General features: G+C 34.1%; 2 protein-coding genes and 1 long non-coding RNA gene across 3 annotated transcripts; all 3 read right to left on the reverse strand.

The window, feature by feature from the left end:
• Positions 1-1,900: 1,900 nt before the first annotated feature.
• LOC142239635 (uncharacterized) lies at positions 1,901-2,857 on the reverse strand. Its single transcript, XR_012723087.1, has 3 exons — positions 2,557-2,857; positions 2,394-2,499; positions 1,901-2,328 (listed from the first exon to the last, which is right to left on the reverse strand). It is a non-coding gene; the product is annotated as an uncharacterized LOC142239635 (long non-coding RNA).
• Positions 2,858-4,246: 1,389 nt separating this feature from the next.
• Positions 4,247-27,600, reverse strand: FASN3 (Fatty acid synthase 3). Its single transcript, XM_075290988.1, has 9 exons — positions 27,324-27,600; positions 15,915-16,432; positions 10,630-12,447; positions 10,141-10,564; positions 8,790-10,076; positions 8,121-8,733; positions 7,789-8,063; positions 6,181-6,530; positions 4,247-6,120 (listed from the first exon to the last, which is right to left on the reverse strand). Exons 1-9 carry the CDS (start codon positions 27,501-27,503, stop codon positions 4,365-4,367), a joined length of 7,221 nt encoding a protein of 2,406 aa, XP_075147103.1. The 5' UTR covers positions 27,504-27,600; the 3' UTR covers positions 4,247-4,364.
• A 14,603-nt stretch (positions 27,601-42,203) lies between these two features.
• On the reverse strand, positions 42,204-48,047 carry LOC142221309 (uncharacterized). Its single transcript, XM_075290989.1, has 3 exons — positions 47,486-48,047; positions 47,246-47,418; positions 42,204-43,130 (listed from the first exon to the last, which is right to left on the reverse strand). Exons 1-3 carry the CDS (start codon positions 47,977-47,979, stop codon positions 42,550-42,552), a joined length of 1,248 nt encoding a protein of 415 aa, XP_075147104.1. The 5' UTR covers positions 47,980-48,047; the 3' UTR covers positions 42,204-42,549.
• Between the last annotated feature and the right edge of the window lie 20,450 nt (positions 48,048-68,497).

The following is a 68,497-nucleotide window of genomic DNA, read 5'->3' on the forward strand; positions in this document are numbered from 1 at the left end:
AAAAATTTTTGACTGCTGAAATAGGAAACAAATATTAGCTGACGTGTTTGCTTAATTTTTTTTTTTTGATTTTAAATTTCGCTGCTGAAATAGCAAATTGCGATAGTTGAAATAGCTAACATGTTTCAGATATAACTACTGCAAATATTTGTTGTCCTAGCAACAAACTTTGCCATTGTTTATTGAATTGTACTGTACGATACAAGTCAGAATATGGGTTGTTTTAAATCATTATCCTTTAAGTTGCAATAAAAAGTTCTAAAAAAGTTTATAATGTTATTTTGCTTTTATTACTCACATTAAGGGTGAATTTTGACAATAATAGAGTCCGAACGTCGTTTCACATTGTGCCCGGTTTCTCACCCTCCGATTAACACTTAACCGGATGTATATGCAAGTCGGGCATACTAACCATGGTTACTCCTTTTTCCAAATCTAGCAATTATTAAAACAATATATGAATTATTACCAAAATTACATCAATAGGACTCCGAAAGAAGTGACAAATATCTTTAATGACAAATACAATTTACTCACCAAACATAATCTCCGCAATAAAAGAAACTTTGGAAAATATATACAAGTTAGCAAAACAACACAATTAAATCAAGTATATCAAATTTCTTAATTTCCCCGGCTTGTTTGTGTTAAATTCGCTTAAAAGTGATGCTGCGACGGCATTGACATTTGATTTAATGACATCGGGGTTTTTGTTAAAGATGATGGGTCGTTCAGAATAAAGGCTGACTTCACCAACAATGTTCGATGAGAAATAATATAAATTAAATTAATAACAAAAGAGGTAAAAATAATGTTTGTAGTGCCAACGTCAATAAATAAAATTGTGCTATCTGAGGCTCGGGACAATTTTTGAGAATCGGGCGATACACATATAACATATGGTAGCTATATCTAAATCTGAACCGATTTGGATGATATTTTGAACGTTTGCTTGATACCAAAGAAGGTTACCGTGTGCTAAATTTGAGTAAGATCGGTTAATAAGTAAGGCTATTATGACCAAATTTTAGAAAATCGGGCAATGCATACACGCAAAAAAATAATTCTTTCCTCCCAAACGAAATTTTAGACAAACAAAGTTCGTTTCTTATTTGCTTTTCGTTGAAAGGAAGTGTATTTGGAAGAAAAGTATATACTTTTTGTGATAAACGCTTATTCTTTTCCAGGATGTAAAAACAATTTCATAAAGACTAACTGAAAAAAAATTTTTTCTGGCTAATTGCATTTTCCCTCACATCTTCCTCACTTCCACGAAGTTTTTTAGTTCTTTAGCACCTTTTTCTGTAATACAAACAATGTAGAAGAAATTATACGATTTTATAAATTTTAAATTTTTTTTTACCTTTCGCCTGGACGGAGAATCGAACCGCGGACCATGCAATTTGTAAGCCAACACACTACCCACTGAGCTATGTAGCCGTTATTGTCATCAATAGACAATTACCCATATAAGTTATATTTATATAGCATCCCAGTAAACACAAACATTTGAAAAATGCTAAATTTCAACAATTTTTCAAACTTTTTTTCAACGGATTAGGGTAATATTCAAGTTGAGAAATTGTTGAGAAAATCGCGTTCTCAACAAAAAACAGACATTACCCTCAACAGTGAAATTCAACACATTAGCAATAATATCTCAAGTGTTATCCTCAAATTGAAATGCATATCTACTCAATAATTTGTCAAACAATTTTCGATGCGAGTTCAAATTCAAAATTACCATCGTTGCAAATACTTTTCAACCTAAATTTGTATGAATGATATCCCCACTTCAAAGCCCACGTCAAAGCCGAAATTCTATGAATTTTGTATAATTTATTCATTTTCATCAAAATAAAATATATAATAATACACTACACTACATAATACACTACAATACCAATTGAGAAATAATAATCTTATTAAACATATCAACAAATAAGAACAAAAAAAAAACAAACAACAAAACTTTAAATATCTTAAACATTATTAGTAAACACTTTTGCATTGATAATTCGATTTCCTTCCTTTTGGTTCCTTCCTTTTATTAACATGCGGGCAATTTGAAATTAGGAACGTACTGGACCGCGTGTTAGAATTGAATTTCAGCAGAAGGAATTCACAAAATATCCATTTTAAACTGATAATAGCATATGAATTAAACTGACGATGTGATGCACATTTTCATCCAGAAGTTGTTGATTTCAACAATTTGTTGTTTTTAACAATTTTAATGGAAACTTTTTCTTGTCGATAAGCCACTCAATTTTCAGTGGTCAGCTTCTTATTGTTTGCAAGAATGTAGCATCCAAAGATTTTAGTTTTCTGCAAAGAGATTTAAATTTAGTGACTTCTTTAAAGTGTTGATTTAATTTTTCATATTGACGTACCAATTATTATAAACTATTTGAAGCAGTTCCAGTTAATTGTCCACCATTTTTTCATTGGTCAGCTTTTTAATGTTTTCAAGAACGTAGAATCCATAATTTTAGTTTTCTGCAAAGAGATATACATTTAGTGACTTCCTTAAAGTTTTATTTCATTTTCACTTACCTATTTTTATAAACTAATTGGTTATTTGTCTAAAATTTTCCATTTTTTTATTTCTTGCAATTGACCACGAACTTCGTTGCACAAATAAGTATTGAAAACCACATGGTTTTTTCGTTGCATTTTAGGGTAGTGTTTTGTCAAAGTTTTCTCATATTATCTTCAACACCTTTTCAAAGATTTCGTCAACATTTTGGCAAATGGGAAGTAATTCGCCAACAATTTGAAGATGTATTGAAGATGAGCTATTTCAAGTCAAGTTGAATTTATGTTGAAAATTATATTTACCCTCAAACTGAAAAATTGTTGCATTTGAAAAACGCTCATCCTGTGTTTATTGGGATAGCTTGCGGCGCCCACGAGCCGATTAAACAAAGTTTATTTCACAGAAAAATACATTTAGTTGGGCACCATGGAGCAGTGGTTGCTACGTCTGACTTGCATGCCAAGGGTCGTGGGTTCGATCCCTGCTTCGACCAAAGTTTTTTTTTTACATATATTCTATTCTATGTTAGGAAGATTCCGAAAAAATGTTCAACATTACATTGTAGTATATTAAATTTTGAACTGTAAAGTCAGAAAAGAACAGTGTTTGATATAAACGAAATGGACTGTGTGTTTGGTTCAAAAATAACTTTTTTTATTAAAAAAATTAACATTTTGTAACAAACGAATTTTTTTGGTGATAAAAGTGTATACTTTTCGAAGCAATTCAAAAAACTCTAACAAAAGAAAAACGTTTTCGGTACACGTTTTCCTAACGTTTTTTTTTCTTTGCGTGTATATATGGGAGCTAAATCTGAACCGATTTCCATGATTTTTCGCGCATATAGTTAGTACTACAGAAGATTAGAGTCAAATTTGGGAAAATCGGGCTATGCATACATATGGGAGCTACAGCTAAATCTGAACCGATTTCGATGAAATTTTGCAGACTTAAAGGCTGATAAAAAAATGTTAATTTTGACGAAGATCGGTTAGTAAAACAGCGCAACTTGACCCAATTTGTCGAAATTGGGCGATACATATATATGGGAACTATATCTACATTTGATCCGATTTCTTCCAAATTCAATAGCGTTCGTCCTTGTGCCCAAAACATCAAAATCGGTTAATAATTGCGACCAGAATCCTACGAACAACAAATACATGGACAGACGGACGGACACCAAGCGCTAGATTTTTGGCAGATCAAAGTTATTATACCACGACGACTATGTGGTTTAGGGTATAAAAACACCGTTTTGTTCTTTCGGATTTTCCATCGGATGATGCCAGTGTTGCCAAAAAGAAAATAGCTAAAAGATCAGCCTTTAGTTTAGTTAAAAATTTCTAAAAGTAATTTTCTTTCCTGGTGGGTTCACTTTTCTCAGTGCAATGTTTGCACACGCAAGTAGCAATATGATCACCCCAAACTTGTTTCAAGATCAAAATGTTATTTTAGGATGGTGAACATGGAAAATTTTTATCGCAAAAATTTTGTTTTCTCGGCAAACAAATACATGGTTGACGAAATCAGATACACAATTTTCGATGTTAACCATCCAAAATAAAAGTTTACTCTTGAAACTTGTTTGGGGTGATCATATTCCATTTCTCAGTAATATTGGGGACACATTTGAGTGTTCCAAAGCATATTCAAGTGGTTTCAACACAATGTGAAATCTGTAAAAGTCGAAACACATAAAATATCTCGATTTGGATATCATTTAAAAATATTTTTTTATTTATTAAAAAGTTTTCTTCTGCAAATGAAAACAAATCATTGAAGTATAAATTTATGTGTGGTATTGTAGCGTAGAAATTGTAATTTATTTCGAATCTCGTATGTATCCTTCGAAATATTTGTCCTCTTCACATGATGGGTCGTTGTCATTGATGATCTGCGGCAAAATTGGATTATCAAGCATCGTAGTATGGTTGCCTTCAATGATTTTCACAGACACTTTTCCGGTGGTGATTGTACTAAGACCATAATCCTCCACAATATCCTGCAACGATACTTCTGCAGGACGTATTAATGTTATGGGCGAATTTAATTTATCGATCGCATCCAAGTCGTAATCTAAAGCGATTCTCATGCGCCTAACCATGGCGTTCACGACTTTTATTGAGTAATCAGCACTGTAAAGCTCTTGCTTTTCCACAAATTTCATAAATACATTCATCTTCTCGTCCAACGTTGGAAGCATATGGAATTTTACGGAAATTGTGTCTTTGCTCTCTTCGGGGAATATCTGGGAGATTATGCTAGTAAAAAGATTATCGTAAAGACTTAAGTCCGTAATGTTTTCACCAAGGTGAAGCCTGGTAAGTTTTGTGAGAAAATGTGGAGCTCCATCAATTAGCAAAATATTTCCTCTGAAACCGGATTTCTCCAAAATGGCTGCCAATTTTAAAGCTACATACGAGCCAAATGAATAGGCCACAATATAAAATGGTTCACTCTGTTTTAGAACAGTCTTGAGTTGCTCGTAGGCGGCATCTGCGATTTCTTGCAAGGTTGTCATTTCGGAATACGTGTGGAGTTGTAGTATCGTAGCTCTAATTTGCATTTGAGAGGCGATTTTGTACCAAGCCTGGCCAGCGGTACCCTCTAAACCAGGTATTATTATGCAGGGAGGCAATTGTAGTTTTGTAGCGCCTGCTGCCGTATCCAACTGTAAAAGCACTTTTTCGCACTGTGCTTCATCTCCAAGATTTCGCAGCATCAGTTCCAAGCCCCGACTTTGACTGTCTGAGGTAAATATCATTTTCACGGCTTCTGTGCCCTCCTGCTTGCGCGCTTCCTCGAATTCATTTAGTTTTTGGAATGTCAATGACCTCAAATCTTGTGGGGTAAGGACCAAGTCAAAGTCTCGCTCTAAGGCTTGTTTGATTTCAACAGCCATCAAAGAATCCATTCCCATCTCAGATAGCGTAGTGCCAAGGGAAACTGATTTAATATCCCGAATACTCATGATGTTCATTACAGTCTCGATGATACTCTCACTTCCAGAGCGACCGGCTCTCTTCTCAGCCACAACCATACTGGATACAAGGGCATCAGGGACTCTAAGTAAGGTGTCCAATTCATTCAAGCATGATGAAATACGCTGTTGCAAAGTGCCACCGATTTCCATATCAATTTTATCTTCGGCCATATCGGCAACCAATCCCACTTCTCCTACTGCTCCCCATTGAATGGCTTTTCCAGGATATCCCTGTTCAACACGGTTCTCAATTATTCGCTCCATTATAGAATTTGCCATTCCATAGTTCGATTGGCCGGCATTGCCACGACCACATGAAACACTGGAGAAAACAACGAAATGTTCCAATTTAGGACAACGCTTTCGCGATAATTCATCTAAGTACTGTGTGGCCCGAGCCTTCGGCCCAAATGATTCGACGAACATATCTTTAGTCTGATTCTCAAATATGGCATCGCGCAATACTACCGCAAGGTTGAAAATACCTCCAACTGGTCCTACTTTGTTCGCTTCTTCCAATAACTTGGCACAACCGTCCATGGTAGTGATATCGCTAGTGCTCACAGAAATTTCACAACCATAAGATTTCCATAACCTAATGAAGATAACTTGTTGAGAGTAAGCAGTACAGACAATCACTTTTATAAGTACTTACGCAATTCTGTATGATTGGTAATCTTTAGATAGTCCTCTCCTAGAGCTTAGTACGATTTTTCTGGCCCCTCTCATAATCATCCAATCAGCTAACTCTAGTCCAAATCCACCTAATCCTCCAGGAATGATGTAGCACAAGTTCGGTTTGAAGTATACTTGCTGTCGAACTTTGACGGGCACAGTGTATTCATCGTTGGGATCTTCTCGTATTTGTAGAACCACTTTTCCCATATGTTTACCGCCGACCATGTACCGGAAAGCCTGTTCGATTTCTTGAGCTGGGAATACTGTAGCCGGCAAGGGTTGAATTATGCCACTATTTATATCCGTTTCCACTAATCGTTTTAAAGTCTACAAAAGGCAAAAAGGTTGAAACATGTATAAACGGCTGAATCAAATCCTCTACCATGGATCGCAATTAGAAAATTCTACTAAAACCAATGTATATACATTTTTTGTAAAAGTTTTCTAATGTGTAATCAACACATTATTTTTAAATGCAAACAACCAATGTTAATAAACTAGTAAGAAATATGTTATGTATGTTTGGAACATCAGATATGTGTGGATGTAACATATATAAAATCAAAAATCTTGTGTACACAGAAAAAAAATTCACGAAAAATTTTCCAATTAAAATTTTAATTGAGTTTTAAAAAATTTTCAATTAAAAATTTAATTGAGTCAACAAATTTTTTAATTGAAATAAAAATCAATCACACAAATTAATAGTATCAATTAAATATTTAATTGGATCAATTAATTTTTTAATTGACTGTCAATTAATTTTTTTAATTGATACTATCATTTCTGTGATTGAAGACATTTCAATTAAAAAATTAATTGGATCAATTAATTTCGTGATTGAATCAGAAAAAAATTTTTTGTGTGTAAGCAAATATATACATTATGTTGTGGAGATGTTTGACAGAGTTAGAGTATATGAATACAATAAAACCGAGTACGGAAAGAGTTGACAGTGAGAGCAAATGGTTGTTAGTCTGAAACTACTTGAGAGTCATATGTGGATATTTGCATTTATATGCTAGTTCGAGGAGGGCGATAAGTAAATCAACATTTTGAGAAAGTGTTTCGGGTAAAATATTCGGATGAACAATACAATTGATTTGACCAAAATCTTAAATACCATATGTATGCTTGAAGCATAATTTGTTTGACACTATATGCAATTTTTTGAGTGGGTATGTAATTAAGCCAACTATTATTAGGGTAGATTTTATTAAATTTTACCAAGAATATGCAAAGAAAATACCGCACAAAACATACAAATAACTACACTGCAAAAGAAACAGCCCGGTTCCAAAGATTTTGTCTTTACAGTAATTATTTTGATATAGATTCCGAGCCAATGTTAGGAAACCCAAATTTAAGTTGGAAAGTTTATCGACTTTTGGACAAGGAAACACTTTCCATCAGAGAAATACGTCTTCTAGCAAAACTTGAATTCGTATTTTAAGGACATGAAATCTTTGGCCTCACTACAATATTTTGTTCAGTGTAGACAACGCCACGGACATGTATCCACAATTATTAGTTACACCATTACAAGAACTATCTTAACCACTAACATGTAACATGGAAAACTTACTGCGATTTCTTCATCGGAAGCAGATACCAGACGATCTGCCAACACCGCATGGAATGTGATTTCTTTTAAGAAACAACTCATTCCCAATTTACTATCGTTTGCCATATCGAATTTGCCAATTTCTAGGAAATGTCCACATGTTCCCAGGCAACGCACCGATGCTAGCAATTTGTCCTCGGACAAGGAGTTCAGCACAAAGTCCACACCTTTGCCATTGGTTTGAATCTGGATCATAGTTTCGAAGGAGGTGTCTCGTGAGTTACCAATATGTGATTCTGAAATGGCAGATAGAGAAAATAATCTTGCGCTCTCGCCTCATTTGCGTAGCTCACCTTTTAATTGAGGGAATGTGTCGAGTAAAAACTTCTTTTTCTGTGGGGTACTACACGTAGTAAAAACTTCCATATTATAGGCTAAAGCTGTTCGAATGGCCGCTAAACCAATACCACCACTACCAGCGTGAATTAGAATACTCTTGCCTTTTCTAATATCAGTGGCCATGAAAAAGGCATAGTATACTGTGATATAAACAACTGGCACCGTAACCGCCTCCTTCATCGACCAGTGATCAGGAATGTTGAATGCCAGTTTGGGAGTTTTGTCGACGTACGATGCAACAGCTCCATTCGCCGTCATACTCATTATGCGTTGGCCAGTCTTAACGTTTATGCCACAAAACTCAAAACCTAAAATATGGCTATGTTGCAAGCGGTTTAAGCCATAGATTTCGGACGCCAAGCGTCCACTAGCAAGCATTACGTCACGGAAATTAAGCGCCGCATAAATAATCCTGATTCCACATTCCTCAGAACTCAAAGGCCCCTGCAGCCATCGTAGCGATGACATATCGCCTTTTTGCAAAGCATTACCATAAATGTGGTCATTTCTCGGACATGCCTCTTCATCCTGTTTAAGCTGAAGATGGCGATATGTGCCCCATTTACCCTATTGAGAAAGTTAAGGTTTAATCAAGGAAGACACATGATATTCTTAGGACTTACATTGCAGTATACATTGATAGCTTGACCCAGGGCATATTGGCTGGCGTAGAATGGGTCCGTTGGGCTAAATGGAGGAGCGTTCTTATCATTAATAAAGAAACAGCTGATGATATTGCCATCGGGTTCTTTACGCAGACAATTCACCAGACCTATCAGACCATTCAACTTTTCATTGAATGCATAGAGAATAGTGGGTCTCTTTCTTGCGATGGCTTGATGAGCTTCCTCAATCCACTTAAATTCGGTATCGTCTCCACTAACCTCAATTACCTGAGGTTCATTGTACAAATCCGATCTGGGCTTATGTTGCAATAGCAAAAATACTTCGTCATCTTTATTCAGTGGCATAACCGCAATCATTTTAAAGTTTGCTGGAATCACCAACCCGTCAATGTTGGAAGTTGTGCGTTCTCGTACCACCAAGTAACCATTCTCATTGAGAGATTTTGCAGCCATTGCTATGACAGACTCATTGAGTTCGCCGCTCAATCCACCAATGACAACGAATTGGCAGTTGGTTTGAGTGGAGAGCTTTCCGTCTTCAACGTGCACTGCTGGCGGCAAGTCTTCCAACGTCTGATTGGAAAGGAGTATATAGTCACCTGTGACCTGTGGGAGATCTTCAATTGCCTCAAAGAAGTGTGTTATAGTGGGCAATCGCCCATCGGTGTCCACCTCGGCTATTTTAATCTTCAGCATGGGCGTATTCTCTAAGGATAGTTGAACACATACGCGTATGGCGTCGGATGAGCTAAGAACAGGTGAGGGGAGATGAGGCAAAAATTGATATTTTTCTAGAACTGGAATACCAGGGGGGCGACGTCGCTGAACTGGACTGGCATTTAGGCCAATCAATTCTATTCCTCCGGACACTATTCTGTCCCCTCTCCGATCAACATAGACATCGAAATAACGGTTCTCCGGGTCTGAATTGGACACCTCATTGAAATGAAACAGTCCATTAATCCTCAACTTTCGTATTTTCGTAGGCAGCAAAAGCGATCGGGAGTCAATGCCCAAAATTTGAATTTGCATAAGAGCATCAATGAAGGTTACCCAATTATATTGCCAGTCGACCTTAGCATAAAGGCCATCACTGCGAGCTTCCCTCACAGATCGGAAGGGACCATTGTAGTGATATCCTCGTAATCTTAATTCCTTGTAGAAGTCCTTACGAGATACCATAGGAAAATCGGATTCATATGAAATTTCACATGGTTTGGGTATTTCGGGATTTTCGATTTCAGAAATGCGACCAGTAACAACTAAGGCACCCGATTCTGTAATCTATAAAGTCACAGTATCCGTGAGGCATATGTGGTTATAAAAAACAATAGCGAAAAAAACTTACCTCAAAATTGCCCGTTCCATAGTGAATCATTACGGTTAAGTCAACATTTTGATTGGGTGATATGTGGGTGGCACGTAAGAATTTAACATCCTCGAACTCAACGGGTACATCCATATAACTTGGACCATGGAACATAAGGGAAAATGTTTCCCATACCTGTTGTAGATAGCAGGTCGCTGGTACCAAAACCTTGCCATCGATCACATGTCCGGTAAAATATCCCTCATCATCTGTTGCTAGGCCAATTGTAAACACCCTTTCGCCACTTGATTTCGTTTTCATATTCTCATAGGTTGTCACAAACCAATCTTGACTGTGATCCCATCGAACCAGCGAACTAAGACCTGGAGTTCCTCTTGAAACTGGGAATTCCACCTTGGGATAGAGATTGGCCACAGGAAAAGTAAGGCCGTTGTTGAATAATCTGCAATAACGAAGAGACAATTTGAAGAACCAGAGAAAGAGGAAGTTTAAAGTGCATTCACATACTTGCCGAGGGCCCCCATAAAGAATAATTCATTATTCTTATTACCCCTCTGAGTGAGAGGAATATGGACACCATTGGGCATAGAACGCTTAACGATAGCTTGCAGCAGACCATGTGGAGCTATCTCAATAGTCAGGGCGTCTTTGGGAAGGAGAGCAAATGTTTCTTCGAATAGGACACTATTTAACAAGTTGTTTGTGTGATAGTCTGCGGAACACAAGTTGCGTCCAGGTTGATTCCACTCCATTTTGGGTACACTGGAACTGAGCCACTTCGCACTCCTTTGCTTTGGGTTGGGAATAGTTTCTTGCAAGTATTTTAGTAAATGCTTACCCATATGGGCAATGTATCGTGAGTGATAGGCAATGTTGGAGCAGGGAACTTCTTTAGCGAACACTCCTTTTGCTTTTAGCTCAGCTACAAATTTCGCAACGTCATCTGCAGGACCAGATATTGTACACGAATCGGCGCCATTGTGGCAAGCCACATCGATTGTAGATGGCAAAATATTGACAATTTTCGAGTATCCAATGCCAATTGCTGCCATCGATCCCTTTATTTTGTCAATATCTAAGCTCACCTTGCCGCGGTAATACGAAGCGAGAATCATTTGTTCGGCTGTGAATCCTCCATCGGCATAACCGCAACCAAGTTCACCAACTGAGTGGCCTATAATATAGTCTGGTTCCATGTTGAGGGAACGTAGAACATCCACCAAAGCAATCTGTATGGCTGCAATGCCGACAAATGAATGCAAAATATTGTCGAATATTGTGGGGTCATTACTGGTCAAGATGTGTATAAGGTCTAAGCCTTTGGGGAGCAACACAGCATGACAACGCTCTATTGACTGCCGGAACTGTGGTATAACCATGAGCGATGCTCCCATTTCGGACCACTGAGATCCCATACCACTGAAGATCCAAACAATTGGCCTCTTAATGCCGGAGTAATGTTGTACTTCTCTCGAATTTGTAATGGCTGCTTCTGTGCCGTTCTTGCTGAAAATGCCATAGCCTCGAAATACCATTCCAACAACATCTTCTTCTTGGATGTTATGTAGAAGCGCTGTGTATTCGCCATCCAGAGGACGCTTAGCAATGTCATCCATAATTACATTGACAGCTTCTTCGGTACGACCAGCCCATGTAACCAATCGCGGAATGTCATCTGCTGGCAAGCCCTGGTTCGTTTTTGTTCTATCAAATGCCTTTAGCACCGCATGGGCGTTGGCACCTCCAAATCCAAAAGAGTTGATGCCAATGTAGGGTTTCTTCAAATCCATAACCTCGTCGACAACAATCAATCGTCCCTCGGCCAGTGGTGCTATTTCTGATTTCACTTCTGTAAAGTTGATATTCGGAGGAATCTTGCCTGTCTCAAATGCGAAGCAAGCCTTAACCAAAGAACATATTCCAGACGCTGCCTCTGAATGACCAACATTGGATTTCACTGACCCAACTAACAGCGGTGCATTTCTCTGGGTACACAATATATTATCAATGGCACGACATTCTTCTGGATCTCCTACCACAGTACCCGTACTGTGGGCTTCCAAGTACCCTAAGTCATTAGGGGTAATATTGACTTCATCATAGAATTCTCGCAAAAGTTGTTCCTGCACTTTGCCCGATGGATATGTAATGCCCTCCTGTTTATAACCATCGCAGTTAGTCTTTGAATATACAACACTGGCATATACCCGCTTTGCGTCACGCCTTCGTTGTATGAATAGAACATTAATGGCTTCAGATCGGGTATACCCAGTGGCATTCTTATCAAAAGGCCGACAATATCCATTTGGTGCAAGAACACCAAGACTGAAAATTTTACAAATAACAATGATTGGTTAGCATTTACGGTTAGGTTTTAAAAAATCGTAGTCTTTTATCTCATATATCACTGCGCACTCGTACTCTTGTCCCTCTATTGGTTTTTTGAACTCTTTCAATGTGTTCTTGAAGTTTGTACAGAAAAACTATAATGTAAAGGTAGTCCCGTTGCAGCAATACCAATGACATATACACTTCCTAAAATCGCATATTCTTTCATACTATTGTGGACTTTTAATCAAGAAAATAATCCACCATTTCAAGTTGCTGGTTGTTATTTATAATTACGTAATTGAAAAGTATATCATTATAATAAAAGATATTAATTTACATGTTTTAATATTTAACCGCATTAAAATCACATCACAGCAGAGGAACGAGCTGTCAAAATCATGTTGATTTTAGAACAAAATAATGTTTGATAGCACGTGGTAACTCATTTATAAAAAGGTTACAGAGGATCAACCTTGCGGATTTAACCACAATTTTCTTGGATGAGTATTGCCAAAGTGGCTTTCTAGTTTCAACAAAAGGAGCTCGTGATTGACTTTTCCAAAAGCTTTGCTTAACTCGGCGTATATAGCGTCAGTTTGTTTTGCCTATCTGAAACCATCATTAACCAGAGTCCTTAACTCCAGAACATAGGTTACAGTGAAATGGGCGTTACGAAATCCTTGCTGTGAATAAGAATATAACGATTAAACTTAATGTGAGAAAGCATCACTTAGTAAGTTTTCAAATAATTTTGGAATATCATTTATCTTAGCTATGTCCCTACAATTAGATACTTCAATTCTACTCACTGACTAAAGGATGGCTTATGAACGAAACGTCTAAACTCGCTCGTTGATATCTCGAGAACTAGAGTCTGTCAAATCACAATTGTTCTGGTTTACGATAATAAATTATAAACAATGAGTTCATGGCAATTTTCGTGGTTTTGTACCAAATATATCTAAAGTTATTTTGTTTTCACCCTAGATGAAGGATTCGTCTCGGGATTTTAAGTTTAATGAACAGACAGTAAATCTAAGCAATTTGCCATTATCTCGAGAGATACCCACAGAGGGCCTCTAACAACTATTAACCAAAGTATGGATAATTGCGCAAAGCTACACTCAAAATTCTATATTTACTTCAATTCAATGATTTTTACCTCCCATTAAGGATAACACATTTTGGGGAGCTATCTAACTTTAAATCAATGCTATATCAAATTAAAATTGGGATACAAATCTCTACATGGAATTGCCTTTATTTGGTGTTCCAATTGTGTAGGTTGCATAATCCTTTATATTAGATCAATACTTTTTTCGGTGTAGGCATTAATTCAACTGGTCGATAAGGATGCTCACTGTGCCATTATAGTCTTCCCACTTGAGCAGTGGCTGTTGCGGCCATAGACCTTTCAATACATAGATGAGCCATGGGTGTCAAACTATGTTTGACAGTTCCGAAGATTAAGAATAAATGAGAAAAATAAGAGCACGCTTACAATCTCTTTCGTTTTCCTTTTTGTAGTTTGCCAATTTTACACAAAATTAGTTTATGATGCAACAGAGGATTTATAAATAAATTAACATATTAAAAGTTCATATTTGAACAAAAAATTGTGACCAAAACCGCGAACAACACAAAAGCAAATGCACGAAAATTAATGTTTGGGACTGACTCTTTAAGAAAAAACCAAAACGAAATGTCAGAAAATTAATTTTTGGAACTGACACATTTTTTTTTAAAGAGAATAGTGGATCATCTATGTATTAAAAGGTCTATGGTTGCGGACACTGAATACCGTAATCACGATCATATACGAAGGCAAAATAATAATATAATAATAGTAAGCCGATAGCCTTTGTAGCTAGTGCTTTAATGTTTATTATAGTTTTTAGAATTGTAATAAATAATAAATAAATAAATAAAATAATAATAGTGGTAATAATAATCTTAAAACAAATGATTTTATTTTATTTATTTTTCATCGACATCAAGCCTATTGGGCCAAGTGATTTTCTCTCACTTAAGTGTGTAAATATAATCATGGCGATAGGCGAACACTAGTTTACGTGTATCTGTTATGGGAAGCCCAAAATCCGCGACGGAATACCCTGACGGCTAGCAGTGTGTCACCAAATTAAAATCTATTATAATTCCTTGGCGGAAAATGGTATAGTGTTGCCATCGCTTACCAAATTTTATAATAAAAATATAATAATGTTTTTATTTGGGCTGCCACCCGGGATAAAATCCCGAGGTTTTCGGGACGGGTTTAATCTCGAATCCCGGGATTTTTTATTTTGAATATTTTGATTTTTCGGGATCCCGAAAAACTAATTCCATTTTTTAATTTGTGGTTTTTTATCATTATTTATTAATAAATTGGTATCTTCATTCAGTGCAAACGGCCCTTAGATTTCATACCTGAGAAATTGTGTTAATAAACATTTATGGTACACCTTGAGTAAGAATTTATTATACCTGGGTATACTGTGAAAAGCACAATTTCATCAAAAATCGAAGTAAACTATAAGGCCCTCCTTTGAGCAATGAGTTCACATGTGAAATGGAATTCGTGTCACATAAAATAAAAAAATAAAGGTCCATTGATAGTATGACAAAATCGCGATAGCGATATCAAATAGCTTTTTAATATGTTTTTTCCATCATATTTTTGATTTGGACTACTTATTTGCTAAGTATGATAGCAATTTGAAATTGCGTTTTGATTTACTCTTATGTTCGTTTGTTAATAACATGGAATTAAACTAAATTGGATTAAACTATTATTTAACATATTTAATGAATCCCGAAGAAATCCCGGGATTCTATATTTTGAAATCCCGATTCCCGGGATTTATAAAAATCGATCCCGAATGACAGCCCTAGTTTTTATACATATCCAGTAATAAGTAATGAAAAACCATGCTATACTGAGATCAAAAACTCTCGGAAACAAGAAAAGAATTTCCTCTTCCCCAACAAAGTTATTGTAGGAGTATTTGTTGTCAGGGCAGAAATGATTCGCTATGGTTATATTTACACACTAAAAAAACATAGTTTTTTTAGAAATTTTATTTCTCAATAAGTTCTTTGTTTAAAAAAGAAAACAAAAAGCGCCTCTCAAGAAGTTATGAATATATTCTTTTCAAATATGGAAGTGGTGCCAAATTGGCGCAGAAGCGATGAATTTAACATGGACTTGTCATAGGACGGATATCAGCTATTTCAACGGCCCTTACCCTGAATTTGTATTACTTCATAGAGTTATGATGCGAATTTAGTGTTTTTGACGTTAAAAAATTATTTTAAAAACAATATGTTAGTAACTTAGTTTAACGAAAATTTCTTTTCGGAGGAAAATATGTTTTTATTATTTTTTTTTAAGGAAAAATAATATGACTGTGTCGAAAATAACAGAGTGCTGTGTGTATAATAATGTGATTGTCAATACGTACCGGGCAAACTGCAAAGTCACATATGGATGCAGTGTCAAATTGGAACCTCCTATAATTGCTGCATCGATTTCACCACTTCTTAGAGCACTAAATGCACAGTCAAGAGCATACATAGAGCTGGAACAAGCAGTGTCCACCAAAAACGATGGCCCCTGCAAACCAAGTGAATATGATATCCGATTTGCCAACATTGCACGACTGCAACCTGTAATACCAAAGCCACCAGAAGATACTTTTTCATAAAACCAAGTTTTTTCAGATTCAGAAATGCACGATCCGACGTAAACACCGGTTCTAGAACCCCGCAATGTCTTTGGATTAATGCCGGCATCAATAACGGCTTCGTAAGCTGTTTCCATCATGATTCTAGTTTGAGGATCTAAAGTATGGGCCTGTTTGAAATGTACTCCAAAGAAGGTAGCATCAAATTTTTCCAAGTTATAAATTTTGCCACCACGTTTTGGTATTTCAGGACTAAAGTGACGCCAACGTCGCTCATCATCGTCAATCATATCAATCTACAAAATATTATAAAAATATTATTGTTATTTGTTTGTAGATTTTAGTCATTTAATACAACAAAGCTTTAATACAAATTAAAATATATTGGATAAAGCATACATGATGTTTGCTTGAAAAATAAAACATTTTCCTTCTTCAAATGTTTATCTTAATTATATTTATTGAACGTAAAGTGTATGTTCTGCTCAAACAGATTTTTGTGTACTTATTTAAGTTCTAAATTCGAGTTTAGCCGCTAAAGTGAAAACTAAATCAGCAAAAAAGGCATAAAATTATATATATTTGTTGGAGATTTTATTATAACTTGATGGGGAATAGCACCAAACAAATGTTCACAAAGTTTGTATTCCTCAAAATGGATTATCAAAGAAAAGCAATCGTGAAAAAATTTGCGATTTTAAGGTGGGTATTAAGTTCGAGTTATAAGAAATTTGTAATGAAAGTTAGAAGTTCAATAGAAAATAGTTATATGTGAACAGGCTCATTACAGTTTCGTTGTGAATAATAAATATAGATTGTGGGTGAGTTACATTTATGCTCTTTTTATGTATTCAGAAGAAATTTTTAATCTTTAGTGAAAAATGCCTCGAGGAAGTGAACTTTCAGAGGAAGAACGCGGAAAAATTATCGGAATGGACGTATCTGGCAAAAAAATTGGAGAAATTGCATCGGCGACAAATCGACATCGCAATACGATTAGCAATTTAAAAAATCCCACAAACTATGGTTGTGCTAAGTCCAAGCAATATACAACACCGTTCAAGCAATATGCAACACCCAAAGAACTGAAGTCTGCAATTACGGCAGAATGGGAAAAAATCGATATGGCAACTCTGAAAAACTTGGTATGTTCTATGCCTCACCGATTACAGCAAGTTCTAATAAAAAAGGGCACTACCAAAGATTATAGATTTGAGGAAGATGGGAGATTAGCTTGCGTCATACCAAATGTTGCATTTACCAGATTAGTTTAATACATGTTTGAAATCTTTTAGTTGTTTTTAGTTTTTATTTTTTTAAATGAAAAATGTAATTTTCTTAATGAAACAATGTTAAATTTTAGGCAGCAACAAAAAAAAAATACATTTTCCCCTTTATGGAAATTTATTTCGTGCTCTTAATTTCTTTTTATTTGCATTTTAATGCTATGTCAATACTAATGTGGTAAATGGTTTGATGTGCTCAGTAGCCAATCTCCCATCTTCCTCTTCTATAATCTTTGATTTTAGTAACGTACAAAAGTGTAAATAAAATAAGAAAAAAATATTTTCAATAAAAGTTCTTTATAAGACTAGAACATAAATTTACACGTTGCACATATAATTTTATTAAGCTTTGGAATTTTTCGAAAAATAATAAAATTTAACTACAAACAAATATTTGTATACCCACCACCATAAAATGGTGACGGGGGTATAATAAGTTTGTCATTCCGTTTGTAACACATGGAAATATCGATTTCCCACTATATAAAGTATATATATTATTGATCAGGGACAAATTCTAAGACGATATAACGATGTCCGTCTGTCTGGCTGTCTGTCTGTCTGTTGTAATCACGCTACAGTCTTCAATAATGAAGCAATCGTGCTGAAATTTTGCACAACCTCCTCTTTTGTCTGCAGTCAGGAAAAGTTCGAAGATGGGCTTTATCGGTCCCATATATACCGACCTCCCGATTTGTGGTCTTGGGTTTATAGAAACCGTAGTTTTTATCCAATTCGTCTGAAATTGGATATCTAGTGGTATTTTAGGACCATAAAGAGGTGTGCCAAATGGTGAGTATCGATCCATGTTTTGGTGTAGCCCCCATACAGACCGATCTCCTGATTTTACTTCTTGGTCTTATAGAATCCGTAGTTTTTATCCAATATGCCTGAAATTGGAAATCTAGTGGTATTTTAGGACCATCAAAAGGTGTATCGAAAATGGGGTGTATCGGTCTATGTTTTGGTGTAGCATAGATCGATCTCCCGGCTTTACTTTAGTTTTTGTACAATTTGTCTGAAATTGGAAATCTAGAGGTATTTTGGAACCATCAAAAGGGGTGCCGAAAATGGTGCCAATGGGTCGATGTGTTGGTATAGCCCCCATATTGACCGATCTCCCGATTTTACTAATTGGGCTTCTAGAAACCGTAGATTTTATCCAATTTGCCAAAAATTAGAAATCTAGAGGTATTTTAGAACCATAAAGTGGTGTGTCAAAATGTTCCGTGTCGATGTTTTGGTATAGCCTGCATATAGACCGATCTCCCGATTTTACTAATTGGGCTTCTAGAAACCGTAGATTTTATCCGATTTGCCCAAAAATTCAAATATACTGGTATTTTAGACCGTCAATTATTAGACCCCTTTGGGGTCTAATAATTGACAACGAGAACCATATTACCCCCACTTTCACGATACTCCGTTAGTTAAGTTTAAAACTTTCGAATGAAATTGTCTTTATTTCAAGCATGTTTTAAAAACTTTATGAACTAAACGTGAGCATAAATTCCAATGACCGTGGAAATAATTTCAATGCTAACTAAAGCAGAAGAAATTTTTCCTCCAAAACTACCTAGGGCGTGATTAATATGATTTTTTTTTTAATACTTTCAACATCTTCTATCATTTGATTTTCTATTTAGCTAATTCAACCTAAATTCGTTGATGTAATTAACAAATGTTTTTTTTTTTTAATTTTTATCCTAACGTTTCATCAATTATTTATTTATTTATTTATTTGCATATTTATTTTTATTATAATTAAAAATAAAATAAATAGGTCAAAAACTTTTGTTGTTCGCACCTAATTGTTTTTTTATATTTATTTTCATAATTTATTGTGATTGTAAATCTTGTAATAAATAAATAAAATAAATAGAAAAAAATTTAAGCACTAGCAACTAAAGCTATGGGAGCCACCGTGGTGCAATGGTTAGCATGCCCGCCTTGCATACACAAGGTCGTGGGTTCGATTCCTGCTTCGACCGAACACCAAAAAGTTTTTCAGCGGTGGATTATCCCACCTCAGTAATGCTGGTGACATTTTTGAGGGTTTCAAAGCTTCTCTAAGTGGTTTCACTGCAATGTGGAACGCCATTCGGACTCGGCTATAAAAAGGAGGTCCCTTGTCAGTGAGCTTAACATCGAAACGGGCAGCACTCAGTGATAAGAGAGAACTTCACCAATGTGGTATCACAATGGACTGAATAGTCTAAGTGAACCTGATACTTTGGGCTGCCACCTAACCTAACCTAACTAAAGCTATCGGCCTAGAATTTTCGTCAATACTTGTTGACTTTTTAATGGGAACCTCGTAAAAATTAGTTTCTCACAATTTACATTTAAATACTTATATCACAAGTTTTTAAACATGAATTTGAACGTACGAAATGAACATAAAATTAAAATAAAAACACATCTTACATTAAGTATGGCAGTGAATTAAATTATTGCAACTGTTAACTGCTTCTTTACTGTTAGATAATTTCTTCTTATATGAGAAGGAAAAATGTTGTAAATGGTAATTAACAATTCAACAGTATCAGTAAATTATGTCAAAAAGTGGAAAACAATTTAGTTCAAATTTCACACGATGTAGTTCATTTTTTCCATAAAACAGTTTTCTTTTTTCTGTGCATGAAAAATCTGGCAACGCCATGAGTGAGTAGTTGATTTTATTGTGTAGCTCTGCAATAAATTAAATAAAAACGATATAACCAAGCTTGAACAATATTAACGTGTGTAATTATAACTGATTTTTGTGCTTTGGCTATTGGTGTAGCTGTCTTTATTGGAGTACGTGTCAAAAGTTCCTGCAATTTTCATCAATTTACGTTTTAAGCTGATCAACGTTGCTGCTGTCAAGTTTATTTCTTGCACGTGTCTCTAGCTATGGCTCCACCAAAAGATCCCCAATGTGCGACAAGAACGTTAACAACAAAAAAGGTTCAGTGCAATGTTTTAATTGTTCGCTGTGGGTGACTGTGCGGATATAACTGACCGACATCTTTCAGCCCTACGTGAATCCTCGTCATTGTTTTTTTTTTTAATGTGATGGGTGTGTGGCGAGTAACACCAGAGACAATGGAGTAACAGGTGGTGATGTTTCATTACACTCTAAAATTGATAAGATTCTGACTGTGATGGAAGCAGACAAGCTGAGCTTAATGAAATATGAAAATAGACTCTATGGTTGCTGAAATTCGAAAAGAGTTGTCTGTAGCTGTTACTGACCTACGTAAAGAAGTGGATGGTTGTAAAGATGATGTCGATAAGCTTAACGTTGTTCGTGGGAAGAAATTTGAAATTTGGTCAGTTGAAAGTAATTCTTTGCATAGGAAGATAAACCGACATGATATCAAAATTAATGGACTACCAGTCGGGCTGGAAAATCTTGTTCATTGTGTTGTTGCTATTGGGCGTTTTTATAATGTTTCCCTTGAGAAGAAGAACGTTTTCTACATCAATAAAGGTCAGTTTGTGATAGTGAAGTTCCACTCAGTCCTTGTTCGAGATGAAATTATGTCAAAGTACTTCAAATCAAAGGACCTAAACGTCAAAGATGTTATTGGTGGTGAGTTTTGTAGCCGTGTTTACTTAGGTGATCCCTTGACTCCAGCCGCTAATCGTTTGAACTTTTTATCGTCGAATTCTTAAAGAGAACAAAATATCTAAGTTCTTACTGCTGCATTCTGATGAACCCAAGGCGAAATTGACTTACATTGATGGTTCTGTCTCTGTTTGTGGTTATGAAGATTGTGCAAAAATACTTAACCAGTAGACCGTTGGAAGGTGATGCTTTGTATTACACTATGTACTTATGATCTCATAAAATTGTTTTGTTACTATTCTATTTTTACCTATATACATTTTATTTAGTTTTATGCTAGCTGCATTATCTTTAATGAATATTATGAATTTTTATTTAAGTTTTTTTTCTATAATTTAATAACTATATTATCTTTTATAATATGGCTCCCCAAATTTTATACACATTTTAATGGATCTTGAGATAAATCTCGGCCCTTTGATCAGTACCTCGGCCTATCTTAATAGAAGATTGAGGAATCATAGTCACAATTTCACATTCGGACATCTCAATTGCCAAAGCACTCGTCCCTCTAGTTATAGTACCAAGATTGATGAGCTTAAAAACATTCTTGTTGATAGTGGAATTGATGCCTTTGGTATATCAGAGTCTTGGTTGAAGCCTAGTGTTTCAACTAAATCTGTATCTATTAATGGTTACTCATTTATTCGTAACGACCGTCATGTGACCAGAGGAGGCGGCGTTGGCATTCATATATCTAAGAGACTTAAATACAAGACTGTTTTTAAATCTGATAGCTTTGGTGACTGTGAGTCTTTGTTTCTTGAAATTAAAAGAGGACCTGCTAGATTATTGTTTGGTGTCGTGTACCTGCCTCATGGCAATCTTGATGCATTTGTCACTACGCATACTGACTTAATGGCGAGGTATTCGGAAATAATTATTGTTGGCGATTTTAATCGTAACATGTTCAATGTCTCTCAATCCAATATTATGAGAAATGTCAGTCATAGCTTAGGTTTGTCGGTATCGCATAATTGTTTACCAACACACTATGATGTTGCTCACAACACATGCTCTTTAATCGACTTCTTTCTATTGAGTAATCCAGGGAAGCTTAAGTTTTCTTCTCAGGGTCAGTGTGCTTCTATTTCGCATCATGCGGTGATTTTCGAATCCTATGATTTTGATATAACTTATTTAAGTACTTTTGTTGAATTTCGCGACTATAGGCCTATTAAATGGGATGGTATTATGAATTATCTGACTTCATTTGATTCTACTTCGTTATAGGCTTCAATGGATGTTGATTTTCAGCTTCATGTTATCAACGATTTAATTTCAACTCTCTTCACATTCGTTCCTCTTGTTCGTCGTAGTATATCTCATGTGAAAGATGCTTGGTTGAGTTCAAGGGAAGTTGTAATTTCTAGGTCTTTGATGGATATTGGTCATATAGGCAACATCCGTCTAATGCTTAGTACTAAGTTCGTTTCTGCGAAAAACGAATATCTTCATCTATCTCATCTCATCTGGGTCTCAAACCCAGGGATGTTAACTTATTTATGCGAAATGATATGCCTGCCTATTTTTTCGTGCGAAAAATCCAGGGTTGTATAAATATGTGTCTGAAAATGCTCAAAACAAAGATTTCGCATTTATTCCGCGCTAACGTTTTTTATATGGAGTATAACAGTTTTTCGTGCGAAAACGTGATCTTAGTACTAGGCTTAAAGGTAATTTGCGTATTTTTAGACTTTATAGAAATAGAGCGAAGGCCATTATGAGGAAAATGCGAAGGGAATATTGTATGCGTGATTTTGACCATATGTCCAATTCGCAGATGTGCAGTACGCTACGCTCTTGTGGTTGTTTTGCGGAGGATGTTGTGCCAGATGCAGATGTGGAAACTTTGAATGAATATTTTGTTGGCAACTCCGTCTTTCCTTCCTTCAGTGATGATGGCATTGATGTGAGTGAGCATATTAATGAGTTCGCGTTTGATTGTATTTATGAGGATGGAGGACGTGCTTTATGGACAACTCATTCTACTGGCAAAAATTCTCTTGATACCTGGTCTAAATTATGGATCTGAACTCTTTGTAACTGGTAACTCCTTGAGCAAAAATAGACTTAACATGGCATTCAATCGTATAGTTTGTTATGTTTATGAGTTACAGTGGGGAGTAAAACCGAGTGCATGTTTTCACTTTTTGCAATCTTTATTAAATAGAAAATGTCTAGTAAGGCCCACAAAGATTGGATCGTTGAAGACTGGAAATAAGTTAAATGGTCAGATGAAACAAAAATAAACCGTTTTTAATATGATGCAATACAAAATTGCCCAGCAAAAAAAATCTTCCAAAAATGTAGTTTAGATCCTCAATCTGTGATCCGGAAGTAGTGCAAATTTGAATCATCTCCAATGAATTTTACATTGGCTACTACTCCATTTTGGGATCCTTTACATTACTTTAAAAGTTGTGCCTTGGAAGTTCATTTGGATGAAGACATTTAAAAAACTAATAAACAATTTTTTTCCAAATTCACTTTTTATTTTTATCAGTATTTTATGTTACACTTTTATTTTCTTATTATCTAATTTTTAAAAATTTAAAATTTTCTTCGATTCCACCGGGGGTTGAACCAGGGTCTGTTGGCACCATAACAGAACGCCTTAGCACACTCAGCCACAAACGCCATTGAACACGATGCATCAAAACGTCTATTCAAATGTTTGCGAGGTCAAATACCTTGAGGTAAAATATCATATTGGGGAGCTACTGTAATTACTAATTTATTATCTGCAACTCCTTACTTAGGAATTGATTTAGTACAATGAGTTTGAGGAGGATTTGCTTGTTTGTGATATGAACATAATATGACATCACGCGATATGAACCTAATATGAGTACTTCCTGAGATGTTCTTTATAAGTATGAATGAAAAAATAAAGAAGGCTGGTTCATATCTCCCCAGCTGACATTTTTTATTAAATATTTTTCCAAAAAATTATTTTTTTATGTTATACATCTATTTTATTTTGTTCTCAAAAGAACTTCCATGGAAGTGAAAAATTAAAACAGTACAGGTTCAAATCCCAGCGGGGATGATTTTTTTATTATTGTTTTTATTTTTTTATTGATTTTCTATTCATTTCACTTAAAACGACCTAATTTCGTACTTTCTAAGACTTTTCAAAAGGATTGCATCGAAAGTGAAAAAAATCGATAGGCGATCCCGGGATGCGCTTAAAATGAAATGTTTGTGGACTTGTCCAAAAGAGCTGCATGGAAAAAGAAATGTTTGTGGAGCAACATCCAATTTTTTTTTTTGCTGGGTACTGGTAACGACCTCCGAACATTACTGGTAATAACAAAGTTTCCAAAAATACGACATCACACAAACCGTAAAACATAGAAGGGGAAGCCTCATGGTATGGGGAAGGTGACACACTTGGCCGTTGGTTTGTGATAAGGAAACATGAAAAAGGAGACTACCTTGACATAGTGCAATCAAAATTGCCTGAGTTCGTGGTTTGCGCCTACCTTGAGGATCAAGTTGTTTTTCAAAAAGACGGCTAACCCAAGTATACTTACAAAATAGTAAGGAAATGGTTTTCGGAGCAAAGTTTTCAAATGCTCAAACGGCTACCACAACGCCCCGATTTCAATCCCATTGAGAATTTATGGTCTCTGGTTGAGATTACACCAAAGAGCACCCAAAAAAAATAGCAATGAAATCTAGAGATTTGAAACCATAATTAGAAGTAAGGGACTATGGGCTAAATACTCAGTAATGCTGGTGACATTTCTGAGTGTTTCAAAGCTTCTCTACACGCACAGAAAAAACATGTTTGGACATGGTTGCCGCATTCATTTAATGCTTATCTAGAGTAGGTAATTGTCGCGAAAACCATGTATTTTGTCTTTGTAGAAATAATTTTCGAGCGGAGAAAAATATATGTTGGCAATAAGCATTTAAATGGTTCTCAAATGCCGCAAAAATGTTCTATTACTTATATGATAGAGTTTGAGACCATTACATGGTCGGGAAAATCATTTACCTGACCATTCAATTTTTTTTTCAACTTTTTTGCAGAGAAAAAAGTATTTTTATAGGTTACGTATAGACATATCTAGAACCATTACATGGCCATAAACACCATGTACATTGTTTTCGTGACCATTTAATTTTTTTGAAGATTTTTATAAAAACATTGAGCAGGTACAACCGATTTTCATTTTGCGCGTCAGTCGTGTGTTGATTGTTTCTTGGAATGGACGGAGAATACCGAATTACTGTGTTTTGTGTTAATTTATTTATTTAAAAGTGGCACGTGGTTTTATGTGAACACAAAAAAGGAAAGTGTAATTGAAAAAATGTACCTGTTTTTTGTTCTGCATTTTGATATATGGTATAATTTATTTTTATTTGCAGTTACATGATGCCTGCGTTGGTACATGTGATGGGCACGAAGTAAATATGGAATGATTACTTATTGTTGAAATTGAACCAAAATAAGTTTTGTAGCAATTGTACTCAATAGACAGTTTTTATTAAGCAAATAAAGCATACTCCTACGTGGTCAACATGCACTCGGTTTTGCTCCCCACTGTACGTAGAACTGATCATGTTTCACATATTCCAGATTCCCTCTATTAATTTAGTTTTAATGTTAAGTCGTTAATATTTTTAAATACATTGATTTACAAACAGTAGCCAAGCTACAATGCAATTCAGACTTCTTTTGTTCCTTTCGTTTGAGGTGACAAGTAAAAAAACCTTTGTTTTAAGCATTTTTCCAAAAAAGTTTCTGAGTTATACCAGATCCCAGCAAAAAAAATTGGAAGTTCTTCCAAATGCACAACTTTAAAAGCACTTCCAGAAGATGCACTCCCAATGATGTTCTTTATTTTAACTACCCAGGAAGTTCTTTTAATTAAATTTTTTATATCTTGGTTTTTTCATACTTTTAATAGGTAATTAAAATTTTTTTTGTTTCAAATAGGTTAAAACCAGAGTAAGAATTCATAAAATGGTACAAATTATTTAAATTTTGTTGAAAAAAATGCTAAATCCAATCTGAAAAAATTGTGAATTTTTGAAAATATTTGAGGTCAAACGTTTCCGACAAGCGTTAGAATCCATTAAAAATTATAAAAATTATTTATTTCACAAAATATCACAGAATTTTTTAATATACATCCAAAACATTGAATTTGGATCACACCTAAAGAAGTGATGCAAATTCAGTGCAACGGCTGTTGAAATGGAGGACTTCTGTCCTATGACAAGCCCATGTTAAATTCATCGCTTCTGAGTCAATTTTGCACCACTTCCGGATCCAAAAAGAAGATTTTCATTACTTTTTTGGCGACGCTTTTTTTGCTGGGATATAAAACACAGAACGGACAAATAAAATAAGACGTTTTTACAAAGATTTATTGAAAACTGTACCGATCCATATCTCGGTTAACGTGCACCCAGAGAAGGAATATGATCACCTCAAACATGTTTTAAGAGCAAAATGTAATTTTTGGGTGGTGACCATATAACATGGTTTTCGCAACCATATTATTTTCTCGGAAATTATGTATCTGATTTCGGCAAGCAGGTTATATTTGACGAGAAAATAACATTTTAGTGACAAACATGTTACATGGTCACCATACAAAAATAACATTTTGCTGTTGAAACATGTTTGGGGTGATCATATTCCTTCTCTGCGTGTGGATTTTGCCATAACATATTTGCTGATTTTGCTGGAAACTTTGCATAGATGTAGAAACCGACAAAAAGAAATCTAAAAACTATTGAAGAGCTAATGCGAAATCAATGCATCGTAAACTTAAATGTATGGCTGAATGACGAGCCCATGTCAAATTCATTGTTTCTGATTCGATTTTACACCACTTGAGGATCCAAATAGAACATTTTCATTGCTTTTTTGGCTACACTTTTTCTGCTTGGATAATGACATTCCATAAGAATAGATGCGAATAGAATGCGATAGCGTGAGTCAAAGAACGATACTACATTAGTTGCAGTTTTTCTGAAATTGACTTTCGACTCAATTATTGGCATCAAAATAAGGATGATTTATTATTTTGAGGAAACAATCCAGTTTAACATTTTTCAGTACACACTTTTTTAATTGTTCTGATTGCTAGCACTGAATACCCAGCATTACTATATTTTTTTTTTGTTTTGCATTAAATGTTCACATAAAATTATTGATCGAAGAATTACGTGCATTTTAAAATCACTGCGCTTAAGTTTTTTTGTAGTTTTTAAAGATTTCAACTAAATAGAAATTCCAAATCACTTGGAGATTCCTAAACACACCTTGTTATAGAGATTTTGCTCATATTCAGCGATGTTATGGCAATTGGGAAACTTCCCAGCCATACCGGATATCACTATGTCATCATCTGCCGATTCAGGGAATATACGCAACAGTTTTGCTTTATTTTCAATCTTAGGCGATGAAATGATTTCATTTTCGATTTTCTTAATATTTGACATGTTCTTGAAGAAACTTTCTTAGATTAGTTTCAGTTCGTAATTATACTTTCAATGGACCGAGCTGATATTGACGCGTAATCCAAATTATGCGAACGAATTGCCCACGATACTGAAACTGATTTCAATAACGTTGCGTGGACACATTTATAATCTTGCACAAGCTTATTTGAAATTCGGAAATTAGTAAAATTTTGTCGAGTTTCCTTAAACATTGTAGATTGTATAAATTTCGTAGGGAAATTATCGATAATTCGTATAAATTAGGCAGTAATTAAAAGTTAAATGACCCCAGAGCAAAGTTCCAATTGTCTTAACAGTGGTTTCAATTGCCACATTATGTCATTGCGGTGTACATGCGAAGATGGAGAGTCACGGTGGAAGGCCTGTACAAAATCGACATCGATCACTTTCAGCCAGTAATCCTTTAGGTATAAATTCAATATTACGACATGTCTATGTCAAGTCTAGCGCACGGGTGCATTTTGGTTTTACAGAGTTAGTTTTATAATCTCTCTCTTTGTATTTATAATACAAATTGCTAGGCGACAAGTAACATGATCACTCCAAACATGTTTCAAGAGCAATATGTCATTTTTAGCGGTGAACATGAAATATTTTTGTCGCAAAAATGTTGTTTTCTCGACAAACATATACATGGTCGCCGAAATCAGGTACATAATTTTCGATTTTTAAAGCGCATCCCGGAATCCTCCATCAAGTTTTTCCACTTCCGGTGCAGTCCTTTTGTACAAGTCTTAGTACGAATTAGTTTTAAGTTAAAAATATTTGACATGTTCTTGAAGACATGTTTTGGACAATTAAAGAATAGAAATCCCAAAAAAGTAAAAATAAAAAAAAAAATCCCCGCTGGGATTTGAACCTGTGCCGTTTGACTTTTTCACTTCCACGGAATTTCTTTTGAGAAGGTTTTGCAAATTACGATAATTTTAAATTTTTTGTTGATGTTTAATTTATGCAAAAATCTATGACGAAAAACAAAATAAAAACAAGTATATACGACCGTAAGTTCGGCCAGGCCGAAGCTTATGTACCCTCCACCATGGATTGCGTAGAAACTTCTTCTAAACACTGCCGTCCACAATCGAATTACTTAAGTTGCGGTAATGCTTGCCGATGGCAAGGTATCTTAAAACCTCCTAACACCGTCTTCTAAATTGTATGTAAGTCCATACGTGGTATATATTAAATCAAAAAAGATCGATTAAATACGTATATAATTCAGTTTGACAACATTTTCTATAGAAATAAAATTTTAACAAAATTTTCTATAGAAATAAAATTATGACAAATTTTCTATAGAAATAAAGTTTTGACAAAATTTTCTATAGATATGAAATGTTAACTAAATTTTCTATAGAAATAAAATTTTGACAAAATTTTCTATAGAAATAAAATTTTGGTAGATTATTTTTAGCTCGAGTGGCTACCATGATTATGAACCGATATGGACCAATTTTGGTGTGATTGTAGATCGGCTATATATAACTATATATGGACCAATATATATAACTATATATGGACCTTCACCACTACTGTGGTACAGGGTATAATAAGTTTGTGCATTTGTATGTAACGCCAAGAAGGAAAAGTCTGAGACCCATCGTTTAGTATACCGATCGTCTTAGAATTAAATTCTGAGTCGATTTAGCGATGTCCGTCTGTCTGTCTGTCTGTCTGTCTGTCCGTCTGTCTGTCTGTCTGTCTGTTGATGTATTTTATGAGTCTCGAAAAACTTGCAAAATATCATCCAAATCGGTTCAGATTTAGATATAGCTCCCATATATAGCTTTCGCCCGATTTACACTCCTTTGTCCACAGAGGCCAATTTTTTGCTCCGATTTAGTTGAAATTTTGCACAGGGAGTAGAATTAGCATTATACCTATTCGTGTCAAATTTGGTGGAAATCGGTTCAGATTTAGATATAGCTCCCATATATAGCTTTCGCCCGATTTACACTCATATGACCACAGAGGCCAATCGTTTACTCCGATTTAATTGAAATTTTGCACAGGGAGTAGAATGAGCATTGTAGCTATGCGTGCCAAATTTGGTTGAAATCGGTTCAGATTTAGATATAGCTCCCATATATAGCTTTCGCCCGATTTACACTCATATGACCACAGAGGCTAATTTTTTGCTCCGATTTAGTTGGAATTTTGCACAGGGAGTAGAATTAGCATTGTTGCTATGCGTGCCAAATTTGGTTGAAATCGGTTCAGATTTAGATATAGCTCCCATATATATGTTTTTCTGATTTCGACAAAAATGGTCAAAATACCAACATTTTCCTTGTAAAATCGCCACTGCTTAGTAGAATAGTCGAAAAAATGACTCTAATTTTCTTAAACTTCTAATACATATATATCGAGCGATAAATCATAAATAAACTTTTGCGTAGTTTCCTTAAGATTGCTTCAGATTTAAATGTTTCCCATATTTTTTACTAACATTGTGTTCCACCCTAGTTCATTAGCCGACTTAAATTTTGAGTCTATAGATTTTGTAAAAGTCTATCAAATTCTGTCAAAATCGAGTGATATTTAAATGTATGTATTTGGGACAAACCTTTATATATAGCACCCAACACATTTGACGGATGTGATATACATACTATCGAAAATTTAGATCTATAAAGTGGTGCAGGGTATAATATAGTCGGCCCCGCCCGACTTTAGACTTTCCTTACTTGTTTTTTACTAACATTGTGTTCCACCCTAGTTCATTAGCCGACTTAAATTTTGAGTCTATAGATTTTGTAAAAGTCTATCAAATTCTGTCAAAATCGGGTGATATTTAAATGTATGTATTTGGGACAAACCTTTATATATAGCACCCAACACATTTGACGGATGTGATATACATACTATCAAAAATTTAGATCTATAAAGTGGTGCAGGGTATAATATAGTCGGCCCCGCCCGACTTTAGACTTTCCTTACTTGTTTTCAAATGGATCGTCACCAAATTTGGCAAAAGGTAATCTTTTTCATCGTCCTTCAAGTCTGCAAAATTTCATCCAAATCGGTTCAGATTTAGATATAGCTCTTATATATATGTATCGCCCGATTTCCCCAAATTTGGCCACAAAACCTTATTTTATCAACCGATCTTACTCAAAGTTGGCTAAATGTAATCTTCCATAGCACTAACTATATGTGCAAAAAATCATCGAAATCGGTTCAGATTTAGATATAGCTCCCATATATATGTATAGCCCGATTTTCCCAAATTTGGCCATAGAACCCTTATTTATTAACCGATCTTACTCAAAGTTGGCTAGATCCAGCCCCCTATAGTACTAACGGTATGTGCAAAATTTCATCGAAATAGGTTCAGATGTAGAAAAATTCGCCCCTAATAACCTTATTTTTGACCATAGAGGCCTCATTTCTTAACTGATCTTACTCAAATTTTGCACAAGGTAACCTTTTGTGGTATTAATCAAACCCGCAAAATATAATGCAAATTGGTTCAGATTTACATATAGCTTCCATATATATGCATCGCTCGATTTTCGCAAATTTGGCCATAATACTCTTATTTATTAACCACTGTTACTCAAATTTAAAATTTTGATGTATTTTATGATCGTTTTTATACGTACTTGTAGCTCTTACATAAGAATATTGCTCGATTTTTACAAATTTGGATTTATCACCCACCCTAATTGAACGATTTTCTCTTTTTTAATAATAGGCTCAATATTAGTGGCATACTAACTCCGTAGGTGCAATATCAACTATTGCCAGTGTTGCTAGAAGTAGGGGAAATTCCCTATATGTAGGGTTTTTCTAATATTTAGCGTCTTGTAGGGACGTAGGGCCACAATGTAGGGACATTTTCACTCAACACAATTTGTAATAATTTTTACATTTTGGTGGCTCTAGAGGAGGAAAATAGAAGCCGGCAAGGCTTGATCTTTAACAATGTGTGGTAACAACAGTTACCACTCGTGCAAAAAAAAATCTAACAAAATTTGAGGATTACCACAAATCTCCCAAACAAATATTTCTATAGAAATTTTTGTCAAAACTTTATTCCTGTAGAAAATTTTGTAAATATTTTATTTGTATAGAAAATTTTGTCAAAATTTTATTTCTATAGCAATTTTTTTCAAAACATTATTTCTATAAAAAATTTTCTCAAAATTTTATTTCTATGGAATTTTTTCTCAAAATTTTATTTCTATAGAATTTATTGTCGAAATTTTATTTCTATAGAAAAATTTCTCACAAAAATTTGTTTATAGAAACTTTTCCAAAATTTTATTTTTATAGAGATTTAATAAAAAAAAAGGAAAAATTACTATTTTGGGTAGAATTGTACAGATTCATGTTTTAAGATGCATATTGATGTTTTAAGATAATAAAGTACTTAGAACCATTTTTGTTTTGTAAAATTTTTTAAATTTAACGAAAAATATTGTAGGGAAAATTGTATGGGTAAGTAGGGAACTTTTATTGTCCTTGTAGGGTAAACCGAACATTTTCCCTGGCAACATTGACTATGAGCTATAGTCGGATTGAGACAAAGCACCCATAAACATGTACCCCTTAATTTTCTTAAATATGCAACTGCGGTTTATCTCCCAGACCTATATCAATGTTACCCCACAAATGTTTATGATTACTAATTCAGTAAGGGTGGTTTAGGGTATGATATAATCGTCCCCGCCCGACTTTCTACTTTACTTACTTGTTTTTTTTTTTTTCATAATAATAAAGAACATCTCAGGAAGCAGTTAGAATGTCATGCCGTGGTGTCTTATTAGGTTAATGAATGGCGGTGGTGGCTGAGTGTGGTAATAAGTCGTACTGTTATTGTGCCAACAGATGCATGTTCAACCCCCGGTGGAAAGGAAGAAGTTTTTCAATTTGTAACAAGTATATACGGCCGTAAGTTCGGCCAGGCCGAAGCTTATGTACCCTCCATCATGCACTAATAGGAAAAGTTTCGTTATATTAACGAAATGTGTCGTTAAAAGTCAGCCAATGAAACAAATTCGTTAATACAACGAAATATTTCGTTATTATAACGAATTTTCTATTAATTAACGTAACGTTTCGTACTATTAACGAATATTTTCATTGTATTAATGAAAACGTTTCGTTATATCAATGAAAATTTTTCGTTGGCTGAGTTTTAATGAAATTTTCTTTGTGTGTGGATTGCGTAGAAAGTTCATCTAAAGACTGCCATCTACAATCGAATTACTTAAGTTGCGGTAACGCTTGCCGATGGCAAGGTATCTTAAAACCTCCTAACACCATCTTCTAAATTGTATGTAAGTCCATACGTGGCATATATTAAATCAAAAAAGATCGATCCAATACGTATATAATTCAGTTTGACAAAGTAAACATAAAATTTTGACAAAATTTTCTTTTTTCTAGAAATAAAATTTTGACAATGATGAAAATTTTATTATGAACCGAATAAAATTTTAACAAAATTTTCTCTCGAAATAAAATTTTGACAAAATTTTCTATAGAAATAAAATTTTGACAAAATTTTCTATAGAAATAAAATTTTCGGTTTATATGGGGGCTATATATAATTATGTACCGATGTGAACCAATTTTTGCAAGGTTGTTAGAGACCATATACCAACACCATGTACCAAATTTCAGCCGGATCGGATGAAATTTGCTTCTCTTTTAGGCTCCGCAAGCCAAATCTGGGGATCGGTTTATATGGAGGCTATATATAATTATGGACCGATGTGGACCAATTTTTGCATGGTTGTTAGAGACCTTATACCAACACCATATGCCAAATTTCAGCCGGATCGGATGAAATATGCTTCTGTAAGAGGCTCCACAAGCCAAATCTGAGGGTCCCTTTATATGGGGGCTATACGTAAAAGTGGACCGATATGGCCCATTTTCAATACCATCCGACCTACATCGATAACAACTACTTGTGCCAAGTTTCAAGTCGACAGCTTGTTTCGTTCGGAAGTTAGCGTGATTTCAACAGACGGACGGACGGACATGCTTAGATCGACTCAGAATTTCACCACGACCCAGAATATATTTCGATGTGTTACAAACGGAATGACAAAGTTAATATACCCCCATCCTATGATGGAGGGTATAAAAATTAAGTAATAAGAAAATAAAAGTGTAACAAAACTTACTGATAAAAATAAACAGTTAAATAGGAAAATAAATGTTTTTTTAGTTTTTTAAATTTCTTTATCCAAATGAACTTCCAAGGCACAACCTCTAAAATAATGCAAAGGATCCAAAAATTGAGTACTTCCGTCCTATAACAAGCCAATGTAAAATTTATTGGAGATGATCCAAGTTTGCATTACATCCGGAAAGTTTGCATTACATCGAAAATTGTGGATCCAAACTACATTTTTGTAAGCTCTTTTTTGCTGGGATTCCAAGGACATCAGGTGTATCACACAGAAAAAGGTCCGTTCTTAAACTAACGCTAATTTGAACTTATTTTCATTGCAAATAAAGTTATATGTTTGTAGTTAAATTTTATTTAACTAAATAAATTTTCCACAGTTCCATGAATTTTTCTGTTTTTAAGTATATTAGTGGCCTACTAATTGTGTAGATGTAAAATCAAGTATGTATATATACAACAAATTGTTTTCTTACATGCAATAATTGTTTAAAAGAAAAAAATGCATATAAGAAACACAAAATTACCGGATTGTCTGACTTTCTTATACACTAATAGAAAAAGTTTCGTTATATTAACGAAATGTGTCTTTAAAAGTCAGCCAAAGAGACAAATCCTTTAATACAACCAAATTTTTGGTCATTATAACGAATTTTCTGTTAACCAACGTAACATTTCGTACTATTAACGGATATTTTCATTGTATTAATAAAAATACTTAGTTATATCAATGAAAATTTTTCGTTAACTCAATTTTAATGATTTTTTTTTGTGTATGCGTTAGGTTAGGTTTGATAAGCTAAATTTTCCATTGCTCGCTTGAGCCCTGTGTGTAGCAGTAAGAATATTAAACAGGCCAGCAAAATCAGAATTTTCAACGCTAGCGATGTAACTCATGCTGCACTGGAGTGAAATTCCAGGGAAGAAGAAGAGGACGCCCTAAATCTACATGGCGCAGATCAATAACGCAAGAAACCTCTAAATCTTTTAGCGAACTTACACAAAAAAATAAATTCGTTTATTTTATGAATAGTGTAGGTTTTCATTGTTTACGAATGTATACATAATATTAATGAAATGTTTAATATTATAAATGAAGTATACATAATTTTCGGCATTGAAAAATATATATTTTTACATAATATATACTAAAAACGTATTTTTGCAAAAAGAATTAATTAATTTTATAAAGCCTAGATTTAAAGACATAACTCGCTAACATATAAATCTCTCAAAAGTAAGTCACAATATATGATTATTAAATTACTTAATTTATCAGTAAATATTATTTCCTACTGTATATAAATTATATTTCAAAGATCTTAACAAAAAACAAGTGTATACGGCCGTAAGTTCGGCCAGGCCGAATATTATATATCCTCCACCATGGATTGCGTAGAAACTTCTACGAAAGACTGTCATCCACAATCGAATTACTTGGTTGTGGTATCTTAAAACTTCTTAACATCGTTTTCTAAATTGTGAGTTAATCCATACGTGGTATATATTAGACAAAAAAGGTATGTGTAGGTAAGTCTGCAATAATTACGAATCGATATGGAATTTTGCACGGTACGTAGAGAGCCAGAATTGAAATATGAGGGTCGCTTATATGGGGGCTATATAGAATTACTAACTTGACATGGACCACTTTTTGTGTGATTGGGGATCGATTTATCTGAGGGCTATATATAACTATAGACCGATAAGGACCTAGTTAGGCATGGTTGTTAACGCCCATATACTAGCACAATGTACCAAATTTCAACTGACTCGGATGAAATTTGCTCCTCCAAGAGGCTCCAAAACCAAATCTCGGGATCGGTTTATATGGGGGCTATATATGATTATGGACTGATTTGGACCACTTTTGGCATGGTTGTTAAATATCATATACTACCACCACGTACCGAATTTCAACCAGATCGGATGAATTTTGCTTCTCCAAAAGGCACAAGAGGTCAAGTCTGGGGATCGGTTTATATGGGGGCTATATATAATTATGGACTGACATGAACCAATTCCTGCATGGTTGTTGGATACCATATACTTACATCACGTACCAAATTTCAACCGAATCGGATGAATTTTGCTATTCCAAGGGGCTACGGAAGTCAAATCTGGAGATCGGTTTATATGGGGCCTATATCTAATTATTGACCGATTTCGACCAATTTTTGCATGGGTGTTTAAGGCCATATATTAACACCACGTACCAAATTTCAACTGAATCGGATGAATTTTGGTCTTCCACGAGGCTCCGGAGGTCAAATCTGGTGATCGGTTTATATGGGGGCTATATATAATTATGGACCGATGTGGACCAATTTTTACATAGTTGTTAGAGACCATATACTAAACCATGTACCAAATTTCAGCCGGATCAGATGAAATTTGCTTCTCTTAGAGGCTCCGCAAGCCAAATTGGGGGATCGGTTTATATGGGGGCTATATATAATTATGGACCGATGTGGACCAATTTTTGCGTGGTTGTTAGAGACCATATACTAACACCATGTAGTATATGGTCTCTTTCATCCGATCCGGCTGAAATTTGCTTCTTTTAGTGGCCTCGCAAGCCAAATCGGGGGATCGGTTTATATGGGGGCTATATAATTATGGACCGATGTGGACCAATTTTTGCATGGTTGTTAGAGACCATATACTAACATCATGTACAAAATTTCAGCCGGATCGAATGAAATTTGCTTCTCTTAGAGCAATCGCAAGCCAAATTTGAGGGTCCGTTTGTATGGGGGCTATACGTAAAAGTGGACCGATACAGCCCATGTGCAATACCATCTGACCTACATCAATAACAACTACTTGTGCCAAGTTTCAAGGCAATAGCTTGTTTCGTTCGGAAGTTAGCGTGATTTCAACAGACGGACGGACGGACACTAGTAGAAAAAGTTTCGTTATATTAACGAAATGTGTCGTTAAAAGTCAGCCAATGAAACAAATTCGTTAATACAACGAATTTTTTCGTTAATATAACGAATTTTCTGTCAATCAACGTAACGTTTCGTACTATTAACGAATATTTTCATTGTATTAATGAAAATGTTTCGTTATATCAATGAAAATTTTTCGTTGGCTGACTTTTAATGAAATTTTCTTTGTGTGGACGGACATGCTCAGATCGACTCAGAATTTCACCACGACCCAGAGTATATATACTTTATGGGGTCTTAGAGCAATATTTCGATGTGTTACAAACGGAATGACAAAGTTAATATACCCCCATCCTATGGTGGAGGGTATAATAATACACTACCAATGACTACACTCAAATGCAATAATTGGTTGGGTTTCATTAATATAACGTTTGTGTTCATTTATACAACGTCCGCCTTTCATTCATATAATGAAAAAACTGGGTTCATACATTGAATGATTTTCATTCATAAAACTTATAAGCTGCATCCATACAATGAATAAATTTCATTTATACAACGAATAATAAGGCTACGTAATAGCAACGTAATTATTCGTTAATACTACGAAATGTATTCCATAAAGGGTTTCGTAAATATAACGTAAAATTACGTTGTTATAACGAAATGCTACGTTGGCTGACTTTTAATGAAGAATTTCATTAATACAACGTAGAAATTCATCGTATTAACGAAACGTTTTCTACCAGTGTACATAGGCTACCAACCAAATGACATACGAAAATTTATGATAAAAGACGTATTTAACAGAAAAGAAAACAATTGTATAGACAATTATACCACAAAAACAAAACTGTTTTCTAATTATCTCCACGACCTGCTGGAATTGGGTTTCCCATATATTCCTCATTTCCATATGATTTGTTTCGTCTACACTTGCTGTAATATAAAAAGAATTTAGAAACATATATTCGATTTCATCGTATTATATAATATCCCCTTCTGTTCGGGCGGGAAGCTGAAGTACGAACCCTCCGTTTTCAATGCAAACACACATTCCGTCTTATGTCGATTTGTGACTTTGCAAGCATATCCATTTATTGATTTACTAAAATCAAATCAGGATACTCGTAGTAATTGAAGTGTTGTTAATTCAGAACATCATTGCACTGGTGTTCTATCCAGCAGTGTTGCCAGTATTTTTCGGACTCTTGTCCCCAAAATAAGACGCTTCCATCCCCAAAAATCCCCAATTTAACTTAAAATCCCCAATACAGTTTTTGGCAAGTTTTTTGAAAAAAGGAATAGGCTCTGCTGTGAAAAATCCGTCATAATCTAAAAATTGTAAAAATATACAATCCCTCATCAGAATTAATTATTGGTATAAAGAGTCATCGAATTTGTGTCTTATGCAAATAATCTTCTAAATGCTCGAGAAATAAAAATAGAAGTTGGGTCAACATGCATAGTTATGAATCAAAACTTAGTTCTGAATAGCCAAGAAATAAAATTGGGTGTTGTTGACGCGATATGAACTCTATTATATACACTGGTAGAAAAAGTTTCGTTAATACGATGAATTTCTACGTTGTATTAACGAAATTCTTCATTAAAAGTCAGCCAACGTAGCACTTCGTTATAACAACGTAATTTTACGTTATATTTACGAAACCTTTTATGGAATACATTTCGTAGTATTAACGAATATTATTCGTTGTATGAATGAAATTTATTCATTGTATGGATGCAGCTTATACGTTGTATGAATGAAAATCATTCATTGTATGAATGAAAGGCGAACGTTGTATAAATGAACACAAACGTTATATTAATGAAACCCAACCAAGTATTGCATTTGAGTGTAGTTATTGGTAGTGTATTATTTTTGTTAATATATTTGAAATATGATTTATATATAGTAGGAAATAATATTTATTGATAAATTAAGTAATTTAATAATCATATATTGTGACTTTCACTTAAGAAAAAAAAACTCTTATTTCTAAGACAAAAAAATGATAATCGTATCGCCGTGTCCATTTATCCAACCAAGGTTCATTGCGGTAATTGTTCCGCCTTCTTCATCTGAAAGTTCACTTCCCCGGGGCATTTTCACTAAAGATTAAAAATGTATACTAAATTTCTTGCGAATATACAAAAAACACCAATTTAACTCACCCACAATCTAGGTTTTTTATTCACAACGAAACTGTAATGAGCCTGTGCACTCTTCAGCGAAAAGAACGTAAATGTTGTTAAGGTTTGCCCATCAGACAAGTTTTCTGTTGAACTTTTTACCGTTTGTTTTCCAAGACGCACACGCAAACATGTGCTTATTGCCATGCTTACATGTGTATGTACAAATTACATAGACGCTACAGACGTATTAGAGAGAGTATGGAGAGACGTTTTAGAGAGAGAGATAGAGAGAGTAAGGAGAGGCAGAAATACTCAAACTCCCATTCGTATTATTAATGAACATATTTCATTAATATAACGAAATATAACAATTTAAAATTTATTTTTTAACGATCCATATCGTTATATTAACGATCGCTTTCGTTTTATAAATGAAATTTTCAATTCCAGTTTCGGAGTATATAAAACGACTATTTTAAGGGCTAAAAGTTTCCAAAATTTACTCTCTATGTGCAAATGATTATAATAATTCCATCTTAGAGAATTTGTTTATTGAAATTCTTGATAAAATTACAAAGTTAATATTCGTAATATTAACGAAACGTGTTTCATTAATATAACGAAAAGCCAAAACACAAAATTGTCTTTTAACGATTGATTTCGTTGTACTAACTTTCGTTCTTATAACGAAAAATTGCGTAATATTAACGAAAAATTATCAACGAAGCCCGTTCGTTAATAGTACGAAACATTTTTCTACCAGTGTATATGTTTGATATATATTTTCCAAATCAGCGATGTATGCAGTTGAGGGGCCAACACTTCGAGCCAAGTCCGTATGAAACAATTTCACAATAGTACACAATTTCTTAGAAACAAAGTAAATTGTAAAGTAACTCTTGCACACAAAGAAAATTTTATTAAAAGCCAACCAACGAAAAATTTTCATTGATATGACGAAACATTTTCATTAATGCAATGAAAATATTCGTTAATAGTACGAAACGTTGCGTTGATTGACAGAAAAATCGTTATATTAACGAAAACATTCATTGCATTAACGAATTTATTTCACTGGCTGACTTTTAACGACACATTTCGTTAATATAACGAAACTTTTTCTATTAGTGTGGAATAGAATTTTTTTTTAAGATTCTCTGTAGTTCTTTAAGCCCCTTTTTAAGCATGTAGAAGTAAAGAATTTCATATAAACTCAAAACCTGATTTGTTATACTGACCAGAATTCCCCACAAAAATTCCCATATTTGTGGAAATTCCCCAACAAATCCCCAAGTCCCCAACTCAAAAATGTTGTCCCCATCCACGAAAAAATATCCCCGATTTGGGGAAAAACCCCCAATGCTGGCAACACTGCTTCCAGAACATATCAGTGCAAACAGAGAGAATAAAAACACAAGAGGACGAAAATTTCTCTTCTACAAAAACAACAAATGTCAACCGTATAGATGTCGCACAATGCCCACAGCTTTGGTATTACCGACGTTGCGGTCTAAGCGCTGTTTTGGCAAATTGTTTATAAAGGCATCGGCAGTTATAATTTAAATTGTCTGCCAAGTAATTTAATGGAATGAAAACATTTATAAAAAAAGAAAATTTGTTACAACAAAGTAGGTTTTAAATCCTATTTTCTTTACGTTTCGTAAAGTCGGCAGAGAACTGAACTGGGTGACGCCGATGCAAACTGTATGATATTTGAGAGAAGTGCCGACAAAAACTACATGATATTAGAGAAATTTTCCTCATGACTGCCACCTACTGACGCAGTTTCGCTTCACAGTTTCGTTCTCCTGTCTTTTTATTCCCTCTGGTTAAAGTGTCATAAATAATCACAGCACAAACTATATTTTGCTATTTTAGCTCTTCACAGATTAAAACTCTAAGATTTCACTTGTTTTTTTTTTTTATTGTTGCACATTTTTTGACATATCCTGGATAAAGGAGTAGTCTGTTTTCTTTTAGCCCGTCACGGCTTGGCTATTTTAGTGAGTTTTTCACTCAAACAATAATTTTCGTTTCAATTTTTTCCGTGTTTCAATTTTTGTGTTTAAATGGGTCTATATATAATGGACTTATGGCAGAGGGTACAAAAACAAAAGTGGTGGCATACACCGAAAGAATTATGTTCATTATTCTAGAAAACATTCTTCATCAAACAATGATTTCCATAGATTTTTGCAGAAGAGACAGACGCTAACTTCCGAACGAGCTGTCGACTGGAAACTTGGCACAAGTAGTTGTTATCGATGCACCCTCAAAAAAATCGCTTATCTAACATATGTTCCAAATATATTTTGCAGGAAGCACATATTATTGGTTACTGCCGAAACATTAATACATTTGTTTTATATGAACATATTATATGTTTGGAAGCATATTGAGCCCAAACCTATTATATGCCCAGCAAAAAAAAAATTAGAAGTACTTCTTAAAGGCACAATTTTAAAAATGTCTTTCCTTCCAAAAATGTCGTTCCAGAGATGTTCTTTATTTTAACTACTCAGGAAGTTATTTTAATTAAATTTTTTATAACTCGCTTTTTCATTCTAGAAAAATTACTAAATTTTGAAAATATTTGAGGTCAAGGGTTTCAGACAAGCGTTAGATTGCATTAAAAAGCATAAAAAATTATAATAATTATTTATTTGTCAAAATACCACAAAATTTTCTAATTCACATCCAAAACACTGAATTCGCATCACATCTAAAGAAGTGATGAATATTCAGTGTAACGACTGTTGAAATGGTGGACATCCGTTCTATCATAAGCCCGTGTTAAATTCATCGCTTCTGCGCCAATTTCGCACCACTTCCGGATCCAAAAAGATCATTTTCACTACTTTTTTGAGAGCAAAATGTTATTTTTGGACGGTGAACATGTAACATGTTTGTCGCAATCATGTTATTGTCGAACATTATGTATCTAATACTGACAACAATTTTATGTGTGATGAGACAACAAAATCATCATTTTCAATTTTTTATTCCACAAATTACACTAAAAAACGCGTCATAATATGAAATATTATGTAACGTCAATATAATATTTACACAATATTAAGGATATATATAAGGATCATTAAAATAAAGAAATTTGAATTAAAAGAATGTTCAAAATCTTTGCTTTAAAAAATATTTTCATTAAATTTAGTATACGGTTTTTTGAAATTTGCACCTCTCTGTTAAAATCGTATGTCTTTGAACTAAGTCTAATTTAAAGTGTATATCAGCGTATTTCTATCCAACGCAGTAAATGCAACATTTGCTTTTACGTCATTCAACTTTCTCTTCTATTATTTTTAGTTCAAAGGGTCAGAAAATGTCTTACTCGATCACTTGACAAATCCACGCGAACCAAGTGCCTTTTCAAACGCCATGGATATCCAAAAGTATACCGAGATTCTTCAACGTCATTATTAGGTATAAAAAGTTGTAGCTTTGTCTGCAATCTCCACTTAATGAATTAAACAATCCGGCGAATAAGTGAAATATTTCTTTATATTTTATCACAAACTTATATACAAGATTATAAATAGAAAAATAACAAAATTCACCGCCATTGCAATGAATTTTAAACTTAGCCTAAATTGTCATCATCTAGCAGACTTTTATTTCTTTGTTCGACTCAAATTGGCGAGTCAAGTATAAATATTTATATAGAAAATTAAATTGCAGTGATTTGCATTATGACGCCTTAAGATTGTTGAATGTCACGTATTCTGTATTTCCATAGGTATCAATTGATAAACATTGATTTTCGTCATAGCATTCATGGGAATTAAAGTGACAGTGCCAGCAAAACGTAGATATTTAAATAATAATAATTTTAGGCAGCACTTGATTCGCCGAGTGAGAGAGTTCGGTTGCGCTTTGTCCTAGGTGGAGGTACCGGGGCTGGCATCGAATCCCTAGACATTTGACTTTCTTGACTCGTTTTAAGCGAACTTCCAATTGGATAGGATATAATAGCTGGAAGAGCTGTAGTTTTAGATGGTGTCACGATGGGCGAGTTTTTCTTGCATAGCCGTTGTGCAAAATAGTCTCTACATTTGGCAATAATTGGACTGTTGCGCCGATTCATATGCCACAATAGTACAAATAAGGCCAATGCCATAAGAATAATAATGAGAACAACCAATAGAGGGACATAATTGAAGGGTTCGGATGTATCGTGTGGTGTCGACTGAGTGGCAGTGGATTCAGTAACTGAAGGCCGGTGTGTTGGTCGTATACTGGGTCGTACAGGACGCATAGGAGTTTGCTTGCCTTCGCCAAGTGATATGTCAGCACATGATCTAAATTCTTCTTGTTCTCCGCAGCCGACGGCTCCATTTCCATCAGGACAAATACCCCAATTGTTGCCAGCAACATAACGCCATTGCAGAACACACTGATTACATGTCATTTCTAAAAATAGAAATTTAGAATGAATCAGAAACGCACAGTAAAGAAATGAAATGGAAATTTACACATGCATCATCTTCTATATGGACTTAGCTAAATCAGTCCTCTAATTATTAAACAATTTATACTCATAATAATTTACTGACACTTTATCGAAGGAATTTGTATGGTAATAGTAGGTTTAAAGTGTACATTAACTTTTATGAATATAGGGGTTAGTGTGTAAATATAACCATAGTGATAGGCGGTAGGCGAAACATTTTTGCTGCGACGAAAAATACAATTGTCGGCAAAAATTTCCTCTTTTCTTGTGTCCGAGTGTTTTTGATGCTCAATATAGCATGATTTATCAATATTTAATAAAGGAGTTGAATAAAACCATGTAATGTTTTACTATTTTTTGAGTTTTACTATTTGTTGAGTCATTTCAAGAAAAAAGAATTTCCACGTGGCCAAGCAACAACAATACATAGTGATGAGTTCAAAAAATTGATAAGTGATGGCAACACTATATCATTTTCCGCCAAGGAATTAGAATAGGTTTTAATTTGGCGTCACGCCGCAAGCCGTCACAGCATTCCGTCGCGGGTTTTGAGCTTTCCATAAGAATTACACGTAAACAAGTGTTCGCCTATCGCTATGGTTAATTTGCACACTTAATTGAGTTTAATATATTTTGTTATTTTAATAAAAAAAAACAATCCACAACATTTTTTAAAAGCAAATTAATTGTATTTTAGTTGAATTTAGAAATTGCAAAAATGGCTTTAGCGCAATACGAAGTTCTTGATGGACGTATTTTTTGGTAAAATTTACAAATTTTAAAAAAATGTCAACCATTTTTAGTAAATACGAATCAGAGAATGAAGCCGACCCATTTTTGCCGGCGGCGGCTGACACTAATTTTTTGCCTCCGGCGGCGGCGGCTTGATGGCTAAGCCGATATAAATTCGTCTATTCGGCGGCGGACAATTATCCATTATAAAATCGATTTGAGGTAATCCGAATGGTAATGAGATTAGTTGTACAACCAAACTTACAATCAAATTTTCATTTCATTTACATTTTCTGAGCTAAATGGTTGCAAAGCTATTATAGAAACATGATACTGATGGATTTTGGGTTGAAAGTTAAACATTTTAACAAAAAATACAATTATTAATAAATTTTTCTGATTTAAATCAATATTTTTGATTACTTGGCGGCTAATTATGAGTCGAGATGAGTCGATATATTCGGCGGCGGCTTCGGCTGGAAGAAACTGGTCGGCGGCAACTAAAATCGGCGGCGCGACTCGGCGGCTTCATTCTCTGATACAAATTTAGTAAATATTTATGCTTCATTTGTGTATAATCTACTTTCTTTTTTAGATCATCTACGGTACACTCACACAAACAAGTAAAATTTTCCAAAAAATTGTAAATTTTACCAAAATTTACTCATGAACCTTCAGTTGGCGCTAGAGTCATTTTTGAAATTTCTAACTCAAATTTTTTCTTCAAAATACGAAATTTTAATTTACTAAAATACAATTAAATTGTCTTTAAAAAATGTTGTTAAATGTTTTTTTTTTTTTTTTTTGAATTAAAATAACAGAATATATTAAACTCAATTAAATTGCTTAAAAACAGTACTTTACAAAATATATTTTTTCATGTACATTTGATCAAAGACAATAAACTCTAGGAAGATAGGAAATTGGCTACTGAGGAGATCAAACCATTTACCGTGTTAGTTTCATACTCGAACCAAACGCGTATACGACAAGTATTGACATAGCATTAAAATGCAAATAAAAAGAAATTAAGTGCACGAAATAAATTTCCTTAAACGGGAAAATGTAATTTTTTTTTGTTGTTGCCTAAAATTTAACATTGTTTCATTAAGAAAATTAGGTTTTTCATTAAAAAAAATAAAAAAGAAAAACAAATAAAAAATTACAAACATGTATGGAACTAACATGGTAAATGCAACATTTGGTATGACGCAAGCCAATTTCCTATCTTCCTCAAGTTTAGTGTCTTTGCATTTGATGAGGGTGACTTTTTATGTATTGTCATCTGCTGAATTCGGAAATAAAGGTTGAACTTTTTTACACGCAGAGAAGGAATATGATCACCTCAAACATGTTTCAAGAGCAAAATGTTATTTTTGTATGGTGACCATGTAACATGTTTGTCACTAAAATGTTATTTTCTCGTCAGATATAACCTGCTTGCCGAAATACATGATTTCCGAGAAAATAACGTGGTTGCGAAAACCATGTTACATGGTCACCACCCAAAAATAACATTTTGCTCTTAAAACATGTTTGAGATGATCATATTCCTTCTCTGGGTGTAGTTGTTGTTTTTGAGATATCCTTATATTTTTATTTTTTATCCTTTTTATACCCACCACCATAGGATGGTGGTATATTAACTTTGTCATTCCGTTTGTAACACATCGAAATATTGCTCCAAGACCCCATAAAGTATATATATTCTGGGTCGTGGTGAAATTCTGAGTCGATCTGAGCATGTCCGTCCGTCCGTCCGTCTGTTGAAATCACGCTAACTTCCGAACGAAACAAGCTATCGACTTGAAACTTGGTACAAATAGTTGTTATTGATGTAGGTCGGATGGTATTGCAAATGGGCCCTATCGGTCCACTTTTACATATAGCCCCCATATAAACGGACCCCCAAATTTGGCTTGCGATTGCTCTAAGAGAAGCAAATTTCATCCGATCCGGCTGAAATTTGGTGCATGGTGTTAGTATATGGTTTCTAACAACCATGCAAAAATTGGTTCATATCGGTCAACTTTTACGTATAGCCCCCATATAAACGGACCCCCAAATTTGGTGTGCGATTGCTCTAAGAGAAGCAAATTTCATCCGATCCGGCTGAAATTTGGTGCATGGTATTAGTATATGGTATCTAACAACCACGCAAAAGTTGGTCCATATCGGTCCACTTTTACGTATAGCCCCCATATAAACGGACCCCTAAATTTGGCTTGCGATTGCTCTAAGAGAAGCAAATTTCATCCGATCCGGCTGAAATTTGGTACATGGTGTTAGTATACGGTCTCTAACAACCATGTAAAAATTGGTCCAAATCGGCCCATATTTATATATAGCCCCCATATAAGCCGATCCCCAGATTTGACCTCCGGAGCCTCTTAGAGGAGCAAAATTCATCCGATCCGGTTGAAATTTGGTACGTGGTGTTAGTATATGGTCTCTAACAACCATGCAAGAATTGGTCCATATTGGTCCATAATTATATGTAGCCCCCATATAAATCGATCCCCAGATTTGTCCTCCGGAGCCTCTTTGAGGAGCAAAATTCATCCGATCCGGTTGAAATTTGGAATATGGTGTTAGAATGTGGTCTCTAACAAACACGCAAGAATTGGTCCATATCGGTCCATAATTATAGATAGCCCCCATATAAACCGTTGATCTACGGAGCCTCTTGGAGGAGCAAAATTCATTCGATCCGGTTGAAATTTGCAACGTGGTGTTAGTATAAGGCCGCTAATAACCATGCCAAAATTGGTCCATATCGATCTATAGTTATATATAGCCGATCCCCAATCACAAAAAAATTGGTCCATATCGGTTCATAATCATGGTTGCCACTCGAGCCAAAAATAATCTACCAAAATTTTATTTTTATAGAAAACATTGTCAAAATGTTATTTCTATAGAAAATTTTGTCAACATTTTATTTCTATAGAAAATTTTGTGAAAATTTTATTTCCATAGAAAAATTTTTCCAAAATTTTATTTCTATAGAAAATTTTGTCAAAATGTTACTTCTATAGAAAATGTTGTCAAAATTGTATTTCTATAGAAACTTTAAACTTAATTATATACGTATTTAATCGGCATTGTTTAGTTTAATATATACCACGTATGGACTATGTGATATATATTACAGTGTTAGGCCGAACTTACGGCCGTATATACTTGTTTGAATTTAATTTATTTTAAGTTATTATTTAGTCCTATCTGTGGTACCCAAATAGACTATTGTTTAAGTGAGTCTAGAATCAATAACATAGCTCTAGTCGCTTTTGCCGATTGATGCGTGCTGTTTATATTTAAAATAGCCTATGTTTCAGTTTACCTGGCAGTTGAGCCTTTATTTCATAAATTCTACTTCCGTTCCTTGGATAAAATCTCGTATCCAAATCTCCAGGCGATGGTTGTGCAGGTGAACCCGTTAATATAGGTAAAACATTGCGATCTAAGCAATCTTGTTTGGCCTTGGCTTCGGGGCACAATCTAAATTCAAAATATCTGAAATGAAAAGACCAAGAGAAAACTATGAAAATTTTGGATTTCGCAATTTGCCGGTAATACCTACCCCATATGACTTGCAGTTAATTCGACTCGAATAGTCATTTCTGAACCAGGTGCATAACGACGCACTATTACACCTTGTCCCCATTGGCCTCCGTGCTCATGGGGTCTGGGCTCCGGCATGTCCCACGCATCGCCGCATTCTCCACATTTACCACCGTTACGTTTCCATTGGCGCGTAAAACCCCCGCAGTACAGCTCATGATCATTGTAATCTGGTGGAGTACTGAAACCGTAACGCCATGCAGATGCCCTACTTGGAGGCTCAATTAACCGACCATGACCATTGCAAGTAGGAACAATCACACCAATGGCAGCGAATACACACATGAAATACCACATTGCTCTCGATCGATCATTGTGAATGCCAGCAAATGTCATCACCATACTGTAGCGTAGCCGCCCTTGAGCATCTGGAACGGTAAAGAAAAAATTAGAAATTAATCCAACAAACCGTAAACTCGTTGGTCCTCCCATTGTGGTAAATTTTTCGAACATAATTGAAAAAACCAAAAAAAAGAACACAGACTAGCATATCTGTGCAGGCAATTGCCATTATTTTGAATAATTTGTGAATCATATAAGGTATTCTCTCGTCAAACTCCATTTGCTATATTAAAATTCCCATAGTTACTATGTATCTCCCTGGTTGGGTGAAGTAAATCATTTCAAAAGTTTACTACAGTCATTGTGCTGTGAGTTTCCCACTATTGTTTTACAGTAGCATCTGAATACTTTTCAAAAATGTCGTATAGTTGTGTAAGATGGGGAATTCAAATTTAGCGAGTTAATTTTTTTTCTAATTTTTATTGCGATTCGCCAATCATCTGTCGGATCATATGACCCCGAGAATAACGTCAAAACGTACGTACTGAATATTTACGGGAATACTTTGATACACCCAGAGAACAAATATGTATGTTGTTCCATATCGGTCCATAAGTATTTAACATACATATAGCGCCCATATAAACTGATATCTAAATGTCTAAATTTAGTACCCGTATTAGCCCATCCCCAGATTAGAATTCTTTGTGATTTGTATGACGTTATCTACACTAAAAAAAAACACATGTCCCATTCCACAGAGTTTGTCTTTACACTGAAAAAAATATTTACGTGATATTAAAGATTATGCAACATAAATTTTAAGATAAGCCATTTAAAAAATATTAAGGATTAATTTCTCTAAAATAATGAAATTTTAATTAAAATTAAGTTTATAATCTTTGCATCAATTTTTTTTTTTAATTTTGGTACACAAATTTTGGAAATTTGCGTCCTTGCGTTATAGACGTATGTCTTTGAACCAAGACAAAATTTCCTTAAAGTAAAGACACGCATTTTTGATTTAAAGAAATCGTCCTTAAAATAACTGAAATATTGAATCATTAGATTTAAGATAAAAACGCTTCAAATATAGGGTAAGTCTTAATTTGGGGTTTTGGTTTAAAGTTTGTTTTTGGAATTTAAAGGAGTGGCTGGCATGTTCTTTGACCTGACTAAGGCATTTGAGTTGGTGGATCATCCTATTCTCTTGAGGAAACTGCAAGTTATGGGGTATCTTTTAATACACTTTTATTATTCAGAAGTTATTTGGAAAATAGGAGGCAGTATGTACAAGTTGGGGAAGAAAAAAGCAATATACTTCCTGTTTTATGTTGGGTTCCTCAGGGCAGCGTGCACTGAAAAAAATAGTATCGTGAGGCCAAAGATTTCATCCCTTTAATATACGAATGCAAGTTTTGCTTAGCATAGAAGACGCATTTCTCTAATATAAAGTTTTTTCCTTGTCCAAAAGTCGATGAACTTTTCAATGAAGTCGTAATGTCCTTATAATTATGTGATTAGACTAAAAAATGGGTTTCATAACATGAAAAAAAAATATTTGTGGGGTAAGGTCAACTTGACTTTAATAATTCAGAACATGTATAAACGGCCGTAAGTTCGGCCAGGCCGAATCTTATGTACCCTCCACCATGGATTGCGTAGAAACTTCTACGAAAGACTGTTATACACAATCGAATTACTTGGGTTGTTGTATCTTAAATCGTTTTCTAAATTGTGAGTTAGTCCACACGTGGTATATATTAGACAAAAAGGTATGTAAGTCTACAAATAATTACGAATCGATATGGACTTTTGCACGGTACGTAGGGAGCCAGAATTGAAATATGGGGGTCGCTTATATGGGGGATATATACAATTATGAACTTGATATGGACCAATTTTTCTGTGATTGGGGATCGATTTATCTGAAGGCTATATATAACTATAGACCGATATGGACCTAGTTAGGAATGGTTGTTAACGGCCATATACTAGCACAATGTACCAAGAGGCTCCAAAACCAAATCTTGGGATCAGATTATATGGGGGCTATATATGATTATGGACTGATATGGACCACTTTTGGCATGGTTGTTAAATATCATATACTACCATCACGTACCAAATTTCAACCAGATCGGATGAATTTTGCTACTCCAAGAGGTTCCGGTGGCCAAATCGGGGGATCGGTTTATATGGGGGATATATAATTATGGACTGATATGAACCAATTCATGCATGGTTGTTGGATACCATATACTAACATCACGTACCAAATTTTCAACCGAATCCGATGAATTTTGCTCTTCCACGGGGCTCCGGAGGTCAAATCTGGGGATCGGTTTATATGGGGGCTATACATAATTATGGACCGATTTCGACCAATTTTTGCATGGGTGTTTGAGGCCATATATTAACACCACGTACCAGCTATCAACTGAATCAGATGAATTTTGGTCTTCCAAGAGGCTCCGGAGGTCAAATCTGGCGATCGGTTTATATGGAGCTATATATAATTATGCACCGATGTGTTTTATATGGAGCTATATATAATTATGCACCGATAGAGACCATTTACTAACACCATGTACCAAATTTCAACCGGATAGGATGAAATTTGCTTCTCTTAGAGGCTCCGCAAGCCAAATCTGGGAATCGGTGTATATGGGGGCTATATATAATTATGGACCGATATGGACCAATTTTTGTATGGTTGTTAAAGACCATATACTAACACAATGTACCAAATCTCAGCCGGATCGGATGAAATTTGCTTCTCTTAGAGGTTCCGAAAGCCAAATCGGGGGTTCGATTTATATGGGGGCTATCTATAATTATGGACCGATGTGGACCAATTTTTTCATGGTCGTTAGAGAACATATACTAACACCATGTACCAAATTTCAGCCGGATCGGATGAAATTTGCTTCTATTAGAGGCTCCGCAAGCCAAATCGGGGGATCGGCTTATATGGGGGCTATATATAATTATCGACCGATGTAGACCAATTGTCGCCTAGTTGTTAGAGACCATATACTAACACCATGTACCAAATTTCAGCCGGATCGGATGCAATTTTCTTCTCTTAGAGGCTCCGCAAGCCAAATCTGGGGATCGGTTTATATGGGGGCTATATATAATTATGGACCGATGTGGACCAATTTTTGCATGGTTGTTAAAGACCATATACTAACATAACGTACCAAATTTCAGCCGGATCGGATGAAATTTGCTTCTCTTAGAGCAATCGCAAGCCAAATTTGGGGGTCCGTTTATATGGGGGCTATACGTAAAAGTGGACCGATATGGCCCATTTGCAATACCATCCGACCTACATCAATAACAACTACTTGTGCCAAGTTTCAAGTCGATAGCTTGTTTCCTTCGGAAGTTAGCGTGATTTCAACAGACGGACGGACGGACATGCTCAGATCGACTCAGAATTTCACCACGACCCAGAATATATATACTTTATGGGGTCTTAGAGCAATATTTCGATGTGTTACAAACGGAATGACAAAGTTAATATACCCCCCATCCTATGGTGGAGGGTATAAAAATTCTTTAAAATTAATGAAATTGTCTTTAAATTTGTTGTCTTTTTGCATCTTGGCTACAAAGCAACAAATCGCTCAAATATAGGGCATGTTTTCAACACTTTATTTTAAAAACGTTTTTACTTGAAACATAGCATAATTTCTACTGAAAGTCGAGTCTGAATTTGGGAAATAAAGTTGTCGTTAACTCGTTTTTAAAGGACTTTGATAGCATATGAAGAAAAAAAGTTGAAAAAACGAAAAATTAAAATTTTCTTCTTAGAAGCAAGTACACAAAACCCAAATTTAAAAGAAAATCGTGTTTTAAAAGTATCCTTACTTGTATTTTCCGCTTCTTTGGATCGGAATCAATACCAAAATTTAGTGTTCAGTGTACTTGGACCGTTGCTATTTAAGATCTATATCGCTGATTTGAAGAATGTTAAATTCTTCGAGAAATTATATATGTTCGCGGATGACATATGCCTTATTTATAACTATGATTTTCCAGAAGTATTGAAAACGCAGATTGAGTATGATGCATCTGTGTTAAGTGAGTACTTGAGGGTTAACAAATAAATATTACATTCCACTAAAACAAAGTTTATGAGATTTAGCCCTTATGTTTTGAGAAATGATACAAATCTCAGTGTACATATAGATGGGAATGAGATTTTTGAATCTGAAAGTGTAAAATACCTCGGTGTAAATCTGAGTCAAAACCTTTTGTGGTAACATAAAGTCATATAAATCAAATTAAGTCGAAGATACCAGCTCGTATAGGAATGTTACACAAATTTAAAAACAAACTTAACGTTGAATCTAAAATTATGCTCTATAATACTCTTGTGCATTCACATTTATCTTATTTGTAAATGATTTATGCAGTAAGGAATACTGTATCTTTAAAATCCTTACGGCTGCACAGAATAGGGCTTTGAAGATTGTTTTCAACCTTCCACGAATATTTCGTACAATTGATCTTTACAGAAGTATGCTCGGAATATCTTGCCAATTAGAGATCTTTGTAAACAGCAAATAAAAAGTATTCGAGGAGTAGGAGCACTTCAATATTAAGCAAAACTCGCATTTCTATTTTAACAATAAGAAATCTTTGGCCGCATGACAATATTTTTTAGTGTATATGACAATATTTTTTTTAGAATATATGTATGTCAAAATAAGTCGAAATTGACTTGTTTCGACTTATTTTGACAAAAATGCGATCATTCCATTTGTGCACGGAGCCTCATCCAGTCTCCCTTTTCGAACTTTGTAGAAGAGGAATCCCCAAAAACTTTTTCAAATTTTTGTATGTATGTATACAAGAATCTATTCCAATTGATTTTCTTAAGACAGATATACGAGTATAATTAAAATTTGTTTTAATTTCCTGAAAAACTGAACTAATATAGGTTGTTCCATTAATTATACTTTGTTTCGAATTTGAAAGCAGACTTATGACCGAAAATCAATCACTTTACCCCAACAATGCTAGGCGCTTGCACACACTCACGTCTCCAATTTAATTATTTATTCGTTTGTCATAATCTATTCATTTTTGGTGTCTACTTTATACATGCATATGCCATTTATGCACTCACTATATTGCGTAATGTCAAATTATATGTTAATTTGGTGTAGCTGGTAAAAACTTGTTGACCATAGGTTAGCAGTACACGATCCAAAAAAAAAATATTATTCATAATTTAACGACCAATATGATTAGAATTTGTGAGCGCTTGACAAAAGTGAATAGATATGTGATTTATTACATGTAATATTCTATGCTTACGATTTTTGTCAATTGACGCATGCTACACCAATTAGACATGGTTGTATTTTATCCTCGTGAAAATAGTTTTAGCAACATTCCCGTGAAAGTGGGATTTTTTTAGAATTTCCCAGGTTCCCGGTCAAAGGGAAACCTGCTTCGACATTTGAATAAATTAGAAATCGGCCAAAGCTACGGTTATAAGGCACTGCCTGGGCAACTAACTAAGTACATTACGTTCATCTCTTATATCAGCCATAAATCATATTAAAATAAGAAATATTTTGTAATACACAAAATACAAAACTTGTACAATGGACAGTCTCTTCCGATATACTGGGATTTTTTGGCAACATTAAAACTTGTATGGAAATGAAAGAAACTTATGTTATGTCGATGTCACCATCGTAAAACAGACTCACTATATTTCACACGTTCGGTCAATATTCCCAAAAGGAATACACCATCTATATTTGGAATTAAAGTAACTATCATAATAAAAGTCAACATTTTCATATTTCATAAACACATCCTTGCAATAATTATGAAAATATATTGAAATTATGCAATTGCAAAAATGGTTGTATAAGGTAATATTACCCATTGTTTTTTATACCCTCCATCATAGGATGGGGGTATATTAACTTTGTCATTCCGTTTGTAACACATCGAAATATTGCTCTAAGACCCCATAAAGTATATATATTCTGGGTCGTGGTGAAATTCTGAGTCGATCTAAGCATGTCCGTCCGTCCGTCCGTCCGTCCGTCCGTCTGTTGGAATCACGCTAACTTCCGAACGAAACAAGCTATCGACTTGAAACTTGGCACAAGTAGTTGTTATCGATGTAGGTCGGATGGTATTGAAAATGGGGCATATCGGTCCACTTTTACGTATAGCCCCCATATAAAGGGACCCTCAGATTTGGCTTGTGGAGCCTCTAACAGAAGCATATTTAATCCGATCCGGCTGAAATTTGGTACATGGTGTTGGTATATGGTCTCTAACAACCATGCAAAAATTGGTCGACATCGGTCCATAATTATATATAGCCCCCATATAAACCGATCCCCAGATTTGGCTTGCGGAGCCTCAAAGAGAAGCAAATTTCATCCGATCCGGCTGAAATTTGGTACATGATGTTGGTATATGGTCTCTAACAACCATGCAAAAATTGGTCCACATCGGTCCATAATTATATATAGCCCCCATATAAACCGATCCCCAGATTTGGTTTGTGGAGCCTCTAAGAGAAGCATATTTCATCCGATCCGGCTGAAATTTGGTACATGGTGTTGGTATATGGTCTCTAACAACCATGCAAAAATTGGTCCATATCGGTCCATAATTATATATAGCCCCCATATAAACCGATCCCCAGATTTGGCTTGTGGAGCCTCTAAGAGAAGCATATTTCATCCGATCCGGCTGGAATTTGGTACATGGTATTGGTATATGGTCTCTAGAAATCGTGCAAAAATTGGTCCATATCGGTCCATAATTATATATAGCCCCCATATAAAACGTTCTCCAGATTTGACCTCCGGAGCCTCGTGGAAGAGCAAAATTCATCCGATGCGGTTCAAATTAGGAAAGTGGTGTTAGTATATGGTCGCTAACAACCATACCAAAATTGGTCCAATCACACAAAAATTGGTCCATATCGGTTCATAATCATGGTTGCCACTAGAGCCAAAAATAATCTACCAAAATTTTATTTCTATAGAAAATTTTGTCAAAATTTTATTTCTAGAGAAAATTTTGTTAAAATTTTATTCGGTTCATAATAAAATTTTCATCATTGTCAAAATTTTATTTCTATAGAAAATTTTGTTCAAATTTTATTCGGTTCCATGATTATGGTTGCCACTCGAGCCAAAAATAATCTACCAAGATTTTATTTCTATAGAAAATTTTGTCAAAAGTTTATTTCTATAGAAAATTTTGTTAAAATTTTATTTCTGTAGACATTTTTGTCAAAATTTTCTTTCTATAGAAAATTTTGTGAAAATATTTATTTCTATAGAAAATTTTGTGAAAATTTTATTTCTAGAGAAAATTTTGTTAAAATTTTATTCGGTTCATAATAAAATTTTCATCATTGTCAAAATTTTATTTCTATAGAAAATTTTGTTCAAATTTTATTCGGTTCCATGATTATGGTTGCCACTCGAGCCAAAAATAATCTACCAAGATATTATTTCTATAGAAAATTTTGTCAAAAGTTTATTTCTATAGAAAATTTTGTTAAAATTTTATTTCTGTAGAAAATTTTTTCAAAATTTTATGTCAAAACCTTTTGTGGTAACATAAAGTCATATAAATCAAATTAAGTCGAAGATACCAGCTCGTATAGGAATGTTACACAAATTTAAAAACAAACTTAACGTTGAATCTAAAATTAGGCTCTATAATACTCTTGTGCATTCACATTTATCTTATTTGCAAATGATTTATGCAGTAAGGAATACTGTATCTTTAAAATCCTTACGGCTGCACAGAATAGGGCTTTGAAGATTGTTTTCAACCTTCCACGAATATTTCGTACAATTGATCTTTACAGAAGTATGCTCGGAATATCTTGCCAATTAGAGATCTTTGTAAACAGCAAATAAAAAGTATTCGAGGAGTAGGAGCACTTCAATATTAAGCAAAACTCGCATTTCTATATTAACAATAAGAAATCTTTGGCCGCATGACAATATTTTTTAGTGTATATGACAATATTTTTTTTAGAATATATGTATGTCAAAATAAGTCGAAATTGACTTGTTTCGACTTATTTTGACAAAAATGCGATCATTCCATTTGTGCACGGAGCCTCATCCAGTCTCCCTTTTCGAACTTTGTAGAAGAGGAATCCCCAAAAACTTTTTCAAATTTTTGTATGTATGTATACAAGAATCTATTCCAATTGATTTTCTTAAGACAGATATACGAGTATAATTAAAATTTGTTTTAATTTCCTGAAAAACTGAACTAATATAGGTTGTTCCATTAATTATACTTTGTTTCGAATTTGAAAGCAGACTTATGACCGAAAATCAATCACTTTACCCCAACAATGCTAGGCGCTTGCACACACTCACGTCTCCAATTTAATTATTTATTCGTTTGTCATAATCTATTCATTTTTGGTGTCTACTTTATACATGCATATGCCATTTATGCACTCACTATATTGCGTAATGTCAAATTATATGTTAATTTGGTGTAGCTGGTAAAAACTTGTTGACCATAGGTTAGCAGTACACGATCCAAAAAAAAATATTATTCATGATTTAACGACCAATATGATTAGAATTTGTGAGCGCTTGACAAAAGTGAATAGATATGTGATTTATTACATGTAATATTCTATGCTTACGATTTTTGTCAATTGACGCATGCTACACCAATTAGACATGGTTGTATTTTATCCTCGTGAAAATAGTTTTAGCAACATTCCCGTGAAAGTGGGATTTTTTTAGAATTTCCCAGGTTCCCGGTCAAAGGGAAACCTGCTTCGACATTTGAATAAATTAGAAATCGGCCAAAGCTACGGTTATAAGGCACTGCCTGGGCAACTAACTAAGTACATTACGTTCATCTCTTATATCAGCCATAAATCATATTAAAATAAGAAATATTTTGTAATACACAAAATACAAAACTTGTACAATGGACAGTCTCTTCCGATATACTGGGATTTTTTGGCAACATTAAAACTTGTATGGAAATGAAAGAAACTTATGTTATGTCGATGTCACCATCGTAAAACAGACTCACTATATTTCACACGTTCGGTCAATATTCCCAAAAGGAATACACCATCTATATTTGGAATTAAAGTAACTATCATAATAAAAGTCAACATTTTCATATTTCATAAACACATCCTTGCAATAATTATGAAAATATATTGAAATTATGCAATTGCAAAAATGGTTGTATAAGGTAATATTACCCATTGTTTTTTATACCCTCCATCATAGGATGGGGGTATATTAACTTTGTCATTCCGTTTGTAACACATCGAAATATTGCTCTAAGACCCCATAAAGTATATATATTCTGGGTCGTGGTGAAATTCTGAGTCGATCTAAGCATGTCCGTCCGTCCGTCCGTCCGTCCGTCCGTCCGTCCGTCCGTCCGTCCGTCCGTCTGTTGGAATCACGCTAACTTCCGAACGAAACAAGCTATCGACTTGAAACTTGGCACAAGTAGTTGTTATCGATGTAGGTCGGATGGTATTGAAAATGGGGCATATCGGTCCACTTTTACGTATAGCCCCCATATAAAGGGACCCTCAGATTTGGCTTGTGGAGCCTCTAACAGAAGCATATTTAATCCGATCCGGCTGAAATTTGGTACATGGTGTTGGTATATGGTCTCTAACAACCATGCAAAAATTGGTCGACATCGGTCCATAATTATATATAGCCCCCATATAAACCGATCCCCAGATTTGGCTTGCGGAGCCTCAAAGAGAAGCAAATTTCATCCGATCCGGCTGAAATTTGGTACATGATGTTGGTATATGGTCTCTAACAACCATGCAAAAATTGGTCCACATCGGTCCATAATTATATATAGCCCCCATATAAACCGATCCCCAGATTTGGTTTGTGGAGCCTCTAAGAGAAGCATATTTCATCCGATCCGGCTGAAATTTGGTACATGGTGTTGGTATATGGTCTCTAACAACCATGCAAAAATTGGTCCATATCGGTCCATAATTATATATAGCCCCCATATAAACCGATCCCCAGATTTGGCTTGTGGAGCCTCTAAGAGAAGCATATTTCATCCGATCCGGCTGGAATTTGGTACATGGTATTGGTATATGGTCTCTAGAAATCGTGCAAAAATTGGTCCATATCGGTCCATAATTATATATAGCCCCCATATAAAACGTTCTCCAGATTTGACCTCCGGAGCCTCGTGGAAGAGCAAAATTCATCCGATGCGGTTCAAATTAGGAAAGTGGTGTTAGTATATGGTCGCTAACAACCATACCAAAATTGGTCCAATCACACAAAAATTGGTCCATATCGGTTCATAATCATGGTTGCCACTAGAGCCAAAAATAATCTACCAAAATTTTATTTCTATAGAAAATTTTGTCAAAATTTTATTTCTAGAGAAAATTTTGTTAAAATTTTATTCGGTTCATAATAAAATTTTCATCATTGTCAAAATTTTATTTCTATAGAAAATTTTGTTCAAATTTTATTCGGTTCCATGATTATGGTTGCCACTCGAGCCAAAAATAATCTACCAAGATTTTATTTCTATAGAAAATTTTGTCAAAAGTTTATTTCTATAGAAAATTTTGTTAAAATTTTATTTCTGTAGACATTTTTGTCAAAATTTTCTTTCTATAGAAAATTTTGTGAAAATATTTATTTCTATAGAAAATTTTGTGAAAATTTTATTTCTAGAGAAAATTTTGTTAAAATTTTATTCGGTTCATAATAAAATTTTCATCATTGTCAAAATTTTATTTCTATAGAAAATTTTGTTCAAATTTTATTCGGTTCCATGATTATGGTTGCCACTCGAGCCAAAAATAATCTACCAAGATATTATTTCTATAGAAAATTTTGTCAAAAGTTTATTTCTATAGAAAATTTTGTTAAAATTTTATTTCTGTAGAAAATTTTTTCAAAATTTTATGTCTACTTTGTCAAACTGAATTATATACGTATTGGATCGATCTTTTTTTTTTTGATTTAATATATACCACGTATGGACTTACATACAATTTAGAGAATGGTGTTAGGAGGTTTTAAGATACCTTGCCATCGGCAAGCGTTACCGCAACTTAAGTAATTCGATTGTGGGTGGCAGTGTTTAGAAGAAGTTTCTACGCAATCCATGATGGAGGGTACATAAGCTTCGGTCTGGCCGAACTTACGGCCGTATATACTTGTTTTTCTTCTTCTAGTACCTTTCACTTTGAATAAGTTGCTTCCTAGCAATTTTGTCCACCTTTTACAATTTCAATACCTACAAATATAAACAAAAAATCCTAAAACCAATTTTTTCACAAAAGGTTAGCGTCACTGAATATTACCTGATAATTGAAGATTCCAAAATGAAGTCGAATGAAGGGGTTGTTATTCTGCTTGTGTTTTCTTTTTTTATAAACCAATTTTCAAAAAACGAAAATTTTTCTCACTAATTTAAAATAACAAATATTTGATATATTTTATTTGTTTTTTATTATATAATTTTTTAACACTTTCTCCGTATACCATAACAACGCGATTCCAACTAAAAAAACAACCCACGCGCAAACATGTCGATTACATCGATGACAGGTATCGATTACAGGTAGATAAAAGTAATGTAGGAAATTTTCCTATATTCTAACAAGTGTGTTTCCTTAAGTTTTGAAAGGATTGAATACTTCTTAGTACGAATGAACTTAAATATTTTTCTATGCCAAGTGTTATTCGTATGTATGATAAGCTTTCTATAATAAAGGAAGTCAGAATTATCATTTTATAAGAAATTTTACTAAATTTGAGGAAACTTGGTTTTAGTTCGGTTTTTGTTTATTTTTACGAATGCTTTGTTATCAGTGAATAAAATTTTCTTTTTCAGTAGTAAATTATTATACCCAGCAAAGAAAACAGTATTAGTAAAATTCCATGCCTTATTCTAGTTAATGAACTATTCCTAACTGCTTTCAGTTTAGGATTTTTTACTGAAACAAGTAAATTTTATTATTTCACACAAAAATTTAACTGAATGGAAATAAAATGGCTAAACTAAATTGATGAACATTTTTTCCTTTAGTTTCGAGGACACTTTTTTCTGGGTGTAAAATTAAATTTGAAATCCCTTATTTACAAAGCAAACGACAGTTAAGAACTAGTTAAAGTAGATTTTGGAAGTGTAGTGAGAATGATGATTTACCCAATGGTACTAAAAATAATGTTTTTGTAGTATTTATCCCTACATTTTATATAAAATATTGTAAAGAAAACTTCCTGGGAATTCCCGGAACGAAAAATGGCGAAAGATTGATTTGTAGTAATTTTGTATTTTTTTAGTTTCTGGAGGGACACTCTAAAACAGTTTACATCGTTAGATCATCTTAGAATTTTAATCTGCTCAAGAATAGATAGGTTATGTGAGCTATAGATGCAGCCCGCTATTTCAGACACACTTTGACTATTCAATCCATTGAGATTCCACAGTGGTGAACTTCTCATTTATAACCGATTCCATGTTTAGCTCAATTGCGCTGAAAAAGGATTTATGATACGTTTTCCAGAAGCAAGTAAGCAAAACTTAAATTTAAAAGTGAATTGCGTCGAGAATGTATCCTTAATCCAGTTCTTCGTTTCCCTGGCCACTAATCAACGCCAATGTCATTAAAGTACAGACAAAATCAATAACTTTTTTCTTAGTGTATACATCATACTGATGGATGTCAATCACTTATACATCATTTTGGGGGTGTAGGAAAAGACAACATATGAAAATTTTGCCCAATCGGAATAAAATTCCGCATTTTTTGGTGTTTTTGAAATTTTACCACATTTTTATTTCTGTTTCGTACGTCCCTGTCCACAGTATATGTATTGAACCATTCGCTTTGTTATCTACATAACTTCCTTGTTTATATATATCACAACAAATGTGTTTAGCACGCAAATTTATTATCAACATATTCATCGGTATATAAATTATGTAAAACATGCACTCATTTTCACCAATATCGGATATATTTTGGTATTTTTAATGTCGTTGACTGCGATATGAAACCAATGGCTTGATTAAGATATTATGTTCAAATTTGAAGGTGTGTGTCCAAAATGTATTAAAGGGAAAATTATTATTATTGAACAAAAAATTATATATGTAGACGTTTGAAAGGAATGTTAAAGACCATTCCATCACTTTTTGGTTGTTTCTTAAAAACGGTGTAATCATTTTCTAACACTCTGAATATCAAGATTGATTTTATCCACTAAAGTAATGAACCGTTTGGCAGCCCCGAAAACTACTCTGTGTGCAAAATAAATCCATCACCTGATTTGCGTTGCCATACTGTGAACATAAATTCAATTAGAAATCTTGCGAATGTGCGAACACACGATTTCAAATCGTTTAAATTACTCAACCATATATGAAAACCAGAACAGGCCTGAATTACTCTTAATATAACGTCTTATCTTAATATAACGTCTTAAAGCACACCTGGCCAATTTTAGGCTAGAGGTGTGTACGTGACACAAAATTGTCGTGACTCACGAAAGTCACGCTGACGGCAACGGCGTGAGTATGCGTGATTAACCAACCAAATGTCGTGCGTGAGCGTGAGTCACGAAAATAATATCTTCGTGAGTGTGCGTGAGTAACGAATATCAGAAAAGCACGCTCACAAAAATAATCCCGCTTACGAACATAAAATGCTTACGAGTTGAATTCACGTGAGTCACGACATTTAAAAGATTTTCGTGCGTAAGTGTGCGTGATTAAGATTTCGTGAGTGTGCGTGAGTACAATATTACTCAGGTGCACACCTCTATTTTAGGCATAGTGTTACTTATCTAATAACGGTATAGAGCAAACTCCACTTCAGAATCTAATGATAAATAATAATTTCGCTTCTATGACACAATGCACGATTCGTATTTCACGCGACTGGATTATGATCCATTGCAGATGAGTTTTTTTTTTTTTCAATTGTAATCAATTTGAACTACTTCAGTTTTGAATATTGTATTGTATCTAGGGGGTGTTGGGGGACTGGGGGAAATCGGGTGATAAGAGCAACTTCTAGAACAATCTTCCGCTCATTTAATTTAATTTATTTTAAAGAAAATATTTGTTTGAATTGGAATAAATAAACAAAATAAAAAACCGCCTAACGTGAACACCGCTTAACGTGATGACGCTTTTTCTTACACTAACTACTTCGTAACGCTGAAAAACACGAAATTTGACGTTAAAGGCAGATTCACAATGCCATATACAATTTCAAATACACGCACGGATTTTTTTAGTGTTCTAGTTTGTTTTTTCGTGAATTTGAATTATTAATTTAAATTGCTTTATAATTCCATACCCAATCTATTTTTTTATTTATTTCATGAAATTAAATTAATTTTTTGTTTTTACTAATAACAAAAATAAAAGAATATCTCGCTAGATCGTGTAAAACTCCCAAATATGGCTATGTTTTGTTCTGAAATTCGCTGAAGTTCGCTAACGTGAGCATTTTCGCTAACGTGAACTCTCTTGGTTTTAATTAGTTCACGTTACCGTGAGTGCACTGTAATTTTATTCTGCTTTTACTGATTCATCTTTTATTTTAGCGGCTAAATTTTCCAAATTAGTATCCATCTTTAAAGAAAACTATTACAGTGAACGAAGAGTTTTCTTTTCCGTTAACTTAAAGGCTCCGCGGTGCTCAATATATATATATATATATATATATATATATATATATATATATATATATATATATATATATATATATATATATATATATATATATATATATATATATATATATATATATATATATATATATATATATATATATATATATATATATATATATATATATATATATATATATATATATATATATATATTGAGCACCGCGGAGCCTTTAAGTTAACGGAAAAGAAAACTCTTCGTTCACTGTAATAGTTTTCTTTAAAGATGGATACTAATTTCGAAAATTTAGCCGCTAAAATAAAAGATGAATCAGTAAAAGCAGAATAAAATTACAGTGCACTCACGGTAACGTGAACTAATTAAAACCAAGAGAGTTCACGTTAGCGAAAATGCTCACGTTAGCGAACTTCAGCGAATTTCAGAACAAAACATAGCCATATTTGGGAGTTTTACACGTTCTAGCGAGATATTCTTTTATTTTTGTTATTAGTAAAAACAAAAAATTAATTTAATTTCATGAAATAAATAAAAAAATAGATTGGGTATGGAATTATAAAGCAATTTAAATTAATAATTCAAATTCACGAAAAAACAAACTAGAACACTAAAAAAATCCGTGCGTGTATTTGAAATTGTATATGGCATTGTGAATCTGCCTTTAACGTCAAATTTCGTGTTTTTCAGCGTTACGAAGTAGTTAGTGTAAGAAAAAGCGTCATCACGTTAAGCGGTGTTCACGTTAGGCGGTTTTTTATTTTGTTTATTTATTCCAATTCAAACAAATATTTTCTTTAAAATAAATTAAATTAAATGAGCGGAAGATTGTTCTAGAAGTTGCTCTTATCACCCGATTTCCCCCAGTCCCCCAACACCCCCTAGATACAATACAATATTCAAAACTGAAGTAGTTCAAATTGATTACAATTGAAAAAAAAAAAACTCATCTGCAATGGATCATAATCCAGTCGCGTGAAATACGAATCGTGCATTGTGTCATAGAAGCGAAATTATTATTTATCATTAGATTCTGAAGTGGAGTTTGCTCTATACCGTTATTAGATAAGTAACACTATGCCTAAAATAGAGGTGTGCACCTGAGTAATATTGTACTCACGCACACTCACGAAATCTTAATCACGCACACTTACGCACGAAAATCTTTTAAATGTCGTGACTCACGTGAATTCAACTCGTAAGCATTTTATGTTCGTAAGCGGGATTATTTTTGTGAGCGTGCTATTCTGATATTCGTTACTCACGCACACTCACGAAGATATTATTTTCGTGACTCACGCTCACGCACGACATTTGGTTGGTTAATCACGCATACTCACGCCGTTGCCGTCAGCGTGACTTTCGTGAGTCACGACAATTTTGTGTCACGTACACACCTCTAGCCTAAAATTGGCCAGGTGTGCTTTAAGACGTTATATTAAGATAAGACGTTATATTAAGAGTAATTCAGGCCTGTTCTGGTTTTCATATATGGTTGAGTAATTTAAACGATTTGAAATCGTGTGTTCGCACATTCGCAAGATTTCTAATTGAATTTATGTTCACAGTATGGCAACGCAAATCAGGTGATGGATTTATTTTGCACACAGAGTAGTTTTCGGGGCTGCCAAACGGTTCATTACTTTAGTGGATAAAATCAATCTTGATATTCAGAGTGTTAGAAAATGATTACACCGTTTTTAAGAAACAACCAAAAAGTGATGGAATGGTCTTTAACATTCCTTTCAAACGTCTACATATATAATTTTTTGTTCAATAATAATAATTTTCCCTTTAATACATTTTGGACACACACCTTCAAATTTGAACATAATATCTTAATCAAGCCATTGGTTTCATATCGCAGTCAACGACATTAAAAATACCAAAATATATCCGATATTGGTGAAAATGAGTGCATGTTTTACATAATTTATATACCGATGAATATGTTGATAATAAATTTGCGTGCTAAACACATTTGTTGTGATATATATAAACAAGGAAGTTATGTAGATAACAAAGCGAATGGTTCAATACATATACTGTGGACAGGGACGTACGAAACAGAAATAAAAATGTGGTAAAATTTCAAAAACACCAAAAAATGCGGAATTTTATTCCGATTGGGCAAAATTTTCATATGTTGTCTTTTCCTACACCCCCAAAATGATGTATAAGTGATTGACATCCATCAGTATGATGTATACACTAAGAAAAAAGTTATTGATTTTGTCTGTACTTTAATGACATTGGCGTTGATTAGTGGCCAGGGAAACGAAGAACTGGATTAAGGATACATTCTCGACGCAATTCACTTTTAAATTTAAGTTTTGCTTACTTGCTTCTGGAAAACGTATCATAAATCCTTTTTCAGCGCAATTGAGCTAAACATGGAATCGGTTATAAATGAGAAGTTCACCACTGTGGAATCTCAATGGATTGAATAGTCAAAGTGTGTCTGAAATAGCGGGCTGCATCTATAGCTCACATAACCTATCTATTCTTGAGCAGATTAAAATTCTAAGATGATCTAACGATGTCCACTGTTTTAGAGTGTCCCTCCAGAAACTAAAAAAATACAAAATTACTACAAATCAATCTTTCGCCATTTTTCGTTCCGGGAATTCCCAGGAAGTTTTCTTTACAATATTTTATATAAAATGTAGGGATAAATACTACAAAAACATTATTTTTAGTACCATTGGTGCTCTATATATATATATATATATATATATATATATATATATATATATATATATATATATATATATATATATATATATATATATATATATATATATATAGATATATATATATATATATATATATATATATATATATATATATATATATATATATATATATATATATATATATATATATATATATATATATATATATATATATATATATATATATATATATATTGAACCTTATTGAGCACCGCCGCAAATTATGATCTAAGCATGACACAAAAGTGAATCTTATGCTTATGATAGTTTTGTTCCAGATGACGACTTTGTCATCTGCGCTATCTATTTGGTCTTCACTAAGATCCATTTGCTTCACTTGACTCTCTAATCCGAACTACTATACAGTCCGGGGCATGAGAATAATACCCCGTTTGTGTTACAAACGCAATGTCTATGGTGAATGCCCCCAGGCAACGCACTGAAATTTTCGACTCAAAAATTTCAAATGAAAGCAGCGATTAAGAAAATTATACACGAAAAAGCTCATCTGGTTCAAAAAAATAACAGGTTGGCTGATAACTGATAAATAAATGCATATTATTTTTATATAGTACCAACCTTCAAATGATGCGTGTCAAAATTTGACGTCTGTAAGTCAATTAGTTTGTGAGATAGAGAGTCTTTTGTGAAGCAACTTTTGTTATTGTGAAAAAATGGAAAAAAAGGAATTTCGTGTTTTGATAAAATACTGTTTTCTGAAGGGGAAAAATACGGGGGAAGCAAAAACTTGGCTTGATAATGAGTTTCCGGACTCTGCCCCAGGGAAATCAACAATAATTGATTGGTATGCAAAATTCAAGCGTGGTGAAATGAGCACGGAGGACGGTGAACGCAGTGGACGCCCGAAAGAGGTGATTACCGACGAAAACATCAAAAAATCCACAAAATGATTTTGAATGACCGTAAAATGAAGTTGATCGAGATAACAGAGGCCTTAAAGATATCCAAGGACGTGTTGGTCATATCATTCATCAATATTTGGATATGCGGAATATTTGGATTTCCGTCAATATGTGACAATGGATGAAACATGGCTCCATCACTACACTCCTGAGTCCAATCGACAGTCGGCTGAGTGGACAGCGACCGGTGAACCGTCTCCGAAGCGTGGAAAGACTCAAAAGTCCGATGGCAAAGTAATGGCCTTTGTTTTTTGGGATGCGCATGGAATAACTTTTATCGATTATTTGGAGAAGGGAAAAAACCATCAACAGTGACTATTATATGGCGTTATTGGAGCGTTTGAAGGTCGAAATCGCGGCAAAACGGCCCCATATGAAGAAGAAAAAAGTGTTGCTTCACCAAGACAACACATGGACTGAATAGTCTAAGTCACAATGGACTGAATAGTCTAAGTGAGCCTGAATCTTAATCGGGCTGCCACTTTAACCTAAGACAACGCACCCTGCCACAAGTAATTGAGAACGATGGCAAAAATTCATGAATTGGGCTTCGAATTGCTTCTCCAGATCTGGCCCCCAGCGACTTTTTCTTGTTCTCAGACCTCAAAAGGATGCTCGCATGGAAAAAATTTGGCTGCAATGAAGATGTGATCGCCGAAACTGAGCCTTATTTTGAGCTAAAACCGAAGGAGTACTACCAAAATGGTATCAACAAATTGGAAGGTCGTTATAATCGTTGTATCGCTCTTGAAGGGAACTAACATAAAAACGAATTTTGACAAAAAAAATGTGTTTTTCTTTGTTAGACCGGGGACTTATCAGCCAACCTGTTATATCTTTGCACGAATAGTTTGGCATTTTTCCGAGTCAAAGAAGAAGATAATTGAAGCAAGGATACAATTATGACACATTTAAATTTGAGTTTTGAATACATGTTACTATGTCTCCTAGTTTCAATCTATAAGTTTTTTTCTGAACGTTTTTTATCTTTAAGATCAAGATACAAAAAGTCAACAAATAAATAAAGATAAAGACGATTTCGATAATGAAGAAATAACTATATTTTTGCAGTGTACTTAATTTTTAGGCAAAAATGTGGGAATAATTAAAGGAGAAAGAAAAGGAAAACATATTTGTAGGAGTTCAATATACAAACGAGGCACAGCGACATATGAACAATAGGATTGCCATATCAAGACCCAAAGATAAAATTCCCCTTATAAAGTATTTCCTCTTAAAGAATATATGCCGGAATTTATGATAAATGATTCAACAATTGTCTCTAAACTGTTCTATTTGTTTATAAAGTCTGAAATTTTTTTCTTTGGAAAAGAAAACTCTTCGTTCACTGTAATAGTTTTCTTTAAAGATGGATACTAATTTCGAAAATTTAGCCGCTAAAATAAAAGATGAATCAGTAAAAGCAGAATAAAATTACAGTGCACTCACGGTAACGTGAACTAATTAAAACCAAGAGAGTTCACGTTAGCGAAAATGCTCACGTTAGCGAACTTCAGCGAATTTCAGAACAAAACATAGCCATATTTGGGAGTTTTACACGTTCTAGCGAGATATTCTTTTATTTTTGTTATTAGTAAAAACAAAAAATTAATTTAATTTTTTTTAATAAAGTTTTTTTTTGTAATTTCGGGCCTCCTGTAACATATAAGGCAACGAAACAAATTTCATGTTATCATCACACCCAAAAGAAAAGAAAATCAACCTTTTTGCCTTCAAATTGCGCGGCAATACTACAATCAATGGACCGGAATTTAAATCATTCTCAAAGAAAATTATGCAATATTGGAAGCGTCCTGAAATCTGTTAACTTAAAGGCTCCGCGGTGCTCAATAAGGTTCAATATATATATATATATATATATATATATATATATATATATATATATATATATATATATATATATATATATATATATATATATATATATATATATATATATATATGTATATATATATATATATATATATATATATATATATATATATATATATATATATATATATATATATATATATATATATATATATATATATATATATATATATATATATATATATATTTCTTTAAAATTGATAGGGATTATATCCTTCAATAAAGGGACCAAAGGTTCAATAATATGAATATTGAATTTTTTATTCGGACTTTCCACAAGTATTGGTATTTAAAATCGTCATTTTCGACCGCCTCTAGCCAACCCTTTAATTCAACAGTGAGCCAATTTGGTCAAAATTGCTATTTTCTAAATTTTGTTGGAATGGTTTTATTTTCTTCACTGGACGACATTTTTCTTATACATTA

This window comes from Haematobia irritans, chromosome 1 (assembly GCF_050003625.1).
Source record: "Haematobia irritans isolate KBUSLIRL chromosome 1, ASM5000362v1, whole genome shotgun sequence".
In the NCBI taxonomy this organism is placed as follows: Eukaryota; Metazoa; Arthropoda; class Insecta; order Diptera; family Muscidae; genus Haematobia; species Haematobia irritans.

Excerpts from the sequence above, each read along its gene's own strand:
- FASN3 (XM_075290988.1), bottom strand. The coding sequence starts at position 27,503 with ATGTCAAATATTAAGAAAATCGAAAATGAAATCATTTCATCGCCTAAG. Across the intron at positions 12,448-15,914 it reads GTGACTTTGCAGTTTGCCCG|TCTTGGTGTTCTTGCACCAA; the intron begins GTACGTATTGAC and ends TAAAATTTTCAG. Across the intron at positions 6,121-6,180 it reads TACCAATCATACAGAATTGC|GTTATGGAAATCTTATGGTT; the intron begins GTAAGTACTTAT and ends TATCTTCATTAG.
- LOC142221309 (XM_075290989.1), bottom strand. The coding sequence starts at position 47,979 with ATGTTCGAAAAATTTACCACAATGGGAGGACCAACGAGTTTACGGTTT. Across the intron at positions 47,419-47,485 it reads TTAACTGCAAGTCATATGGG|ATATTTTGAATTTAGATTGT; the intron begins GTAGGTATTACC and ends TTTTCATTTCAG. Across the intron at positions 43,131-47,245 it reads AATAAAGGCTCAACTGCCAG|AAATGACATGTAATCAGTGT; the intron begins GTAAACTGAAAC and ends TTCTATTTTTAG.